The sequence below is a fragment of the Canis lupus genome, chromosome 9 (assembly GCF_003254725.2).
Source record: "Canis lupus dingo isolate Sandy chromosome 9, ASM325472v2, whole genome shotgun sequence".
NCBI lineage: Eukaryota > Metazoa > Chordata > Mammalia > Carnivora > Canidae > Canis > Canis lupus.
In genome coordinates, this window is record NC_064251.1 from 30,638,858 (window position 1) to 30,710,946 (window position 72,089).

Consider the following 72,089-nt stretch of genomic DNA (forward strand, 5'->3'; position numbering starts at 1 on the left):
TCCAAACCTTATTTAGATTTCCTACCATACTTACTCCTTTTAACAACCTATTAAGACAGTTAATACAGTTCGCCATTTTATAGATAATAGCAATATTAATAAGTTCTATAAATGTGCTATGCTTTGAGTATGCAGTATCTCATTTAAGCTTCACTACAATTCCTAAAAGGATGGAATTATTATACCCCAATTTGACAGTTGAAAAATTGAGGTTCAGAAATATTAAATTACTTGGTCAAAGTGACACAATCAGTAAGGGTTGGAGTTGGGAATTGGATAATCTATCTTGACTCTTAAAAACCCACACACTACCTGGCCTTTAAGCAAATTGAGGAGGCAGAGGATCAGAGAGTCAATTCTGGACAATTCTGAACACAAAACCAGTTCTTTTTCCACTCTAGCTCGCAATTCCATAGATAGCATAAAATAACCTTATGAAATAACTTCATTTCCAATACCAAATGCATATTTTACACTTACTGTATACTCTGTAAACACATATTGATTAATATAGTACCAAGCAATGATATAAAACTAAAGAAAGGCAAAACAATTAAACATCAAAGTTTGATGGAATCAAGCAGATGACGCTTTCAGCAGAAAGGGAATTTTAAGCCAAAAAGAAAGGGGAAAGTAAAAATGAGGAAAGATATTCTAAGTAGCTTATTTCATGTCACATTTGAGAGGATTAGAGAAGCTGTGCTAAAACAGAAAGGTATGGAGCCATTTCAGGTATTGCAATGTTTCTGCATATGCTACTTAATGGATCTTGAAGAAACAGAAAATTGTCTTACAGAATTTTGGCATTAATAGGTATTAATAAACCCCCCATATGTAGCTTTACCTTATTTAGCTTAAAACTTTCCTAAGTGGCAGTTGAATTCTTTAAGATAAAAAGTCTCAGGGTCATCTGACATATGTATGTATACAATATACTCTTTCAGGAAGAGGTGTGGTTGTACTATTCTTATTGCCTTTGAGAAAAATAAGATCTGGGAGCACTTGATTGGTTCAGTCAGTTAAGCGTGTGACTCTTGGCTTTGGCTCAGGTTGTAATATCAGGCTATGATATCAGGTTATGATATCAGGTTATGAGATTAAGCCCTGCATCAGGCTCCCTGCTCAACAGGGAGTCTTCTTGAGATTTTTTTCCTCTCCACCTCCCTGACCCTCTGTTCCTTCTCCCACTTGCATTCTCATTCTCTCTCGCTCTCTCAAATAAATAAATAAATAAATAAATAAATAAATAACATATTTTTAAAAAGGAAAAAGAAAAATAAGATATGTACAAAGTTGAATTGAAGTGAATTTACCCTATGCAAGACTTTAAATTTCACCTGGAAATGTTAAATTTTATAAAGTGTTTCGACATAGATTAGGTTTCAATTAGGATTTGGGGAACAGGCATCTTCAGGCAGAGCATGCTCAAATAAACTACTTGGTCCTTGTGTGCATTGGGTATACCTTCGCTTACTTACTTTCCTACATCCTGTACATTCTTACGTTCTGGCTAACTTCAGTGTCAACCACACTTTCTCCCACTTAGGATCCATCTCTTGCTAACAATTCTATTCTTCTTTTTTAAGATTGTATTTATTTATTTGTGAGAAAGAAACAGAGAGAGAGGAAAAAAAGAGAGAGGTAAGCATGAGTAGAGGTAAGGGCAGAGGGAAAGAGAAACTGTCAAGCAGACTCCACATTGAGCACATAACCCATTATGGGGCTCCATCTCATGACCCTGAGATCATGACCTGAGCCAAAATCAAAAGTCAGATGCTTAACCGACTGACCCACCCAGCCACCCACCCACCCCCACACACAACTCTGTCTATGGCCTTATATCTCAGCAGATCTACTCAGATTGCTAATTTCTCATGATTTACTCTTCCATTCTTTCCATCTGAGCTGCAATTTCCTATATAGCTTCTTCAGAGATGTTAAACTTCCATTTTTGTCATTCCCCCTACCCCCAACCTGATTCTTCATATTTTCTTGTCTCTACTCCACAGATTGTGTTGAGACTTACCAGGTACTCTACCCAGAAAAGTGGAAGCTAGAGTCTGTGTTATTGGGTGACAATACAGCAAATGCTGAGCTGGGCTTAGAAGCAGAGGATTTTATGCTCATAAGGAGAACGCAACAAAAAAGAAATTTTGGGCAGAAATTGAGGTAATATCTTGATCCAATAGGATGATCCCAGGGGCCCCCCGAATGGCTCAGATGGTTAAGTATCTGCCTTCAGCTCAGGTCATGATTGCCGAGTGCTGGAATTGAGCCCTGTGTGGGGCTCCCTGCCAGGCAGACTGCTTTTCCCTCTGCCTCTGCCCCTGCTCATGCTCTCTCTCTCTCTCTTTTCTCACTCTTCTCTCTCAATCTCTGTATTTCTCTGTCTCAAATGAATAAATAAAATCTTTAAAACAAACAAAAAAGGATCATCCCAATGGCCTAGGAAGAGAGGGGTATTCTAGATATAAAGCCATGTGATGAAAATCAAAACAGCCGTTAAAGCTAGAATATTGATTTGTTCATCAATGCATCTATTTATTCCACCCACCATGTGCCAAACACTATTGAAAGAATCTTGTAGCTCATTTTTAGAATCCTTCCTATCTCTGCACCTTGACTGATACCTGGCACGTTGTTGACATTCTAAATTAGATTCTGTGCTCCCTTACCTAAAATCTTATATTTTTTTTCCCACTGACACATGGTCTAGTTATGGCAAAATGATTCAAAATAAAGAATAGAAAGTAGAACCTGAAAAAAACTCTTACCTAAAGAAAGTAACATTCCTTTTAGCAAGTTGTGGCTCTTTAAAGGATGCTCACTGTTGTGGTTTAAGTACAGAAAATGTACTATAAAACTTGCAAGCTGAAAACCACTGAAAATCTTTATGTAGAAGCATTTTGTAAATAAAGTGCTATACAAGTGAAGGATATTAACATGCAGAACCAGCCAACTTTCTTGTGTCTTCTGATTTTTCTTATCTTTCTCTATTGATAGCATTTATTGTTCACTCTATAATGAAAATCTGTCACAATGTGACAAGCTCTATAGGGCAGCTTAGGAAAGCATTAGAATGCTGATGGTCATAGTGCAAGCTTTCATTCTAGCTTGCATGTCATTCTCCGGATCTCTGTTATGAACAGAATTGGAAAATTCAGGACCACATTTGTTTTTATTTTTTTTTCAAATGTTAATGGGGTATTCTTTCCAAGGACCTTGTCAAATTATTCTCTCAAGCTCCAGATTGAATTCTCAATATTGAATTCATGGAGTTAAGTTTTCCTTCTGTTTCTGTTTAGGAGATTTAGCCTTGTCAACCTTTCCATTAAGTGGCAACTCAAGGGTCAGAAGCTAGAGAATGAGCCTCCTCAGCAAGGCTTAATAATAAGCAGAGGGAAAGGAAGACTCTTTCAACCTTGACAAAAGCAAAAGGGCAATTATCTCATGAAGTTAATCAGTATATGTGTGTGTGTGTGTGTGTGCGTGTGTGTATAATCAATGCAAATTATTCTAAACAAACTATTCTCTTCATCTTTACAATAGGGATTTTTTAAGGAAATAGTAACACTGGTTTGTCTTAGTTGATATAAACCCTAGTCTTAACATTAAACATCCAAATGTTTTAAAATCTTGATATTTAACATTGTGTGAGAACTGACTCTGAGTTAGACAGATGTTCCATAACAGATCAGTAACTTCTTTGAATCTTTAGCTAATGGTTTTCAGCGTATTTACCACCCTTTCTCCACATTTTTTATGTCTATGATTAATTGGCAATTTTATTTTATGTTTATCTTTAGCTTCCCCCAAATTAACTTAGAGATAAGCATGAAAAGTTTATAAACAAATAATGTAATAATTACACTTTGCATTAATTTCTTGTGTATAAACTGAAAAACAGATGTAGGGAAAATACTTCTTAAGATATAATCCAAAGTAAATTCTAACAAACAAATATTCCTTAAGAATTTTTACTAGAAAATCCTTTGTATTTACCATATTTGAGTCTACCTTTCCAGGAATCATTTTTATATGTAGCTTAATTTTAGTGTATATTCTATTTTTAATGAATGAATCTTACTTACAACCATCAAGAAAGAAGCAGTTATCATAATGGTGAATGCCAAAATAACCAAAGCAAATGGTTTAACATGCTGGATATGTCTAGTGAAAAGAATACTTTTAATTTTTCATTGTGCATTAGCTGATCACATTTATCTACAGTAACTGGACTTTTATTTATTTGCTTGTTGGGAGATGAGGGTTATATTCACTGTTAACAGTTTTGTTCATAAGCATTTTCTTTTCTTTGTCAACACAAATCTCTCATAAATACTTTGAAACTCTTGTTTATGAGAACATTTTCTAAAGTACACAGGAAATTTTGAATTTGGAAAATATTTAGATAATCCATTCTTTTTTTAAAGAAGGTTGATTGATTGATTGATTTGAAAGTGAGAAATCACACACGTAGTGGGGAGAAACAAAAGAAGAGAGACAAGCAGTCTCGATGGTGAGCTCAGAGCCCAATGCAGGGCTCAATCCCACGACCCTGAGATCATGACTTGAGTCAAAATCAAGTCAGATGCTTAACCTACTGAGCTGCCTAGGTGCTCCTGGATTATTCATTCTTGATTATTCTTACCAACTGTCAACATATTCTCTGATCAATGAACCAGTGTTAATCCCTTAACATTATTCTTTATTTCTGTGTTCTTAGTGCCTCTTCCCTGTTTTGACAAGTACTTATAAAAACAAACAGCCTATCCTATTTCACTGCTCTCAACATCCTTCATAATTGTCTTGTGATGTTTAAAGTTGCAGATAATTCACATATGAAATATGCTTGTCTTTAATGTGTCGCATTTTCTCAAATCCTCTGTCTTCAATGAAACCTGAAATCTAATTTAAAACAAAGTTCAAAATAAGACCTATGTACCATCCATGCCAGTATTTTCACTTTGAAGAACTATGACATACTACAGCCTAGCTTTTTAAATAGGAATGAAGAGTAAACATCAGATAGAGGGGACTCTAACTTCAAGTAAGTTGAGAACTCATAAGAAATTACCTGTCTGCTTTTAATGAGTCCATGCATTCCTGTCTTGACAAATAGCTTCTCAGAATGATGAAGGAATTTAAAGGAATAATTTCATGGCCACTATCATTATTCTTAGAGAAATGATGGAAAAGTGAATTATGTTATGACCAAGACAGATACAAATATCTACTTCTGAAATGCAGATTCTGGAAACTTACATTATATCTTTAATAAATTCGAGCACTGATTATTACAGCAATGGTTGATGACCATGAAGAATAAAAAGTGAGGATTATTGAGAGTCAACATGAGTTCCCTGGGAGGAAATGAATCTAGAGTATTATAATGTCCTTTCTATGATAAGTTTTTAATGTTACTGATCAGCAAAACACTGACAACAGTGTATTGTTGTGTTAATTTCAACAAAGAAAAGTATCATACAATATCCTGAGAAAAATAAGTAATAAATATTACCTGGATAATAGTACTCTTAAAGGGATTACTTAAATATTGATTAATGGCTATCATCCTGAACAAAGTTTCTACTAAAGCACTGTAGCTTTCTGCCTCTATTTAGTACTACTTAATCATTGATTTGTAAAAGATTTCAAAATAGAGTAAGTAAGCCTAGCTAAGAGAACCTCTTTTTAAAATAGGGTAGGGAGTCTATCAGGGAGGGGGAATTTATTTCTCCTCATTGGAGGAATCATGTACTTTCTGACCACTGCAAACCTCCAGCTTGGATTTAGCTCCTTCTTCACCATGACACTAGCATCATTTGCATTCTTTGCTTTGAAAAGAATCAACTTGGGGCACCTGGGTGATTCAGTCAGTTTAGCATCTGACTCTTGTTTTTGGCTCAGGTCATGATCTCATGGGTTCTGGGATCAGGCCCTGCCATAGTGTTCGGTGCTCAGTGTGGAGTCTGCTTGAAGATTCTGTCCCGATGTTCTTCTCCCCACTTGCCTGTGTGCTTTCTCAATCTCTCTAAAATAAATAAATAGGTCTTTAAAAGAAATGAAATAAAATAAAGGAGCCAATGCCTTTTGACAAGTTTCAACCCTTCATTCGTGTATTATCTCAACCAATCCCAGTTAACCTAATTTCAATCTCTGTTTTGCATAGAGAACTACACTTTCATCTTTATAACCATGCCCCCTCTTTGTTTTCCTCAAAACATGAGTCAGCTTTTTACCTGAATCTGTATCTCCTTGAATTGCGACTCAGATTGCCCGAATTAATGCCTATTTGTTTAACTTTTCAGTGAATTCTCTCTCTTGTTTTAAAGATTTTATTTATTTATTCATGAGAGACAGAGAGAGAGGCAGAGACATAGGCAGAGGGAGAAGCAGGCTTCCTGTGGGGAGCCCGATATCGGACTCGATCCCAGGACTAGGATCCTGTTCTCAGCTGAAGGCAAGAGCTCAACTGCTGAGCCACTCTGGTGTTCCTTCAGTGAATTCTTTTTTGGCTGACAGATTGAATGAGAAAAATTATTTTCAAATCAGATATTAATTTTAAAAATCATATTAGATATCGAAAGCTAGAAAGATTTATTAGAGTGATATTCTAGACTAGCTAAAGGATCAAACCAAAATCAAAAGGGTAGCCATTAAAGATATCTAAATATAATCTGAGAAATTTTATACAATAGGTTATGAAAAATCTGGTTTCATAGTAGGTCCTATGGGGGGGAAGACCTAGAGGATTGATTTATTTATAATTTTTATTTATTCATTAATTCCCTCAACTAATAAATATGTATTAAAATGTGCTATGCACAAGGTCCTATTCTGGGTACTAGAAATACAGTAGTAAATCAGACAAATAAGAACTGTTTTGTTCTAGAGCTTATGTTCTGGTAGGTTGCAGCAGAAAATTAACAAATAAATAAATAAACAAAATAATTTCAAGTAGAAAGATGAAAAACATATTAGGGACTGGCTTGCTCAGTTGGTAGAACATGCAACTCTTGACCTCAGGGTTGTGAGTTTAAGCCCCATGTTGAGTATAGAGATTACCTCAAAAAAATAAAATATTGAGGCACCTAGGTGGCTCAGTTAGTTGAGCATCAAATTCTTGGTTTCCGCTTAAGTTATGATCTTGGGGTTGTGGGATCAAGCCCTACAGTCAGGCTCTTTGCTCAGCAGGGCGTCGGCTTATCCTTTCTCCTCCCCTCCCCCTCTGCTCCTTCCCTTCTGCCCCTCTCCTCTCTGCCCCTCCTCTTACTCAAGCAAGCACTCCCTCTCTTTATCTCTCTCTAAAGTAAATATATTTTTTAAATCCTTTAAAAATACATAAGGGGAGCGTAAGTGGCTCACTCAGTTGAGCATCAGACTCTTGATTTTGGCTCAGGTGGTGATCTTGGGGTCATGAAATGGAGCCCCATATAGGGCTCCACACTCAGCATGGAGTCTGCTAATCCCTCTCCCTGCTCATGCTCTCCAATCTCTCTCTCTCTCTCTCTCTCTGTCTCACTCTCATTCTCAAATAAATAGATAAAATTTTAAGAAAAAAAATAATAAATAAATAAAATGAGAAAGAAAGAAGTAAAATTATCTCTGTGCCGATGACATGAGCCTATGTGTAGACAATCCTAAAGACTGTAGCAAAAACTGTTAGAAATAACAAATTCAGGGGCACCTGGGCTGCTCAGTCAGCTAAATGTGTGCCTTCAGCTTAGGTATGATCCCAGGGTTCTGAGATTGAGCCTCACATTGGGCTCCCTGTTCATCAAGGAGCCTGCTTCTCCCTCTCCCCCTTGCTCATGCTCTCTCTCTCACTATTGCACTCTCTCTCTCTCTCTCTCTTCCTCTCTTTCTCTCAAATAAATAAATATTTAAAAGAAAAAATAAATAATAAATTCAGCAAAGTTACAGATTAAAAAAAAATCAGTACATAAAAATTAGCTGGGTTTCCACATGCTAACAATGAATTAATAGAAAGAGAAATTAAGAAAACAATCCCGTTTATAATAGTATCAAAAAATAAAATAAAATGCTTAGGAATATTTTTAACCAGGGAGGTGAAAGATCAATATAATGAAAACCATAAAACAATGATGAAGAAATAGAAAATGATACAAATAAATGGAAAGATGTTTCATGGTTCTTGGATTAAAAGAATTAATATTGTTAAAATGTTCATACTACATAAAGTGATCTACAGATTCAATTATATCCCTGTCAAAATTCCATTGGCATTTTTCATAGAAATAGAAAACATGATCCTAAAATTTGTATGGAGCCACAAAAGACCCTAATTAGCCAAAACAATCTTGAGAAAGAACAAAGCCTGAGGCTTCATGCTACCTAATATAAAACTCTATTATGAAGCTGTAGTATTCAAAACAGGATGGTATTGACATAAAAACAGACACATAGATCAGTGGAACAGAATAGAGCCTTGAAATAAATCCATGCATATATATGTGTTCAAATAATTTTTTATAATAAAAGCAAGAGTATGCAATGTAAAAGTGGGAATTTCATCAATAAAGAGAAGTCAGAAAACTGGACAACCACATATAAAAGAATGAAACTGGACTCATACACAAAAATCAAATAGATTAAAATGGATTAAAGACTAAAAACTATACAACTCCTAAAATAAGACATCAGGGGTAAGCTCTTTTTTTTTTTAGGGGTAAGCTCTTTGACATTAATTTTAGCAATGATTTTTTTGGATTTGACACCAAAAGCAAAGGTACCAAAGGAAAGATAAACAAATGGGACTATATCAAACAAAAATGCTTCTACAAAGCAAAAGAAGCAATCGATCAATCAATCAATGGGCAACAAATGAAATGGGAGAAAATATATGCAAACCACATATCTGATAAGGGGTTAATATCTAAAATATATAAGGAACTCCTATAACACAAGAGGAAAAAAAAAAAAAAAAGGACAACCTAATTAAAAGTAGGCAAAGGACCTGAATAAACTTTTTCCCAATAGCCAAAAGATACATGAAAAAGTTCTCAACATCACTAATCATGAGGGAAATGCAAATTAAAACAATGAACTATACTTCATTTCATACCTGTTATCTCAATTAATCCCTACAACATCGATTGAAATGGATACTACTATGTCAATATTATGCATGAGGAAACTCAGATTTAGAGATATTAAGTTACTGGCATCAAATTACATGTGTTTTAGCATTAATTTGTATAACACTGAAGCCCACGTCCTTACCATTATTACACTACAGTGTGATTTTCCAACCCTCCATACATTGTTTGACCAAGAGTAGGTACTAAATAAATATTTCTTACATGAATAAAAAATAAGTAAATAAAGTTAATGAATTGATTGCTTTATATGATATATCAAAATGAAAAAAAATATATAATAGTTGTCCCATTAATTAGTTTAACTTGTAGAATGGACATCGAAGAACTTCCAGAAAAGTGAATATTTCCCTAGTTCCATAATAATAACTCTCCCTTTCTCTCTATATATATACTTTCTTTCACACAGGAGTGACTAGCTAACATGAAGCACTTCTTTTATGCTTTATTCTTTTTCTTCATACAAAGTGACCTCTGAGCACAAGCCTCCTTGTGTCTGATGTGATGCAAACTACATCAGTGAACTGGAATGTACTGAGCATCTGAGATACTTAGGATCAAGTAGTTTGATTTGTTCACAGTTCTTGTGAAAAGCTTGCCCAGGGGTTATTTAATTTCAGGTGTCTCCCAGAAGAAGAAAAGAAAGAAGAAAGAAGAAAGAAAAAAGAAGAAAGAAGAAAGAAGAAAGAAGAAGGAGGAGGAGGAGGAGGAGGAGGAGGAGGAGGAGGAGGAGGAGAAGAAGAAGAAGAAGAAGAAGAAGAAGAAGAAGAAGAAGAAGAAGAAGAAGAAGAAGAAGAAGAAGAAGAAAAATAGTGCCAAGGACTTCACCTTGTGGTAACTTAATATTAATCTTAAAAAGTAAGGTGGTGATAATCATTACTTCCTTTGAGACATCAATGGAAAAACACCTAAATACTCTGATTGATTTAGGAAAGAGATCCTTGCTTTTACTCAAATATGATTATTTTGTTTCACATGTGTTATATTTTAGTAAAGCAAAGGTTACTTGGAAATTTCCACAGGACACATTCAAATAAATTCTTAGAGTCTTAGGTATCCAGTTTTCAATCTGATTGTCTGATTCTCTAGTTTACTGATTTTCATGATCTTATTTTCTTTATCCTATAAGCATAGCAGAAGGAGGCACATAGAATTTGGAGCCAAACAGCTTTGGACCAGAAATGAGGTTCTCATTTTTATTAGATACCACAGACATGGATCATGGTCAAGGGATAATTTAAACGGATCTTTTTTCTCTTCTGTAAGTTTGTAGTAAAGATGAGAGCACATATATAAAAAACCTGGTAGAGTTTACTTAGGCCCTAATAAATGGTAGATGCTTACATATTTGTATTGAAAGCACAGAATGAAAGTAAAAAAAATGATATGAGATTTTAAAAAATAATTGAAATTCAAAAGTATGTTGAAGGGGAACATAATTTGTCCTCCCAAATACGCCTTTTTGGCATAAGAATTATTTTAGGTAGATTATTTTTAAAAAACAGTACACAGCCGAGAAGCTCTGAAAACTGAAGTTAATTTTTTGTAAGAGACTTTCATGTTTATAAGGGAAATCTCCATTTGTAAGAGTGTCCTCCTCTGTGTACCAGGAAGAGGAGGATAATTTAATCTTTAGACATTTATCAATAGAAAAAGCATGGACTTAAATCTAAGTAACAACCACATCCTTGTTTACTGTGCTTTACCAGACAACCTCCCATTAAATTACTCTCTCCAGCGCTGAAATCCTTCTTTTGTCATTACCTGAAGATGGTATTTAAGTGATGGCTGGACCATTTGGTAAAGTTAGTTTTCCTGACTACCTCCCATGTATACAGGAAGGTATACTTGTTATTAAACTTCTGTTTGTTTTCTTCTATTAATCTGGTTGGATTTTTGTTGTTGTAGTTGTTGTTTATATTGGGGGCAGGGGGGGGGGCTCAGCCAAGAATCTAGAAGAGTAGAAGGAGAATTATTTTTCCTCCCCTACAGTATAAAGATATGATTTCTGGGGACTCCTGGGTGGCTCAGCAGTTGAGTTGATCACACCTCTGCCTTCAGCTCAGGGTGTGATCCTAGTCCAAGCATTAGGCTCCCTGAGAGGAGCCTGCTTCTCCCTCTGTCTATGTCTCTGCCTCTCTCTCTGTATCTCTCATGAATAAATAAATAAAATATATTTTTTTTAAAAAAAGGTATGACTTCTATGTGAAAAAAAGTTCTTTTAATAATTATTAGTAACATAATTTTATTCATCAGAATACATAATTACAAATACTAAGAATAATAATCATTAGCAATCTTACAGCACTTCACACTGTGTCACAGATGGAACATTACCTCTAAGTCTCTGCAGAAAAAAAATATGTGGGGTTAGATCTCCAAATCACCTCCAGTATGAAGAAGGATATTGGAGAGGAATTACATAATCAAAATTGCAACCACCCCAATACCCTACTACTCATACCTATATTTTGGGTTAACTTTCTAAAACCCAATTCCAATTCCCTTTCTGAATATGAGTTTGATGACTCTTTGCTTTGTTCTCTGCAGGTTGTCTTGATTCTTGCTTTTAGACCCAGCGTTAGGTAAATAAATGTTTATTCATAAGCAACCAGGTACAGCCCTTTTGTTACTACTTTCTTTATTCCCCATTTCCCTAAATCCCCTCGATATGGGAAACAAAGGTGAAAGAAAAATTATTTAATTTCCTCACTATTTACAGTTCATTGATAAGTCCTTGAAACAGGCAGAGTGACATTCCGTTAGGGACTCAGCTGCCTCTGTGCTGATACTTTGCCAAGGGCAAAAGGCAATCTTAGCCCAACCCTCAAGACCCTGTAAGTCTACTTTAACATATAATTCCCTTAGAAACTTCCTTATCACTACCCCTCAAAGATATATGTTGGCAATCATCCCACAAGTATATGGCCCACCAATATGTATCTGAAGGGTCTCAATCTGAAAGTTTTATTAGACGGTAATAAATGACCCCTTAATCAATAATAGCTAGCCCCCTGAGGTCCTGGATACCTTGTTTCCAAAATTCCTTAGAGACTTAAGCTATCCCTAACCGCCTTCCAACTTGAAAGTACATAATGGGCCACTCCTCATGACCCCAGTACAGCTCTTTCTGCCCAGGGGTCCTGTCTCCGTGCTTTAATAAAACAACCTTTTTGCACCAAAGACATCTCAAGAATTCTTTCTTGGCTGTCAGCTTTGGACCCAAAACCCAAACATCTTTCCTACATCACCCTCAAGTTCCATTCTGACCATCAGTTTAAATCTAATAGCTTTACATACATTAGATTTTATTTTTCCTTTGTAGACATGCTGTAAGTTACTTAGGGTAATGGGTGTATCCTCAGTGACAGATTCAAAATAAGACACAAAAGACTGAAGACCTTAACCCAAGTAGTAAATAAGTATCAGAGCATAGATACAAATCTAAGTCTTCTAACTGTAAATCTGTCTTTAACTCATTACACTCCTCTGTCTCAATATAAGTAAGAGAGATTATTGTTATAAGCTAGTAATACAAATGGGTAACAACTCCTTTTCTTTCCCCTAATATACCAGGTAGCAGAAAAAATAAATGTTTCCATCCAGAGTATTCAGTTATAAAGGAAACTTGTTGCTGTTATGAGCAGCAAAAATATAAATTATTCACATGCATTTAGCATTAGCTTCCATGCATAAGAAGCAGCTTTTATTCAGTATAAACTAATGGCTCTGGGATGTTTCCTAAGAAAATATGCTGCCTTCTGAAAACACACAGAATTACTCTGAACTAACAGTACAATCCTTCTATTTAAAAGAGGACTCGTTTCTAAAGAAGCCTGTGACATTTAAAGAAAAAGCAGACATTGGGATTAATTGGATCAGGCACAGCTTGATCATTGTCGTGGAAAACATAGTGTCTGATTCTCTTACAGGTGAGGCATCTAAAGCTAGAGACAAAATACTATGGAGAAAGTTCACAATGGATCTAAAGGAGTTAGTATGAATAGTCTGAGAACACAAGACTTAATTTTCTATTTTTGTTATGGTCACTGATCACATGCTGACTTGCATATTCAAATACTTTGTCATATAAGAAATATACATAAAACCCAATTAAGCCATCATCAAAACAGACAGAAAACTGATATAATACTGATAAGTGTTAAAACTCTGAGAAGTATGTGAGGCTTCATTTTACTATTCTCTCGACTTTTTTGTGTTGTTTGAAGTTTTGCATAGTAAAAAGTTTTTAAAAGTTCTCTGAGTCCCTAAAGTCTATTTATTTTCATTGTCCAACTGCAAATCTATTATTTAAAAAATATTTTAAGAAGTAAAAAAGTTGAAGAAAAACAAAAGAAAAAAATTTTTAAGGAATAAAAATAAAAATACTTCAATTACTAAAAAAAGGATTCAGGAAACTCTCTTAGATACATAAATGTCATTTAAAAAAAGTGGCTGACTTATATGCTCTTATATTTCATTTTGGAGGATTTGTTGCTTCAGATAAAGTTTATAGCACAAAATCCTCTACAGAGGCTGCTATAATGCTGTGGTTCAAGTTTCCTATGTAGTTCATGCCTAAATTGTTTCAACAGTGCCTGTTGCCCTCAAAGAGATAGTAGCAAATAAAAAATAGGAGTTCTAGAAATCTGTCAATCTGTGAAAAAAAATTAAATTTCTTTGTTCTCAAAAGCTAAAGTTTATTTTCTTAAATATCCCTGTGATTACTAGCAACTGTTGAGATGAAAAATGAAATGAGCTCTTAGATTGGAAATGAAGGGGTTGACCTAGTATTACCCAGTATTTATCTCCAGATTTGCTGATTTCTGTTTGACAGTTAACATCATAATAGACCACAAACAAGCTGGTTGTGTGATTAGAAGTGAGTCTCTTAAACTCTCTGATTCTCGTTCTTTTTCTTCCTCGTCAGTAAATGGAATTAATAGTGTCTGGCTCTGCATGTTTCAAAGCCAGTTGAAATAATAAATTGAAGGAAATTGGAATTACGATAAGGATCAAATAAAATTGCTTATGAGAATACGAACTACAATTTGTCGAACATCTGACATACCCCGAACATTTCACAGGAATCTCTGATCTTTCCAGCAATCCTCTGGATTGATATTTGCAAACTCCACTTTGCAGATGAGAAACCAAATTCAGTAGTTTTCTCAGGTAATAATACAGCTAATAGTTGCTGGACCTCAAATAAAATCCCTGACCTTGTCTCTTGGAATCTTTCCACAGTACCATGTTGTCTCCCGTGAAACAGTGAGTACATTCGATTATCTGCAAACTTCTTCATTAATGGATTTGAGGCAAGGACAGAAACTTGCTCATCAGTGGTAACATACAAAGAAAAACATACAATCTCCAGTCCTTTTTCTCTCATTTCTTGTTTCTCATGAATCATAACAATGAAAGAATATTTTGAACCTTGAATAAAAAAGCAGGAGGAAAACAATCCCCAGGCCATTTATTATCCTTATTTATGCAACATGGAATGTCAATTAAGTCCCCCCAAACAATCCCAAAGGTAGATATTTAGTTGTAATTTTGTTGAATTGTTAGCAGACTGCTTTGTGCCATTTGCTTCTTAAATGAAGAGACTGCATCAACAGTGAAACCAAGTGGCAAACTGGCATTGGGGGCTGCAGTTCATTTGAATCTGAGAGGCAGGGAAACTCTAGCACATTTTAAATGCCCCATTTGAATTTTTATTACTTAAATTCACAATCCTTTAAACACAGTCATAAATCAGGCAGTACTAGGGAGCCACCTGCTGGAATTACTAGGCTGGATTTTGCTGCCATGTTTCCACAAAATATAATTCACTTACTATTAATTCAATTAAGAATATGTCAAATTCAGGATTCTTTGCCCTAAATATACACATCTCTCACAAGAACTTTCAAACTAGACGTAGTAATGACAAAGATGGCATTATTATAAGAGAAGGAAGAAATCTGAAATAAGAAAAAAAATAAATATTCATGAAACATTAACATGTGATTGAAATGTGAAAATACAAGAATTAACAGAAAAGTTCCAACAACAGCAGCAGGATTTTTAAAATTAGGTTATCTATTGCTTCAAGATTGTTTTTCTTTAATTTTCAAGGATGCTTTGTCTAATAATTATTTTACCCAGATGTCATCTTTATTTTTTTTAAGATTTTATTTATTTATTCATGACAGACAGAGAGAGAGAGAGAGAGAGAGGCAGAGACACAGGCAGAGGGAGAAGCGGGCCCCACACAGGGACCCGACGTGGGACTCCATCCCAGGTCTCCAGGACCACGCCCTGGGTAGAAGGCGGTGCTAAACCACTGAGCCACCTGGGCTGCCCCAGATGCCATCTTTAAATGGCAACTTATTTAAATAATAATAATTTCATTAATATTAATTTTTTTAAAAAACTGCTGGCATTAAAGGAAAAACAGGAGATTTAATTTAGGATCAAGTGATGTAGATTTTATTTTTTTCTTTTTCTGAGCTACCTAAAATTAGTCTCTTAAAGCTTATTATCAACAATTCTGAGTGCTGATAGATCAAAATTTGTACCTAAAGGATGATTATTATAGAACTTTTTCAAGACTGTGTTGTTCAAAAGTCTATGCTAAATATAGCTACCCATTTTTCTGCCTTAGCTATACTTTAAGTATAGTGAACATGAAAGAAATATTCTTTGATAATGCTTTTATGTTGCCTAAGGGTCATATGCTCTCTGTGTACAGCATAGAAACTAAATAAAAACAACATATGAAAGAATGATCTGAATGTGAACTATTTCCAAGAAATAACATGGAGTTATTTTCCTTACTGATTCCCTATTATCAGTTTATTATCACTTTCTATATTCTTTAAAGGATAGCATGTCTAAAAGTTCCATATAATTGAGGATTCCTGTTCATCAAAGCTATGATTTTATTTCTACAAAAGCATTTTCCTGGTGATAGGGACTTTAGCAATATGGGTGTGTAGTGATACTTCTGTAACTCTTCTGTTATACTAACAGTATTTGATAAGTCCTGTACCAAAAGGCAGTTGTTTCATTCTAAAGAACTTCCTTTAACTTACATTACTTACATAGGTAAATCCTTGCCAACTTTCTTTGACTTACATTGGTAAATCCTTGCCAAAAGCCCTTCAGAATAAATGTATCAAGTCATTTGCTTTAATCTATTTGACACACAACAACCTTGAAAGATGTAATTCTTGTCTTCACTCTACAGGTGAATAAGTTCAGAGGAGTTACATAAATTGTCCCCCACCATATCCTAGTAAATACATATAAAAATGTTCAAGTTCCTGACAAGACCACCCTGGATCCCACTGGAATATTTAAAGTTTTAAAAATAGCAAAACACTTTTCTGTATGTTTACATTGCACCCACATGTTCATCATATTATTTATACTTGAAGTATCTGTTTTATTTCTCCCCAAAGTCTATAAGCTTCTCCAAACCATAAACTCCTCTTTTCTTTTTAAATGTTTTCAGAAGTTGGCATAAAACCTGGTACTCATAGAAGATGATAAATTAGTACTAGTTGAATGAATTTTTGTTGAAAGAGATTCTATTTCCCCAAATGACATAAATGCAATCTTATATTTAGTTTTGTTTATATTTCATGGAATCTAGTAGTTTACAATGAGAAGGGAAAGGGAATGATACTCATGGAGGCCCTACTGCATGTCAGGCCTTATATGACCACAGCTTCAGTTCAAGATTGCAGGAGACAAAGAAACAGAGAAACAAAGTGGTTAACTAACTCACTCAAAGTCACTTGAAGCACCCTCAGTGCTATCCAGTTTTTCTCCTTTGATGATTTTATTCACTTTCATAGCCCTGTCAATCACCTCTATAAAAGTGACTACCAAATTTACACGTATCATTCAATATCTTACAAACTTAAACTGTATTTGTAACCGCCTTGGATATTCTCAAGAAATAGTTGTGAAATGACCGTTTGAATAAATACCTATTAAGTGCCAGGCACTTTCAGTTCTGAGTATCTATGCTTAACCAAGCAGCCTATTTCTGCCTACAGAGACTCCCACACTAATAAAGAGTTAAGCAATACAAAGATGCTCAACATCGCTAATTATCAGAGAAATGCAAATCTAAACCACAAGATATATGAGATATTATTACCCTACACCTGTCAGAATGGCTAAAATCAAAATGACAAGAAATAACATGTGTTAGTGAGGCTGTGGATAAAAAGGAACCCTCATAGGGGCACCTGGGGGGCTCAGTCAGTTAAGCATCTGGCTCTTGATTTTAGCTCAGTTTATGATCTCAGGGTTGTGAGACTGAGCTCTGTGTAAGGTTCTCTCTCTTCTCTCCCCTGCGCCTTCTTTCTCTCTCTCCCTTTCAAACAAACAAACAAACAAACAAACAAACAAACAAAATACAGGGGGAAAAAAAGAACCCTTATACACTGGTGGGAATGTAAATTAATGCAGCCACTGTGGAGGTTCCTCAAAAAAGTTAAAAATAGAAACATCACATGGCCCAAAAATTCCACTGCTGAGTATTTAGCCAAAGAATATGAAAACACTAATTTGGAAAGATATATGCACTCCTATGTTTATTGCAGCATTATTTACCATAACCAAGATATGGAAGCAATCTAAGTGTCCATCAATAGACAAAAGCATAAATACTGCACAGCCATAAAAAAGAATGAGAATGAGATAGATGACATAGATGTCATATTCAAGATGACATAGATGGACCTAAAGGGTATTATGTTAAGTGAAGTAAGTCAGATTGAAACAGCAAACACCATATGACTCCACTCATAAGTTGAATCTAAAAAAGAGAAAGAAGAAAAAAATAATAAGTAAGCAAACAGCAGAACCAAACCTATAAAACAAAGACTGAACTGATGGCTGCCAGAGAAGATTGGGCAAAAATGGGTGAAAGAGAGCAGAAATATAGGCTTCCAGTTATGGAATGAACAGGTCAGGAAAATCAAGGCACAGCATAATGACTATTGCCAGTGACCTTGTAATAGTGACATATCAGGACAGATGGTAACTACACTTGTGGTGAACATAATGCATAAAGCATGTCCACTCACTATGTTTTACACCTGAAATTAATGGAGCACTGTGTGTCAACTCTACTCAAAAAAAAAAAAAAAAAAAAAGTTAATCAATACACGTTATGAAATCCAGGAACAAACAGAGGTAACCATGGAAGGAATCTCTGAGGAGTTAAAAAAAATTAAGCTGAGGCTTGAAAGATGCAAAAGAATCAACCCTGCAAAGAGTAGGAATAAAATTGGTCCAAAGAATGGGGAGAACACATTCGAAGGCCCTCAGGCAGGAAAGGCTGCTGCAAATTTTAAGAACTGAAAGTATGCCTGGATGCCTGGACATAACTGGAAGCTCTTAAGGATTTCAAATAGAGCATTGAAACACTCCACTTTATGATTTAAAAGATATTATTCTGGGATCCTTGGGTGGCTCAGCGGTTGAGCGCCTGCCTTCAGCCCAGGGCGTGATCCTGGAGCCCGGGGATCGAGTCCGGCATCAGGCTCCCTGCATGGAGCCTGCTTCTCCCTCTGCCTGTGTCTCTGCCTCTCTCTCTCTCTATCTCTCTCTCTCTCTCTCTCATGAATAAATAAATAAAATCTTTAAAAAAAGATATCATTCTAACTGTGACACGAAGAAGAAATAAGAACTGAGGGAGAGTAGGAGTAGGCATCATCAGGGACTTTCTCAGGAATGCAGGCAAGATGCAACTATGTTTGGGACCAATGGGCTAGAAGGACAGATGGAGACAAGCAGAGAAATTAGAAATATATTTTGGATTTTAGAGAAAACATATTGACAGGCTGAAGAAAAGAGACATGTTAGGCTTCTAGTTTGAACAACTTTTGAGATGGTGAAAGATCTTTTCTTCAGGTTCTTTCTGGAAACAGTTTGGTAAGAATATATCCCAGCAATATTAAGTATATTGGTAAAAGATGAGAAATCAGGTATAGGGGAAGAGTAAGAGGAAGATTTGGGGCATGATAAATTTAAGAGACATGGGAAGAATTTAAAGCAGATGGTACACGATTTCTTGCAGCATGTTCTGGCTTTCTTGTCTAGGTCCTTAACATTCCCATGTTTTTACTCATTAATTCTACCTGAACAGGAAGGAAAAGAAGGGTGCTGGACATTTCCCTAACTTCTCCTTACCATAAATATGTCCATAAACTGTGTTTGTACTTCCATCCTGGTGTTTTGTCTTATTCCATTATTAATCTGTAAGATCCTTACAGGCAGGACTATGTCTTTCTTTTCTTGGTATCTGCAAGGGCAGTAGGAGCCCAGGAAACATTTGTTGAATGTAACTGCATTAAGTATAGTTTTTATAAAAGAAGAATATTCTAGTTTTGCTTTTATTAATAATGAACTGTGTGTTTTCTTAGTATAAAGCAGTATAGAGATAACATTCCATGAGGGCAACTGGTACCTATATTTGGAGTCTTTCTGGAATGCCTCCAATGCTACGGCAGTCTCTCAATTCCCACTTCTGTTTTAACAAAGCCAATCTCTCTTGGAAAATTTCCATCTGCTAATACAGGGATCAGCCAACTATAGTCATGCCTCAGGCCAAAGTTAGCATACTGATGCCAAATCTGTTCACACCTATTTGTTGTAGCTTGTGTGCTATAGTGGCGAAGTTCAGTAGTTGCTATGGGAACTGTATGAGTTGCAAAGCCAAAAATATGTATTATCTGGACCTTGCTCTAGTGGAATGCTTTGAAGACCTCCACTTTAGGTTCTTTCTAGGAACAGTTTAATAAGAATATACCTAAGCAATAATGTATATTGAAACCTTACAATTTAGCATAATTTCATAGAAGTGACAAGTGATGACTGGAATCAGAGATGAACAACATGAAGACAGGATGGAATCCAGAACAAGGAATCACAGTATAGGATTCAAGAATCAATAAGAGGATTCAAAACAAAGAATTGCCTCGGTCAATACAACTAATTTCAGCTAATAAGTCAGCTAATTTGTCTTGGGCTCCTATTTTACTCAACAGTACTCAACCCTGAGGCCCAGACTCTCTTACTCTCTCTCTTATTCTTTTTCTTTTTTGAGTATAGGTCACACACAATATCATATTAGTTTCAGATATACAATATAGTGATTCAACTTCTCTATACATTATGCTATGTGCACCACAAATATAGCTACCATTTGTCACCATATAATGCTATCACAGTATCATTGACTATATTCCCCATGTTGTGTCTTTTATTCCTAGGGTTTAGTCCTTCCATAAGCATCCTTTCTTCACTTTAAAGACCTGTTCTCACATTCTTAAAGGCTTAGCTTGAATTCTATCTGCCCCGTGGAGCCCTTTTAAAGTGTATCTACCCAACAAAAATAGGCATGGTAGCTCATATTTGGATTTCTAGAGCATTTTTCTTACAAAACTTATCATTCAGTGCTTATTTATTCCTCTACTGGATTGTACAATTTTTTGAAGGTAGACTTTGTCCGTAGCATTGAACTAATTTAACTGAAGTTAATTCACGTTAAGATATGAATACACCAAAATTGCCTGGCAAGATTTTAGAATATGTATACACTGAGAGACTAAACACATAAATGAACAATGGCCAGACCATATACGATAATAAAACTCTGATCCACAAACTCTGTAGCAATTAGCCAAAACACAGTCTCTGCAGCAATTTGCCCCAAATAGTCAAGACTTGGCAAATGACTGACAGTTTCCCCAATTTTTGGTCATATGTCCAACTCAGAACCAACCAAGAAAGCTATATGTGCTTCACAGATCAATCAAGTAGGATGTCCTGCCTCTACTTAGCCTGACTTCAGCTTGCCCATGCCAGCAACCTCTAATGAAAGCACACCTAACACCTTCTCTCTTGTTTTCAATAAGTTTTTTTCACTCTTTTGCCTGTCTTTGAGTCTCTTCCAAACATTAAGTGAGGGTAGTTGACTAGCTTACTGTAGCAAACTCAAAATAGCCTCTATTTCTTCTCATTTAACTTGTCTTCATTTATTTCCATAACTTCATCAAGATTTTTTTTCTCCAATTTAGAGATAAAACAGTGGAGTTCAAGCTTTAACCAGACCAGTTTTGGACATAAAAGCCACCAGTCTTCCATCTGCTGGTTTGACCCTACTATTAACTCAAAGTGGAAATACTAGGCTTAGGACTGAGAGGCATTGGTTTCAAAATAATGTGCCTTCAAGGCCAGCTGAGGATTTCCACAGAGCATGGGACTTCAAAATTCATTTATTGTTTTACCAAATCAAAGTACAATCCAAGAATCATGGTTCAAATGTGGCTCTCCCCAGTTCAGCATATTTACCTTTCTGTCAACCTCTGCAGGTTTAGCCTTCAGTCTTGCCCAAAGACACTCATCTTTAGGCACAGCCTTGCTCAGATTTGTCATGGCTTGCACTTTAATTCCTTACCTGACTGTGACCTAGCTCAAACTTTGATTCATTCCACGGACAAGACTAAGTGATTTTCTAAAGTCTTTCTGTTACTAACCTAGGCTAAAACCCAAATATTGGACATGATTCCTTAGCACCAGCATGACTGGTCTTTGTGATCCTGCCATATTCTGAGGACTGAAATAGGACAAGGACCAGCAGATACTGAATTATCAAAAACAAAACCAGAATATATACCTTGGACCATAGAACTGAATTTAGAGAGACTGCAAACAGCATGATTCAAATGCCCAAGAAAACATAAAAGCAGCTGCTCTCTACTCATAAAAGTAGAATAAGATGCTGGTCCAGTGGGACCCTTGGCTGTCCCACTTTCACACAATTCACATCCTCACACAATAATCCAGTGGCCCATTAGGGAAATGATATTGTAACTGACCAAGTAAAATAGAATTCTCAGAGGTATATGTAATATGTTAACCAAGTTGTGAAACATAACTTGTGGTTCTATTTGAGAAAATATAGAAATAGAAATTATATCAACATTTTGTTTAATTTTAACATGTATCATGGAGAGAACATCACTATTATCATATTTGAGGTATGTGTATTCACTTCACTAGTCATTTTCATCATATTTTACCTGTACATGAATAGGTAAAGCATGATTAACCTGCTCATTTCAGTGGTAAAACTAGCCTTGGAAAGGAAAAATGTCAGCCAAAAGAGTTATATTTCAGTTGTTTAGTTAAGAGCCAATAGGCTTTAGGGGCGCCTGGGTGGCTCAGTCAGATAAGCATCTGATTCTTGATTTTGGCTCATGTCGTGATCTCAGGGTCGTGAGATTGAGCCCCCTGTTGGACTCTGTGCTGGGCATGGAGTCTGCTTAAGGTTCTTTCTCTTCCGCTTCCTTGGCACCCTGCCCCCAGCTCACTCCCTCTCTTATATTAAAAAAAAAAAAAAGAGCAAATAAGCTTTAGTAGCCAAACCCTAACCCTTACCTAGGTAGAGTCTTTATAAAATAAATAACAGGTTAATAATGCCAGTATTCCCATTTTCCCACCTTTTATTTATTTAAGTTTACACTATGTTAAATAGTGTGGTGGGGATGGGAGAGATGAGTGGCTCAGGCCTGTGTGGGGGAAAAAAAAAGATTAAGCTCTTTAGCCTTGGACAATTGAAAATCACCAGTACAATATAAAAATACAGATACAATAACAATCAAGGACATACTTTGAAGATAATATTTACCCTGTTGATATGTAGCCTCTAAACCTAGACAGAGACAATTATAATAAACAAGTAACATATTTTATCACCTTTAGGAGTGGTAAGTCTGAGAGTATATAGTACAAGCTACAAATAGCAAATAATGCAAGTCCATATGCTCTCTGGAGGATAAATGGAGGGCCTGAACGTCTTTAAAAGAAGATGATGCAACTTGTGTGCTGATATATAGAACAAGTATTCATAAAAATTTATCCAAATTGAACTAGTAGCTTGAGAAGGTTTGAAGCCATGTTACTGAAGAACACATATGGAACTTTCAGTTAAGTCATGCAAGCTTGGAAATGCTAAGGATGCACATTGTGCTTTCTTTGGTGGGTAGGATGTGACTACATCAGTGAAGGAGACCTTCATTATCACATCTTCTCTTAATTCCTACTGGACAAAATGTCTGAAATTTTACACTGTGGATTAAGTTGTTTGTACCTTAAACAGTGTTCTACTAAATATGCAGATATTTGACATCTCATTTACTTGTAATACCATTTGGAGATATGATCCTAAAAAGATAAGTAGAAATTTAAGAAAACAAATCAAAACATTATGATAAAATGTTAATTAGCTTCAAAAAATAATGAAAACTAGAAACAATAAAAATATACTTTGATATGAGAATTTGTTTTAAAATGATTTATGTTCACATAATGAATTCTTACAAAGCCCTTAATTCTTGAAGAACACTTAATCATAAGATAAAATTCTCTCCATATAATTTTAAATGAAAATACAATACTAAAAATTAATATGCAGGATGATCATAATGTGTAAAATATAGATTTTTTTCCTACTATCTATAGTAAAAGGAGTAAAAAAAATGACATAAAAATTATTATCTTGATGTGGAGGGATGACAGATAACTTTATTTTCTTCATTATTTTATGTATTTTCCAATTTTTTAATAGGTGTATATTGCTTTCATTATTTTAAAAGAATAATAATTACAATTAGATAAATATGACAATATATATCCAGACACCCCAGGGAGAGATAATACCTCTAGCTATGTTTAGTTAACACATTAGAGAAGATTATGACAATTAGCGAAGCATGGGGATATGGAGGATAGCACAGAGAAAGTGAAGTAGATGCATGGAAGATTCAATTCAATTAAAGAAATAATCATCTCCTACAAGTTTACAATGCTTCGCTTTTACAAAATATTTTCACATCCTTTATTCCATGAGAGCTCTTTCAACTTTCTAGTGCACACATATAAACACATGCAGACACAAAAGCCTGCCAGTTATTTTAAATGCCTGGGAAGACATATCTACCCTCTAGCCCCCAAAGTGAGTTTCTATATCCAGGGACTAACCATAGATTTTAGTGCAAAGAATTTAGAAAGCGGCTTCAGTAAAACACAATAAATGAGGACACATCATTTTTTCTCCATTACGTACTCTAGGATTGTGACATGTCCTCTTGCCTCCCTGTTAGAGACCAGCCTGCCTGCTTAGATTACTGACTAGTATCCCTATGGCTGCAGCTAACTTCTTCCTGGCCTTGCTTTCTGAACCCATGCCCATACCTGAATCTATCACCCTTATCTTTCTTTCTCTTGATTGAAAGGGCAATGATGTCATAAGCCTGAACTCACCAACAAAGACCCTGGTTCCTGTTACATGAACACGTTCCAGTTCTACAGACTCTATAAGACTGTTATAAAGAAATGGGTTAGAGAAGTCAGGATCAGGGTGTGTAGCTTAATATTTCACCTCACCAGTAGAGAACCAGCTTCTGACTTCCTTTCTTGGCTCCATGCTGGAGGCCTAATCTTGGGCCTCCAATAACAGCTGTGCATCATTTATTTGCAGAGAGAGCAGGAGCTTTGGAGCAAGACTGACAATCTAAGAAGCACTCAGGGGAGGCTTGCTCATTTGATATGTATCTTAATGCTGTAGTACAATTCCTTTTAGTTAAAAAAAATGCATTTCCTTTTAAGAGACAGGTGACTGGGGTAACTACTTATGCTTTTCAAAATAAACGCAGAGAAAGATAAAATATTATGGTGAAAGCAGAGGGACTAGAACACGTAGTAAGGCAGCAGCTAGGAGTGTATTAGAAGAGTAAACTCTGCTCCTGAGTAGCAAACCTTCTGGGAAACACCTATGAATAAGCACAAGTTAGGACAGGTGACATAAACTTGTTATAAATATTAATCAATCAAGGTCAGGAGTGTTTAAATAACTTGTCCTACAGTATACAACTTGAAGAGATGTAACTGGTACTTCAACCTAAACGATTTGCGACCACATTCTGAGCTCATGTAAGTCATTTCCTCTCAGCAAAACTGTTAAATTTCATTTATGATCCACTTGCTGTGGGTACCATTCTGTGTGTGTGTGTGTGCACGCGCCTGTATGTGTAAGTGTGTAAATGTATGTGTTATGTGTTAGGAGGTTGGATGTGTATGTGTTAGGAGGTTGGATGCACAGGGCAAAAGCACAGTGTCCTTTTCCATATTTTCTAATGGTTGCATGCATAAATAATGACATATAAACACAGACATCATTATTAGGGAAAGAAAATAAAGTAGGCAAACATGCTCTGTAAATTGTAATGTACCATATAAACCTGAACTATTATGATTCTTGGTGCTATAGTAGCTACACAATATGCCATAAGAAACTGGCTTACTGTACAAGTGAAATTCAGCATTCTCACATCATACTTTACCCCCAGTTAAGATTTGTGGCCTACAGCGTTAACCCTACCCCACTATTCTCATCATACCTCTCCACGATCCTTCCGCGGCTCTGTCCTGAGGGGACATGGAGTCTGAGTCATTCAGAACTATTGTCTGTTCTCTGACTACCGCGTCTGCAAGCCTGCTGGTAGAAGGAACATGACCTGGTGGATTGGAGCCACTATAAAGTCACAGTCTCTAAAGTCAGTTCTTCTCATGGTGCCGCCTGGAAGTCCTTTGACTCCTTACTTACCACTCTCTTTGTTGTGTAGCAGCAACTAATCTTGTGTATTCTTTCCAGACTTCTCACCACTTCCCCATGCACCTTAAACTGGTCATCTATTCTATATATTTATTTCACACGCATGCACAGAAGTCAGTAGACTATTTCAAATACTAGCCACCTTAAGGTACACTCTTCCTCTGGACGCATCAGATACTCTCTTTATTGTCACTTGAAAGCAGTCCTTTCTCTTACCTAAAAATCATCATTTCCCTTCTCTGATGAATCACTTTCTCCCCACCCCCAACTTCTCCCTCTTATTTTTCCAATAACAGCTTTATTGAAACATAATTCATGTACCATGCAATCAACCTACTTAAAGTGTACCATGTGATGCTTTTTAATATATTTATACAATTGTGCAACCATTACCACAATCAATTCTAGAAAATGTTCACCCGTCTCCAAAAGAATCATACCCATTAGCAGTCACTCCCTATTATCCCAACCCACCCACTGTCAACCCCCAGCCCTGGGCAGTCACTAATCTATCTTCTGTCTCTTATACATATGCCTGTTTTGGACTTTTCATGTAAATGGAATCATATAATATATGGAGGTATCACTCAATTCTCCTTCTACCCTTGCACTTTTAATATCTCCTCCTCCACTTGTTCTCTCCCACCAGCATTTCACATGTTCAAATCGTGTCCATCTTTAAAACCAAACCAAACAAAATATAATTACCCATCAGCATCCCACCCCACTTTAGCTTCTGCACGATCTGTTTCCTTCCCAGCCAAGCTTTTTAAAAGAAATGTTTCTGGCTCTTCACATTCTCACTTCCCACTCACTCCTCAAACTATTGCCAGCTGTTCCCTGCCAAGGTTACCAACAACTCCTTCTTGCTAAATTCAATGGATTGCTAACACCTACTCCTCCTTCAACTCTCAGATTAAACATCACTTCCTCTAGGAAGCCTTCCGTAACCCCTTACATCTACGTCAGGGTTTTCCCAGCTCAGCATTATTGACATTTTGGGATGGATAATTCTCTGACATCAGGAGATGTCCTACATATTTTAGGAGGTTTAGAGCATCCCTGGCCTCTACCCAGTAGATCCAGTAACCATTCCCAGTCCCAAAATTGTGACAAGCAAGCATGTCTCCTTAGCAAAATCACCCCTTTTGGAGAACTGTTTACCTAGATTATGTGCTTTTCCTGTATGTTCTCATCCCATGCTTGACTTTCCACAGTACTTACTGCATTGCATGTAGCTGTTTGTGGGCTCTTCTGTAACCCTAGCTGGATCAAGTTTTATGTAGTAAAAACAATGGTTATCTAGTTCATTCCAATGACCTCTGCATGTGGCACAATGCCAGATTCACAGCAATTAATCAGTACATATTTGTTGAATGAATGAATGAATGAATGAATGAGGAGTGAAGGAAAGAATGTAGTGCTCTTTTTTTTTGTCCCATAGGGTCCCCATAAGCAATAGGAGCCTCTCGAAGAACTTATTGTTTTTTCTCTATATATTTTGTTTGTTTTGTTTTTGTTTGGTTTTGCTGTGATTGCACCTTCTCAAGGAGTATGTTTAGGACCATCACTAAAAATTATGACATCTGAATTAAAGGTTACAAATAGAGAGCAGAGTCAGGAAAGTATAAAAAGATTGCTCTGCATGCAACCCTATTATCCTTCATTGTCTTCTTGATTTAGCTGTTAAATCATGAGCACATTTGTTGCTAATGCCTTATATTATTTGGCTTCAAAATTTCTCAGCAACTAGCTCTTATTGGTCCTATTTCTAGATTCTGTCAATCATCTCAGAATTCCCTCATGTTCCAAGTCCCCTCTAATACTGATACTGTATTTCCCAGAGGGAAATAGTTCATAGTTATAGTCATTAGAATCATAAACTCTTGGAACAGGCCACTTGAACCACATTTTTATAGATGAGGAAATTAATATTCAGGGATATAAAGTGACATGTAAAAGGTGCAGTAATAATCTTTGAAGAACCAAACTGGAATAAATGTTTCATGATATTACAAAAAGCACGATTTATCATCTTTAAATAGGTCTCATTTCATGATCACTTACTATATGCCAGACCCTGTTGCCTGAGCCTCACATGTACACATGGTCTTCTTCTACCTTTATAACAATCTTATAATTTTCGGGCAGCCCAGGTGGCTCAGCGGTTTAGTGCCGCCTTCAGCCCAGGGCGTGATCCTGGAAACCCCGGAACAAGTCCCACATCGGGCTCCCTGAATGGAGCCTGCTTCTCCCTCTGCCTGTGTCTTTGCCTCTCTCTCTCTCTGTGTCTCTCATGAATAAATAAATAAAATCTTTAAAAAAAAAAAAAAAAAAAGAACCAAACAAAAATTTGCAGATCTTTAAAAAAAAAAAAAATCTTATAATTTTTTTATCACCCTAAAAATGTGACAACATGAGGTCTACCTGACAGAGCCAGGTCTACTTGACCCCAGCGCCCAAACTTCTCCATTACTCTGGATTACCTAGGCTAGCCACCACTGTTACGTATCTCTTGTTTTGTTTTCTTTTGTTTTGTTTTGTAATTCCACCACATTTAGCACAATTTAAGGTCTGTAGTAGGTATTCTATATCTAGTAAATGATTCCATGTTATTTTAAGTGACATCTTAGGTTTCTATTATGGTAACAGGAGGGTACAACATAGAAACAAAGGATATCATTGGTATTGAAAGAAAGAACTAGAAGAACAGATTCATGAGAGACATTATGTAATTCCTGGACGATGCTGAAACAGATGCTAATATGTCAGTATCAGTTTACCCTGGTCATGTAACTCATGGTTTTTAAGTGACATGAGCTGGATTAGCAATGCAGGATCTGGGCAGCATGCATGACATGGCCCAAGTTACTTTATGGGATAACATATTTTATTTTGTTTGAGCATCCAGTCAGATAGATTAAAAAATAATGCTAGTGGACAGCACAGTATGCAGATTACAGCATCTCCAATTTAAGCCATACTGCTTTAAAAATAAGTTGCATTGCAATAAAAAAAGCTATAAATATTAGCTATTCTGCAACATATACATTCCAAAGTCCTAAAATTCCCTGGAATTAAAACCCCTCATGTTCACTTTCTGATTTTGGTTGGAGAAAAATTATAGGATTCGTGGATAGCATGCATCACAATCATATGACACTTCTGTTTTCCCAGTGACTCATACAATATGTGTTGGTTCCCTTCCTCCCTCAATATGGTTCCCATTTTGCTGGTGGTCTGCTGTGCTAGTGCCACTAACTCTCTTGAACCAGTGTCTTTTGTGATTTGACCATAAGTAGCAATGGCTTTTGCTCTGTGCTGTTAGAACAGGGGATTTTGGAGTTGTTTTTCTGATCTAAGAAGGGATGTATTTCCTTTAGCAGAACAGAGGTAAAATAATAGGTCAGATGCAATTGTCATTTTCCTGGATGTTCTCATGTTTTTGAGCTCAACAACCTCTTAATAATCAGTAATCTACTCTCATCTGGGCTCAATTCTATCTTTAACTGCAGAAGCACCGTCAGTATATTCACTCATATTCAAAAAGTTTAACAACTGGTAAGGCACAGATACTTACTAATCAGGGATTGCTGGCCATAAACAACTGGTGCAGCCATATTAGGGTTACCTGTTGATCGTCAGCCTTTCATGCAAGGTGAATAGAGTTTTCCTCTAGCCTGATGTCTCTTCCAGGTCATGAGGCATCCATTCTCCTGGGAAGTACTCTACTTATTATGCAAATCACATCATATATCCTTGAATTTACTCTTGCAATGTCTTTGAACAATAGTGAAATCAATCCAGATTCTAAGATACAAAATACCTCCCACAAGCCACCACCATTCCCTATCACAGATGAAGTATCTCCAGTTTCTGAAAGATATAACTTCAGGATATTCCTATGCAAAGATTCACGCTGTAGCAATGGATGACTACAGATGACTGGAGTCATCTCCAGCTAACCAACATTACAAATGCATAATGCCAGGGACCAGCCCATAAACATAAAGCCCAAAACATCTAATTACATGATCCAATGAGTAGGATGACCCCCTGAGACTAGAGACATACTATATTGCCAAACTCCTCTGAGAAGAGCTAAAAGGAAGTAGGACCTTCCTTGGGTCCTTCTTTGCAAAGGCATGCACACGGAATGCTAAGTAAACTTGCCTACCCCGTGTTTACTCATGTGCCCTTTGAGTTGCCTTAATTCCCTGACTATCTTGTTTTTAGAGTCAATCACATAGAAATTTACCTAAGACTGATCATTGCTTCTAGTCATTTTTACATTTGAAAGAATCACTAATAAATCAAGTCAACCATCTGTGGGCTTCTAAAAGAGAATAGAGATGCTATGTATTAATTTTGAATATCTACTATATCTACTATATGCCTACAGCATAACAGGCACTTACCTCTTTGGTCAATTTAATTAGTGAGATGTATTATGATACAATGGTTAAGAATATGGACTTAGGATAGGACTCAGGGATAACTGGAATTAAGTCTTGACTCTGCCAATTACTAAATTGTGCTCTTGGATAACTTAACCTTGTAAAGCCTGAATTTCTGAAATTGTTAAATGGAGATTATTAAAAACATATATGTGGCATTGTTGTGAGATTCAACAAAACGTGTATAAGCACTGAAACTTGTGCCTGATATAAGCACTCAATAGCATTCAGAAATGGTAGTTACTATCATTATCTTTGGCTATCAGAATAACATCTTTAGGTTATATATTAGATACATTTTGCAGGTGAGGAAGCAAAAACCCATGGAGGTTAATAATTTCCAAAGCCTGCACTCTTTGTAGAATAGCATACAATAAATAATGTGACCACCAATCTAGCAAGGTTTGTAAACTGCCTTAAGCTGCAATTCCCCCAAATGAACCAAAACATAGCCAGTATAACCATGTATTCCTCTATCTCCGATACCCATGCACAGAGCATCAGCTTGAAGGACAACGTTCATATGGATACATGTGTTCTAGAATGTGTGTTTATACAATTCACATCGTTTCATGGATAAAATTCCTATTGTTTTTGTTCTCTTACCCACTCTTCCAGAACTGCCTGACTTTTTTCTTTCAGAACCAACTGGCAAGATGTTCTGGAAATAAGATGTTTCTTAGCAACATTTTGTTTATATATATAAAAACATGACCTTTACTGCCACCTACTAGAGAAGAGAGCCTCAGCATTTAAATGAAATATACTTATTGGGTCTCTTGGTTTTTGTATATATTCCTATGTGTTTTTCTTTCTTTCAGGAAGAAGTATCCTTCACTTTAAAAATAGTTCTTCCTCAGGGCCATAGCTATTGTATAGCATCTCCTCCTGGGTTCCCACAAGTGTGTATGTGTGTACATGTGGTGTATGTCTTAAAAGAAACACATACCTAGTGGGATTTCTCGGTCTCTGCTGGTATGCAGTAGATCTTCCCCATCCTACCCTTCTGTCTTGCATTATGTCAAAGTAATCCCTTCTGCAACTTTGATTACTTAGAGGACTTACTCTTTCCCTAAAGAAATGCCACTGAACTAAGAAATGTTTAGAAAATTCTGACAAAAAGATCAATACTTTCAGAGAATTACTGGCCTTCCCATATGGCCATTATAGAAGAGAAGTGTTGGTTGTGGATGATCAAATCCCTCAAATGACTGTTCTCTGATCCAAATAAAGTCATTCCCTGGCCCAAACAAAGTAACTTGCAAGGGAGAACATGTACTAGGAGAGGGAGTATCCTCAGCAAAATAGTAGACACTGTGATCACAGAGGTATTTGAGAGGGTTCAAGTATTTATTTTCACAAAAGTTCCCTTTAAGTTACTTGTGTATTGGTTAGGGTTCTCCAGAGAAATGGAATCAATGGGATATGGAGAGAGAGAGGGACAGGGACAGAAAGAGAGAAGAAATTGCTCATGCAGTTGTGGGGACTGGTAAGTCCAAAAATCTACAGGGCAAGCCAGCAGGCTGGAGATGCAGGGAAGAGTTGATGTTGCAGTCTTAAGTCTGAAAGTGATCTGGAAGTAAAATTCCTTCTATGGGGTACCTCAATCGTTTCCCTTAAGGCCATCAACTGGTCGGATGAGGCCCAGCCACATTATGGAGGATAAACTGCTTTACTCAAGGTCTACTGATTTAAATGTTAATCATGTCTAAAAAATACTTCACAGCAAGTTCTGGGTGGCTAAAATCACCTGAGGTATCACTTAGTTATGTTATGAAACATGTTATGAGTTTACGACTAGACTTTTTTTGTAATTCTTTTTTTTTTTATCTTGAGATAATAGATTTGTATATTGTCAGAAATAATACAGAGAAATTCTTTTTTTTTTTTTTTTACAGAGAAATCTTTTATCCAATATCCCCCAATGAGAACAACTTGCAAAACTATAGTATCAATGAAGACATTATCAGTGATAGTCAGGATACAGTACACTTCCATTGTCACAAGGTTCATTCATGTTTCCCTTTTATAGCCGTTTCTATTTCCCTCCAACCCTATTCCCTACTTGACTGCTGGCAAACACTGTTCTGTTCTCTATTTCTATATTTTTTGTCATTTCAGGAATGTTATATAAATGGAGTTATATCATAGAAACTTTTGGGACAGATTTTGTCATGTAGTGTTTTTTTTTTTTTTTTTTTTTTTTTTGAAGATTCATAGAAGTTGCATAGATGGATACTCTGTTCCTTTTTATTGCTGAGTAGTACTCCAAGGTATGTCTTGTTTAACCATTCACCTGTTGAAGGATGTCTGGGTTATTTTGAGTTTTGGTTATTACAAATAAAACTGATATAAACATTTGTGTAAAGTTTTCATGGGACATTTTTGTTTGTTTGCTTCTCTAGGATAAATGTCAAAGAGTACAATTTTTTGCCATATGATAGTTGCATATTTGCTTGCTAAGAATAGTCAAACTTTTTTCCAGAGTGGCTACTATTTGACATTCTCTGTAGCAAAGTATGAGACAGCCAATTTCTCAGCATCTTTGATCACATTTGATATTGTCATTATTCTTTATTTTAACCATTCTGATGGAGTGTAGTGATATCTCATTGTGTTTTTTACTTGCATTTCTAAGTGCCTTTGTTGAATACATGGTTTGCAGATCTTTTTTCTCAGTCTGTATCTTGTCTTTCAGCCTCTTAACAAGATCATTCTCAGAGCAAAAGATTTTTGTTTTTATTTATATCAAGGCCAATTAGTTTTTTTAAATGAATTATATTTTTGGTATTAAGTCTAAGAACTTTTTACCTAACCATGGATCTGAAATATTCTCTTATGTTTTTTTTTTTCTAAAAGTTTTATAGCTTTACTTTTATATTTAAGTCTGTGATCCATTTTGGGTTCTTTTTAAAATAAAATGCTGGGGATCCCTGGGTGGCGCAGCGGTTTGGTGCCGCCTTTGGCCCAGGGCACAATCCTGGAGACCCGGGATCAAATCCCACGTTGGGCTCCTGGTGCATGGAGCCTGCTTCTCCCTCTGCCTGTGTTTCTACCTCTCTCTCTCTCTCTCTCTCTCTCTCTGTGTGTGACTATCATAAAAAAATAAAATAAAGTAAAATAATAAAATAAAATAAAATAAATTAAATTAAATTAAATTAAATTAAATAATGAAGTTTCAGTCAAGGTTTTTGGCTTGTTTGTTTTGTTTTGCCTGTTGATGTCCAGTAGCTCTGGTAGCATTTGCTGAAAAAGCTGTTTTTCCTCCATTAAATTACTTGTGTCCCTTTGTCAAAAATCAGCAGGACATTTTTGTATTAGATCTACTTCCAGGTTTTCTATTCTATTGAGCTATGTATTTATCCCTCCACCAGTATCAATTTGATTACTATAGCTGCATAATAAGTCATAAAATCTGACAGCTTTTTCCCTTACACGTTATTCTTCTTTTTCAGAATTATTTTAGCTATGTTCCTTTGAATTTCCATATACATTTTAGAATAATTATATCTATATCTATAAAATTTCTTGTTGGGATGTTGATAGTAGTTGCACTGGACCTCTATGTCAGTTTGAAGGAAATTGATATTTTAAATGTTAAATCTCCCATTCCATGAGCACAGTTTGTCTATTTATTTATACTTTTTATTTCTCTAACCAGTGTTTTCTAGTTTTCGGCAACTTTTATGTATGTTCTGTTAGATATATACCTAGATTTCTTTCTTAAAAAGCAGAATATATAAAAAAAATCTTTATTAGTTTCTATTAAAGAGACCTGACTTTAATCATTCTTGTCTGTATGCTTCTATATAGTCAGTCTTTATTAGTTGCACTTTGTTAAAATTTTCAAAAATCATCTCTTTACCATTTAGAAACAGTATCTTCTGAAGAGAACATGTCAAAAATTTCTCAAATCACTGACTTAATAGAGAAACTAAAGTTGCAAATTAATTGGGCTTGGCAATGTCCATCCCTTTCCATTGTTCTCATCACAGGGTGATTTCTAGCAGCACTACTGGATCTAAAAAATTAGTTTTCTGAGTCCCACTTATATGCTATGCCAGATCTCAGTATTTTTCAAAGTGCTTAATGATGTCACCTTATGGTAGGACAGCATTCTGATGGAAAGTAGGGAATTAGATACAGAGCTTTTAACACAAAAAAGTATAGATGACAATGAAAAATGAAAATCGGAACATTAGGGCTTCTCCTGGAATTAATTTGCAGCTCACAGTGTAAACTATTGATATGCAATGGCCTTGTGGCAGCACAAATATTTCATTGAGACCAAACAATGTGTAGATAATATAGTTTGTTTCCAAATGAAGGCTGTACATCAAAAATTACTTCTTTTGTCTGATTAATTGTAGAATTTTACTGTAGGTTTTGGGGTGTAGTGTTCCTCTGACTCATATCCTGAGGTTTCATGTAAAGGAAGAATGCAAATCAAAGGACTATGGATAAATCCTATTTGTTGTGCACAGTAGAAGGCAATTAAACCTACGATATCCATGGCAAGATACTTCAACCTATTCATAAGCCTTAATTACCAGCCTGAGACATCAAAAGTACATTGAGAAACCAAATTACTGAAGCAGACCAATGAACTCTCAAGTATTCCAGAAAGAAAAGAGGATTGAGGTCAGAATTCCTCTAGCCAAGGTGACCAACTTGTCCTGTCCTGATTTGTCCAGGACTTTCCTAGCTTTAACAAAGAAGGTCTCACAACCTAGAAAATCCCTCAATGTTAAAATGGAAGTCCCATGTCCCCAGAGCACTGGCAATCTCAGGAAAACCAGAATGGTTAGTCACCCTACCTCTAGCTCTCCCTCTTATTAACCTTAGGATTTTATTTTATTTTATTTTATTTTATTTTAGGATTTTATTTATTTAAGAGATAGAGATAGTGAGAGAGAGCATGAGGAGTGGGGGAGAGGGAGAAGCAGGCTCCCCACTGAGCAGGGAGTCCAACTCCAGGGCTCCATCACAGAACCCTGGGATCATGCCCTGAGCTGAAGGCAGACACTTAACTGACTGAGCCACTCAGGTGCCTTGTAACTTTAGGATTTTATTTATTTATTTATTTATTTATTTATTTATTTATTTATTTATGATTTTATTTATTTATTCATGAGAGACACACAGAGAAAGAGGCAGAGACACAGGCAGAGGGAGAAGCAGGCTCCATGCAGGGAGCCCGACGAGGGACTCTATCCTAGGTCTCCAGGATCAGGCCCTGCGCTGAAGGCGGAGCTAAACCGCTGAGCCACTCGGGCTGCCCTAACTTTAGGATTTTAAATGAAACTTGTTGCTTGTTTAAATCTAGCTCCTCATCTACAAAAGTAGACAATACTTGTTCTATCTCCTCACAGGGTCATTGAAAGGAGTAAGTGTGATCATTTAAATGGAATGCTTTGTACCCAGTGGCACACTGTACAAATGTATGGGTCTGCAACCATTGTAACTCATAACCACTCCATGCTAATTGTATTTTTGTGCTATGCTTTACTCAATTGGGACTCCCTGGCAAAGAAACAGTCATGAAATGATGAAAAGCCTTGCCCAATGCCTCGTCTCTTTCCAACCAGAACAATATTTTCTACCATACTCTAGAGAACCCTTTAGCTAAGCACAAAGTATCATCTACCCTCAAATTACTGCTAAATGCTGTTTACCCTCTAATCCCCTAATTCTATCATCTGACATCACTTTATGGCTCTCTGGCAAATAGCACAGTTCATGTGTATAAGCATAGGGTGTGGATTTGAATAATTGCATGTTTATGTTCAAGACGAATATAATAAAATATTTACAAATCCAGGTCCCTTTCCAAGAGTAATACACTGTTCTATGTTAAAGGCAATAGGCTGCTTGCAGCTTGCCTTCTGCATTCTAATGATAGCATTTAGGAAAGAAATCACAGGGTTTTGGGTAGAGGTTCTGTGCAAGTTTCTGGAATGTAGACAGTTGAATGTAACATACCAGCAGATTTAAGCAAATTCATGAGGCTTCAAAGTTAATATCTGAAACACTGTCAAGTGCCAGATCTTTTGTTTCACTCTGTTAGTAAATGTAACAGATGGTTTGCAAACATGTTTGGGATCTGAAGGCTGACTGATCATGTCAGTCTGATAGAAATAGAATGCAGTCATTTACCGCATCAGAATGTGAGAAAAGGAAAGCTTCAAAATTAAACCTGAAAAGAGAGCAACTTTCTCACTGGGGCTGACTAACACAAGAGAACATTGAGTTGAAGACGTCTGTTACCTCATCACTAACTTTTGAGTTTTTTTTCCCTTTTCTGATGCCAATATGGAATATTAGAATAAGGATCTGTCACCTTCAAAAAAATCAATAAAAACCATATGTGTGAATCTTTGATGCAAGAGCAAAATAATCATCATAGATAGGGTTCTGTTGCCATGGGGATGATTATGCACTCGTGAAATTCAGTGATTCAACTTGTTCTCTGTGAATCCAGCTAAATGAGAGACAAAATTCCGTCTCTTTTCTCCAGTCTGCAAACGAGAACACTGTTAACCTTGCAGAAAAGGAATGTTAATAGCGGGCTCCTCTATCTGCCTGACTTCCACCTCTACCCTCCCCATCACCGTGTTGGAGCATAATGTAGGTCAGAGAGGACCAAAGAGAGTAGCTGCTATTACTAGAAATGTATGTGATAACATATTTAGCTTTATTCTTGCACCAGTTTGAGGAAGAGCCAGGGCAAGGCAATTTCTTCAATTCAAAGCTCTGAAATGACAGGGTCAATGGCAGGCTTATTGGGGGTTTGTAACTGGGAAGGTGCACAAAAGCTCAATTCGTTCCAGAAAGACTGCTGGCAAATGATCACTTAATAGTGGATGATTTCAAAATAGGATTCCTGGAGAACTGTGGAGTCATTCCTGAAGTAAACTGGACTCTCCTTTTGTCTTCAACAAGTTTAAGGACCTCCTCTGTGCCAGACCCCACGCTGGCTATGGAAGATAGAACTGAACAGAGTGACGCGGTGTCCGCTCTCAGAGCTTACATCCGACAGAGGGAAACAGACATGAGAGAGCTCTCCTAGGTAGTTGCCTTTGGCCTGAGCCTGGCTACATTAATCAGGAATGCCATTTCGTAAATGTTCCCACAGTAATCTCACATTACATATTCAGCTTTTCTCTATATTGGATGCTCCCAATTCTAGAAACTGAGATGCGGAGTGGCTACAATGTACCCAGAGAAGCAAGGAACCCTCAGAGTACTCACTGAATACTCCGAGAAGCAAGCATGAGATCTAAGGAAAAGAATCAGACAGCTATAGGTTCAAAACCAGTTCAACCACCAGTTGTATAATTATTTAACTTACCTGAGTTTGAATTTCATCACCAGTACATAGATTGCCTGATGCCCTAATAGCCCCAATACCATAAGTTATATTTCTTACAAATAAAGGCATTCTCCAACATGATCACAGTATAGTCACCAAAGCAGAAAATTAACGTTGGTATAGTATCATCTCATCCTCAGATTTCATTCCAGTGTCACCAAGGGTCCCAATAATGTCCTTTAAGACAAAAGCAAATTGTTCAAGTTTTTTGTCCTTTTGTTATCATGCCACTTTAGTATCCTTCTGTTTGGATGCAATTCCTCCATCTTTTGTTTGTTTGTTTGTTTGTTTTTGTTTTTGTATCCTTGACATTCTTGAATAGACAGGCCAGTTATTTTGTGGTATGTCCCTCAATTTGGGTTTGTCTGCTTTCTCATGACTTGATTCAGTTACCCTCCTCAAGTTGCATGTTTCTGAAATAATATGATTGGCCACCCTCTCCATGGACACTCTCCTCACCCTGCTTGGACTCTGATGCCATGTCCAATTTTTCATTTGCAGAACTGTCTTCCCTACCCTGTTTGTACTCTAACACTCCCAACACCAAATTGCCTTCCTCCTACCCCTGCCCACCACCATGAGGATGAGCTTCTCAGCTTACTGGGTTCTGAAAACTACGTCAGTCAGCCTCGCTGTGCAGATTTCCCTCTTCTCCCCTGTTCTAAGCCATTGAACTTCTTACCCAAAACCAATGTCTATTTTGGTCCACCCACTAACTTCAGAGTTCAACTGTTCAGGAAGGAAGGAGACATATGATCAACATCTTAAGTATTATTCCAGAACTTTGAGTAAATTAATACAGATTTATCTACATGTTCTTTACCAATAGGACCCAATATTAGGAGACATGCTGTCCAGATGCCAGGGAAATTGGAATAATTGCCACTATTCTCTTCCTCTTTGCACAAAGTCAACACTCATCTGCATGTGTCCAAAGCTATCCATTCAGGGTATGTTCACTTCTCAGCAGAAAATGGTTCCGAACTTGTCCCACGGAACATAAGCTCCCTATTGCTTTACCCATCCCAACTTCTTGGTTCTGCAGATGACCCCCCAACCTCTCTTTTTTCACAAGTAACCAGATATGTTTATTTATCTAATGTATCTATCCATCCCACTTCTACAAATAAATAATAAAACTTGTCTATTGACACATGTAAACAGTTTACATGTTATATAAGACTTGCTGACAATTTTGTAGTTTTCTTACTTTATTGGCTATGATTATACCCTAAATTAGATCTTGTTACCATCACAAAGATAACAAGCCTCTCCCTCGTCTCCCTCTCTTGGTCTCTCTTTCTCCCCCTCTTTCTCTTTCTCTCTGTCTCACACACACACACACACACACACACACACACACTTTCTATGGTTCATAGTAGCTGACGATAGAGAATTCTGCAATAACTCATTTATTCATTTATACTTTTAAGAAATACTTTTGACCACTGGTCATTACAAGGACCAGGGCTACACACCAGAATGAACACATGAATCAAAGTGACTTGGTGAGGTTCACTGGCAAAGTTGAATGTATTAACAAACAATGATAATTTATTGCATTGCTCATTGCCTTTTCCCTTTTAATGCCTCTCTCTTCAAGTCCTCTAATTTGACAATGAATGGGACCAAAGAAATATATACATTCTTATTTTTATTTTATTTCATTATTTTAAAGGCTTATTCTTTTAGCACCATTTTACATTTACAACAGAATTAAGAGGAAGGTACAGAGTATTTTTATAGACTCCAGACCCCCATACATGTATAGACTCCCCCATTATCATCACCCACCAGAGTGGTTAGTTTGTTAGTTAGTTAACCAAGTGTGAACCTACTGACATATCATAATCACTCAAAGATCATTAGTTACCTTAAGGGTTCACTCTTGGTGTTGTGCAGTCCATAGGTTTAAACAAATATAAAATGACATGTATCCATAAATACAATATCATATAGAATATTTTCAGTGCCCTAAAAATCCTCTGTGCTGTCATTTCATCTCTCCCCCTCCTCCACCCTGTGAAACCACTAATCTTTTTTACTGTCTTTATAGTTTTGCCTTTCCCAGAATATCATATAGTTAGAATCATAGAGTACATAGCTTTTTCAGGTGGACTTCTTTCCCTTCGTAATATGCATTTAAGGTTTCTCCATATGTTTTCATGGCTTAATAGCTCATATCCTTTTAGCACTGAATCATATTCCCTTGTGTGGATGTACCACAGTTTATCCGTTCATCAGCTGAAGGACATTTCAGCAGCTTTCCAGATCTGGTGTTTATGAATAAAGCTGCTATAAACATCTATGCGCAGGTTTTCATTTAGACAAAATTTAAAGTCCTTTGAATAAATACCAAGGAATATGACTGCTAAATCACATGGTAAGAGTTGTTTAATTTTATAAGAAACCACCAAAGTGTCTTCCAAATAGGTTGTGACATTTTGCATTCCCACCAGTAATGTAAAAGAGTTCCTGTTGCTCCACAGCTTTTGGTATTATCATTGTTCTAGACTGTGGACATTCTGGTACTTAGTTGTATCTCTTTTTTTATTTTTTAACATACTTTATATAAAAAAACAACATACTTTATTGAAAAGTCATAAAACTTGTCAGTTTACTGATTATAAATGCTGATGCTTATTTTTTTTAATTTTTTTTAACTTTTATTTATTTATGATAGTCACACAGAGAGAGAGAGAGAGGCAGAGACACAGGCAGAGGGAGAAGCAGACCCATGCACCGGGAGCCCGACGTGGGATTCGATCCCGGGTCTCCAGGATCATGCCCTGGGCCAAAGGCAGGCGCCAAACCACTGTGCCACCCAGGGGTCCCAATGCTGATGCTTATAATTACTTATTACAAAAGTACTGATTTTTATATTTATATAATGTATATTTATATGCAAACATGTTATGTTTCCATGTTATATATAACATACACAATATATAATAATATAAAATCATATTATATATTTACAGTTAAATAACAGAAAAAGGAATAGAATATTGTTAATATTTCAGAAGTTTCCAGGCTTCCTACTCCCATTCGCACAAAAGTAACCATTATCCTGACATTATGATAAGTCATTTCTTTACTTTTTCAGAGATTTGTAACCAACGTATGCATAACTGAGAAATTTAGTTTGTTTCCCTGTTTCAAACTTTATATTAATGGAATCATACTGCATGCATTCTTTTTTTGTTTCTTTTACTTAACTTTATTTGTATGATTCATTAATTTTATAATTCATGAGTATAGTTTGTTTACAACATTGATGTAAAAGATCCAATCACTGGGATACACTTGGATGTATTTATCTATTCCCTCATTTAAGAACATTTGACTTGTTTCAAATCTGGGACTATTTATGAATACAGCCATAAACAATCTTTTGCTTGTAATATGATGCGTAACAAGGTATGTAAATTTCTCTGTATCTAAGATTGCAATTACTGGGTTCCTTATCACATATTGAATATTATCAGAAAATACATATTTTTAGAAGCACTTATACCAATTTGTACTGCATCAGCAGTATTAAAGAATTCCCATTATTCCATATCCCACCAACACTTAGCAATGTCAGGCTTTTAAATTTCTGTCATTTTGATGGGTATGTAATGATACTTTGCTGTCGTTTTAATTTACATCTCATTAATTACTTAGGAAGCTAAACAGTAATCCATATACTCTTGCAAGTGTTGACCATTAAGTCCAAAAAGACTACTTCTTATCTGATGATGAATAAGCAAACATTCAGCATTAGGCTTGTACAAAAATAACTGTAGAACAAGGAAAACCCCTCATTACTCTTAAAAATGACAGGAAGATAATAACCCTTAATATAATTTTTTTAAAGATTTATTTATTTATTTATTTATTTGAGAGAGAGAGAAAGGAAGCACACATGCACATAAGTTGGGGGAGAGGCAGAGGAAGAGGGAGAGGGAGAGAAATCCTCAAGCAGACTCTCCACTGAGCGTAAGGCTGGCACAAAGCTGGATCCAAGGACTCTGAGATCATGACCTAAACTAAAATCAAGAGTCTGACACCTAACTGTCTGAGCCAGCCAAATGCCCCTCCTTTAATATAATTTTAACGTTAAGAGTTTTTTCCTTTAAAAAAGTAGCTTCATCAAGATTTAGTATTTACCAAATAGAGAAATCTACACAAAGTATATAATCAGATAAGCCAAGAGACTACATTAGATAAAAAAAAAAAAATTTCTAAGGAAATAAATATCCAACAGTAGAATTAAAAAAAAATGTATTATAGACAGCAAAAAACAGAACTGGTATTTGAGAAACTAAATTGCTGGTGTTTGTCCATGAGGAAAGAAAAGCAGACTACAAAGACCTGAGAGTCCCTTACTCTCATTCAAACTCTCATCTGTACATGTATAACAACCCTTGACCTGTCCTTTATTACTCTAGCTTCTACCAGTGTGTACAACCACAGTACTAAACTTTTTTCAATTTGCACTTTACATATAACACCACTCCCTGCCCTTTTTATAACTTCTACATACTACCAATTCCCTACCAGTCAACTTCCAATTATATTTGTTCCAATTTCTTTACCAGAACATCTCTTACTAACCATAGGTTATGGCTTCACTCTATTATAGTGTCTTCCATTCTTCCTTCTGTACACTGAATTATTACATTTATCTATTTCTATATTTTGAACAATATTTTTCAGGAATCTGATAGCCTTGACCAGGAGCTAAAGTTTCATCTGTATTCTTGATTTATTCTCAATGGCAAACAAATTTTATATGAGAAATAAAGGTTTCCTTTAATGTTAGTTGCAAGATTCCTGGAATGCATACGACTCATTCCTCATGTACTTCATAGTGAGGCTGTCCTTCACTGGTTATGTCTAAGATATCTCTGACTGTAGAATAAATGTTAGAGTCTGGATGTTCACTCCCTAAAGGTAGCTATTATCCTAAAGTAGTATTAGTGATATTATTCTAATTAATATCAAGTCTAAAAAAAAAAAAAAAAAAAAAAAAAAAAAAAAAAAAAAATCAAGTCTATAGTTTTTAATTGATATTTTTAAAGACATGGACAAGTTTATTTAAGTGCATGTACATGTTATGTGTATTCATTTCAGGACTTTGAACCTAGAAAGTTTTTAGAATATTGATTTGATTCATATTTAAGAGATGAATGAAGCCCTGCCTGAAGCTTTCTTTCTTTCTTTTTTTTTTTTTTTTTTTGAGAGAGAGAGAGAGAGTTTGTGCAAGTGGGTGAGAAGGGCAAAGGGAAAAGAGGAGAGAGAGAATCCCACACAGGCTCCATGCCCAGGATGGAACTCAATCCCAAGACCCTGAGATCATGACCCAAGCTGAAATCAAGAGTTAGACACTCAATCAAGTGAGCCACCCAGCACCCCTATTAGAAGTATTTTCTTACCTAAATCAGTTAATTAGCCAAAAGGGACAGAACAATACTATGAAAACACCAATGCATTGTTTAGAAAACTTCATTTGAAAAGCACACTTTTTGGGGCACCTGTGTGGCACAGTCAGGTGAGCATCCAACTCTTGGTTCAAGCTCAGGTCATGATCTCAGGGTTATGAGATTGAGCCCTGTATTTGGGTCCATACTCAGCACAGAGTCTCCTTAAGATTCTCTCTCCTCCTCCTTTTGCCCCTCCCCCTTGTGCTCTCCCTAAAATAAATGAATCTTTAAAAAAAAATTTTCTGAAAAGCACACTTTTCTAGTTCATTGTACGCATGCTTTTCTTGTGTTGATTTGAATGCTGTAAAAGGACAAATCACATGAAACTTCTAAAAGAGAGAATTTCCAACAATCAGTTGGGCTTCAGCAGATGTGATTTTGTTCAGTTCATGGCTATTTTATTTACTGCTGAGTTCAGCTTGAAAGAAGGCACTCCGTATGGGCCAAGATACTGCTGACACCACTAGTGGTACAGCCATGTCTTGGACAACTGGTCTGAAGGCCACTGGTTATTCACCGTGAGAAGCATGACAAGTTAGTCCCCCATTTCCTAGTTGAGACCTTGGGGAAAAGAAACCAAATGATCTCTGTGGAACTGCGGGAAGGAGTTGGTTTATTCAGTACTCATTTGAATACCATTCTTTATCCACAGGGCCAGATCTGATTTCAAGCTGGACATATTCAGACTATGACCATTCTTTTACCATAATCTATCTCTGGAGAAGGATACTCACAGAACTGCAAAATGAGTTCAAATGATAACCCTTTTCTTAAAACTTCTTTATGCCTAATACAAATCTTTTGCATTTTTAATTCATGCAGAGTTTTCTATATGTGGTCCATGGTAAAAGGGCAAGAATTTAAAATCGTTTTTTATGTTGTTGACTTAGCTATATAAAACATACATTTTTTTAAATGGAAGAAACATTACAAATAGTACAAAGGCAAATTCTAGCTGAAAGAAGAATATTTAGAACTTAAATCACAAAGGATTTTCTTTCTTAGTATGTAAAGATTGCTCTTGTAAGTTAGTAAGAAAAGACCAATTGTCCAATACATAAATGGGCAAAAGATCTAAACAAAAAGTTAAGAGAAAAGAAAATAAAAATTGTTCTGAAATATATGGAAAAATAGTCAGTTTCATTCTTAATGCAAGTCAAAAGAGTGTTGAGATACCATTTTTCACTTTTAAAAGTTGTGAACTTAAAAAAAAAAAGGAAGAAAGGTAATACACTGGAGGAGAGGTAGGAAATAAGCACTTTCTTCCACTGTCGGGTTAGGGGTTATTAATTGTTACAACTCCTATGAAGGGCAATTTGGCACACATCTTTTGATGCAGAAATTCCGTTTCTGGATCTAACCAATATACTAGAATATATATAGAAAAATACATATCTAAGTGTATACAGGGTTATTAATTGCAACATTTTTTTTCTGTAATACCAAAAGATTCAAAATATCCTGAATGCCTTTCAAAACAATATTAGTTAAAAAAAATAATAATGAGGAAGCTTTTTAGAAATTACTGTCTTTGGAAAGGTCCCCACAATATATTTTCATAGCATAAAGCAAAGTACAGAACAACGTTTAATATGATGCTACAATGTGAGCTTAAAAGGATGGACTATATATACATATTTCTTTATATTTATAAAGATTATTTCTGAAATGATGAGTAAGTTACTGCAAGACTACTGCCCCTTAAGAGGGGAATTACATGAGTGAGTGGACAAAGGTCAGAGACATGCATCAATTTATACATTTCTTTTTTCTTTTACATTCTGTGCCATGAGCAATATAACCTATCTAAGATAAAATAATTCAAATTAAACTTGAAATGTTTCTCATCAGTTCACTTGACTTCCATCTTTTGAAATCCATTTGTTTATTCAATACTAATTTAACTTGGCTTAAAGTAAGAAGTAGAAAAGGAATTAAGAAACCTTTTTTTTTTAAGCAAAATGTCATAATTGCTCTATGTAGGAAGGGGTGACTTATATTTATAATTTTAATACAAAGCAGAATTGTGAGAAGTGGTGTAATGAATGTCTAATCTAGAAGCTACAGAAGCTCAGTGAAGAGAAAAATCACATCAGGGGACAAGCAAAGGCTCATATTAGAGATGATATTTGACTTAAGAAAGACAGAAATTTGAGGATGGATAGAAACAAATAGAAAATAGAAAAACATCTATAGAACCTGATTTATTCATCTGCATAAAGGCAGGCATTAGACTTCTTTCTGTTAATAAAGGCAATACTTTACATTGGACCACCTGCATTAGTGATTGAATTAAAGTGACAATCAGCTAAGCATTTTGTCTATTTGCAATAACTTTTGCAGTTTTTCTATATTGAATCAATACATTTTGCTATTAATATCATTTTTTTAGTAACTAAATTGTCCAATTACTTGTTATTCTCATATTGCCACAGAATTTTGTAATTGTGTCCAATAGGTTGGCCACCATGTATGATTGGCACAATATTCTCTGCATGAATCCAAGACATGCAAATTGGGAGAGCTGTGTCTTATCGAGAGTGGGTACCTTTTTCTAAATGACACAAAGATGCCATATGGCCAAATGATTCCCTCATTTTGCAGGAAACAGAGGTTTTCATAACATGAAAATATTTCCAAATACATTGATTATTTAATTGGTCCCTTGGGTTCCACTCAAATATTCTGCTCTCATTCTAGTGTCTATTTCCATCAGTTCATTCCATGTTTCTCTGGAAAAGTCTCTTGCTGATTACCAGATATTACAAACACAATATCCTACAATATCAAACAATAACCAAGAGAAATAATGCAGGCAAAGACACAAGATTTTTTTTTTTTTTTTTTTTAAGACACAAGATTTTATAAAAGCAATGGGAGTGATGGAGAACTGCTGGAGGCATCTGTAAAATAATAATAAACAAGATCCTTAATCTTACTATCTAGATCCTTAATATAGATCCTCAGTAAGAATCTAGAAAGTTAGACTAGATAATACTCAAGGAAGAGAAAGTCCATGATGTGGAGGCGGAGAAAATTAAGGCCATTCCACTTTAAGTTCAGCGTTAGCACAAGTCCAGCCATCCCAGGCCCCTGTGAATAAGAGCTGAAATTTACATTACTTCAGTTACAGGAAAAAAACAGTTTACAGCTTAACGTCCTAGAAAGCCCCATATTAGAATAAAAACAGAGCCCAAGCCAAGGGCAGGAAACCCCATATTAGAATAAGAACAGAGCTCAAAGCCCTGAAAGCCCCATATCAGAATGTAAACAGAACTTGAGAAATCCCTCCCCCGCTCCTGGAGGTCCCCTAGACTAGCCCTTAAAACTAAGCTGAAACCCACTTCGGGGTCCAAGTCCCTGCTCTGGAGCTTGTAAATAGACCCCTCCTGTGTTTGCATCGGTGTCGGCTCCTTGGTGGTTTCTCAATCAATTGGCAATCTTGGGCACAACAAATGATACTTTCTACAAGACAAGCACTTGAAAAAAAAGGAATGAAAGTGAATAACAAAAGATAAACAGATGCCTTTGAAAAAATTGATCTAAACAATTATATATGACTTTGTTGTACTACTTATGAATTAATTACAAAAAGTCAAATTTGGGCTACAATAATTTTATACAGCAAAACATAAACATTTTGTTCGTCTAACAATTGTGACTAAAATCTATTTCGGTTAAATGTAAATTCAAATATATTTACTTTCTCTAGTATTTTTAATTTTTTTTTCATTTATTTATGATAGTCACAGAGAGAGAGAGAGAGAGGCAGAGACATAGGCAGAGGGAGAAGCAGGCTCCATGCACCTGGAGCCCGATGTGGGATTCGATCCCGGGTCTCCAGGATCGCGCCCTGGGCCAAAGGCAGGCGCCAAACCGCTGCGCCACCCAAGGATCCCTCTGTAGTATTTTTAGTTGCATGTCCCAAGACACTTGCCATGGAATATTCATTATTATTATTATTATTATTATTATTATTATTATTATTATTACTATAAATTTGTTTTTGGTAGGTTCCAGTTTAAAAGATTTTCTTAATAACACTTTTTTTATTAGTAGATTTTTGTGGGAAAAGCTATTGTTTATGAGATAAACTAGGAAAATAAATTACTCCTGCCTATTTATAAACTAATATGTAAAGCAATGATTCATTTTGTAAAGGAAAACTATAAATTCTTTTAGATATACTGCTAGTAGGCATATAAGTTGATATATAATATAAACCAATTAAAATGTGTTAATTAATATTGTAACAATCTCAAAATTTTATCCCAGTGATTTAAAAATGGATCCTCAGGATGCCTGGGTGGCTCAGTGGTTAAGTGTCTGCCTTTGGCTCAGAGCATGATACCAGTCCCAGGATCGAGTCCCATATCCCACATCAGGCTCCCTGTGAGGAGCCTGTTTCTCCCTCTGCCTGTCTCTGCCTCTCTCTCTGTGTGTCTCTCATGAATAAATAAACTCTTGAAAAAAAAAATGCATCCTCTAGAAGGAAAGGGCATGGGGTAAATGGGTGATGGGCATTAAGGATGAGGGAGCAGGCTAGCTGAGGGCCAAGTAGCAGCTGACACCTTGCAATCTTCTCCCACTCCCAGGTGGGGTATATGTGGCATTCCTCAGGCACTCTTGGCTGCCCTAAAGCTAAGGGAAGGAAAAACAAATGGTTAACTAATAGAGATCACAGTCCAGCAAGACAGGAGTCTCTTTCAGTTTACAAATGTCTCAGTGATTTACAAGCAAAAAAAAGCATGATCAATAATCTAACTTTCAGAAGGAAACTCCCAACTGTCTTAATGCTTTGCTGGAGGGAAAAACAACCTTAACTTGACAATAGCAAGACCTCCAGTATCTCGTAAATCCTCTTTAGCATATGAAAGTTCTTTTGAAAACTTCCCTTTTTCCTTTCCCCCAAATCACAAGTATATAATCAATCACCCCTCACAACCCCAGGACTGCAGCTCTTTCTGCCCAGGGGTCCTGTCCCTGTGCTTTTACAAGCCAACATTTTGCACCAAAGACTTCTTTCTTGGCCCTAGGCTCCAGACCTCACCTTCGTTCAAAACTACATCATATTCACCTTCAAAACTTGGCTCATTTAGGATCTCCTTCAAGATAGTATTCAAGGTCCCCCAACATATCACCCCTTCCACCTCCAAAGAAGATTCTACTGCAAAAATTATGCATGTTAATGTTTGCAACCTTTGAAACTTTTTTTGTTGAAAATATGACAAGGTGTTGTTATATCTTCTCTCTTCTACTTCTGGTAAGCTTCTGGAGGGTGGAATATTTAATTATTCACGTATCAATAATGCTTTGTGTGTTACATATCAAGAAACAAATAGATATATGTTCCCTGAAGAAAAACAGACACCGTGAAAATAAAAGTATAAAATAATTGATTTGACTTTCCTTTGTAAATAAAACTTCAGAAGTTAAATCTATGAGTAAATCACAGTGCCATACAGCCAACCAAGCTCAGTATTAGACCCTCCCTCACCAAAACAAAAAAGATTCATCACACAATAATTTACCTAATTAAACTCTTTCAGTTTGCATTTTCAGCAGATGTGTTCTCAATTTCTACTTTTTAGATAGATTTTTGACAAATTAAATGGCTTCATCAACTTTCTCTTGCTTTACAATGGAAAATTGCAATGGGGAAAAAAATCTGCCTAGAAAAAAGAGGTAAATAAGCATGTGGCAAGCTTTCTGAAAGAGTCATCTGTTCAAAGGAATATCTCAGATGTTCCGAAGCCAAAACACAAGTCTACTCACTTTCCCCTCCACTAAGTGTGTTTTCAGGAAGTCCCAGTGGGGGAACGTGAATTCTCACTATGGTTTTGGCTCTTTTTTCTCTTTTCTCTACTCCTTTCCTTCTCTTCTTTATTCTGTCTATAGTATTTTTGGTTTGTTTGTTTGTTTCCAAATGTATATGTTTATTGAAATCATAATCACTTTGATTCAACTGTTCATGTGCCTTCTCAGTGAGGTTCTCCAAGGCCACCCTTGGAGTATCAGTTCTTCCTTCTGACTTCCTATAGTATTTTCTAGGGATTAAGCATCAATACTCTTAATCTTCCAGTTTTACAAATGAGAACAAGCCTCAAAAATGTTAAGTAACTTGCCTCAATTCCAAAACTAATGATTAAATCAAAAATTAAATTCTTACTGGCCTGACTTCAGAGATTCTATAATACCCCAACATGCAAGAAATGTAGAGACATAAAATATAAATCACCTCCTTTTCTTGTTAAAAAAAAAACAACAAAACAACAAAAATGATGTTATACCTGTAATTATAAAACATAATTCATATGAAAATATCATACTAAAAATATTTTCACAGGGGCTCCTGGGCGGCTAAGTCAGTAAAGCATCTGCCTTTGGCTCAAGTCATGATCCCAGAGTCTTGGGATTGAACTCCACATGGGCTCCCTGCTCAGCAGAGAGCCTGCTTCTCTCTCTGCTCCCATCCCTGCTTGTGTGCCTTCTTTCTCTCTCTCAAATAAATAAATACAATCTTTAAAAAACATTTAAAAAAATAAAAATATTTTCACAAGAAACACCCTAATTCTCAACTGAAACATTTATTTATATTTTTATTAAGTTTTTAAATTTTAATGCCAGTACAATTATTTACAGTGTTCTATTAGTTTCAAGCATACACTGTAGTGATTCAACAACTCTATACACTGTTCAGTGCTCATAGTGACAAGTGCTCTCCTTAATCCCCATTACCTATTTCACCCATCGCCCAACTACCTCCCCTCGGATAACCATCAGTTTGTTCTCTAGAGTTAAAAGTCTTCAACTGAAGCATTTCAATTCATAGTGCAATCACCTTCACCCTTCTATTCCTGCCCTTCCTACCCCACCTCCCACATTCTGTTGGCTTTTTTTCTTCTTCCTGCGGTGTTGTATGGAAAACTGGTATTATTAGCATATCGATATCTTTCATCAGGTCATATTTATTTCTACTAATGCAGCCCAAGATTGCATTAGATTGTTAGTTAATCACACCATTACTTATACTAGATTTGTAGTTGTAACATTTCAGATGCTTTCTGCAGCAAGTAACAAAACCAGACACCGGGGCTTAAGTAGGAAAACAAATGCCAATAACATAAAATTTAGATGTAGGTGGATACCACTGTGGTTTCTATGACGTGACAGTTGTCTAGCTACCATCTCTATGATTTCTTTGACCATATCCCCTTGCTTCAGGACACCAAGACAGCGGCCATCTCTGCCATGTTAAAAGCAGAAAACCAAAAGGAGGGAGTTTTGCTGGTTGCATCTTTCTTTTTGACTGGGAAAACAAATCTTCCCAGATTTCTTGTCTTATTATTCTTATTATTCTTGTCTCACATTCACAGCTGAGCTATATGCCCACCCTTCGGTGTAAGAGAGGCAGCAAGGGAGAAGGGCTTTTAAATGGCTTTTAGATAGCTGGCAAACCATAACTGCTATATAAACCCAAGGTGGAGATTTACTTAGCCAGTTGAGATGCTTTATCTCACAAATCATGTTACTTCTTTAGAGACATTTTCCTTGACCCCTCCAGCTAGTCAGATCCCCTTCTTATCTGTTCTAACAGAATTCCAGATTGCTTTTTTGGTGTGTGAAGGTCTCTATCACAGTATAATTATTTAAGAAAGGACATTTTAAAACTTTAGGAAATTTCTCAGATAGTACTTTGGGGTAGACACTAAGAATTGGTCATGATTTAAGGGTTTAAGTTGTTTACAGCTCACCACGCATGTTTAATATACCCTAAAATATTGACTCTGTGTAGCTTAGATATTGTACTTGGAGGACATTTCATTTGGTATTTGAACATTCAAGCCAAATGTTAATTTGTTCAGAAAATACATTAGGCATGCATGTATTTTTCAGAATTATATCCAAAAGCAAATTATAATTTCCTTCTTATTAGCCAGTTTCCACTTAAAGAATGAACTATACCCCCAAGCGCAATTGCAAATTCCGGTAGGTGTGACCCTTGCTAACATATTAATTTAGGACAGCTTCTCTTTAAATTGTTTCCCCCGACATCAGGTGAATTGATCACAAGAGACTTAATAACTTTGGTTTAAGTCTACATCCTTTATAAATCTGTAATCACTTCACATCAGACATTCCATTAAAGAGCTGATATTTGTGCAGCAAATCATTGGATTCTTCCAAAGTAGTTTGCTGAATGGTCACATGAACTAATTAGTGTTTATTACCACCTACATATCTTCTAAAGGAAGCTTTAAGCAGGCAAGACAGCATATTTTAACTAAGAGCAATATGTAACTACTTAGAAAGCAGAAAATAAATTTGAAGACCTACATATTCTTTTAAAGCTGCCTATTAGTTTCCCAAACCGATAAACAATAATTCCTCAAAAGACCATCCGCGGTCATTCTGATAAAGACAAATGTGCCATGATCAATATATTTTAATTAAATAGAGAACATTCATCAACATGGAGATGCACATTCCCAACACAAGGCTGATTGCATTAGTTCAATTGCTATAATTGTTTTAGTTGGTCTTTCTTAAGATGCATGGACATTATTAGGCCTATTATGGAATAACTTTCCATATTTAATTTGCAATAAGAAAAAAAATCTGCCTAGAAAAAGAGTTAAGTAACCATGTAGCAAGCACTTTAAGGACTAATTTGCTCAGAGGACAAAATAGACTCCCAACCTATGAGTGAAACAAGCCAAGATTTAACTCCATGCCTGAGATCCCTAAGATCTAGTGAAGGAGAAAACAATAAAAGAATAAAGAGATTTCATTCTCACCATTCATGGAATATAATGTACACTCATGGAGTCTTTAGTTTCAACAGACTATTAGATACCAGAGAAATTGGATCCTTCCTTCAGTGGTTGAGGGAAGATCAGAATTTTGGCTATCTGGTTATAAGAGGTGAAACAGAAGTAGCATCAGAGAGTATGCACCAGAAACCTGACCTATTTGCTCAAGCTGCCTCAAAGAACCTCAAATGTCTTTTTTTTTTTTTTTTACAAAATTAGCTAGTATATTCCTGACTCCTACCATCTAGGCAAAAATAACCTGCTAATCTGTATTGTTTTATGACATTACCTGTTTATTTTCTTCTCTCTTGCATAATTACTTTGTTTATTTTCTTTTTATTACTTCTAGAAAGTAATTTCCATGAGAGCAAAGGCTATGTCTCTTTAGATTACCATAGTAACCCCAGAACCTAGAAGACGGTTTGCTATAAAAGATTCTCAATAATCCTTTGTGAAATTAATGAATTAAGGTGAAGTGCTGACAAAAACAATGGCCTGCACATTCACTAAGTGTCAGCGTTTTTCCCCATAAACTACAAATAAAATTACCAGGAGCAAAAACACAACAAAATTTTATTTTTAGCCTTCCTAGTCTGCTTGGAAAATGCTATGGTAGGCTTAATTCTCTCTTCTCTCCTGAATATTTTAACTAAGGAGTTTCCATCTGCACTGCCTGTTAGAATGTGCTATTGAGCCAGAGTACATCAAAAAAAACAAAACCAGGGCACTGAAGATCAACAGACTCTAGCCTGGCAGACTTTGAAACATAATGAGGAGAATATGAAGTCCTAGGAGTGCAGTCTAAGCTATTTGACAATTCCTTGGGGTAAGCAAGCATATTTGTTTTTGCCTGGATTACTAGACCATGATCCAGAGAGTTGACTCAAACATTTTGGGATAGATAAACCAGAAGTGACACTGCCGAGATCCACACTAGGGAGAGACTAATAAGAATTTCCCACTTCCCCAAATCAGACACGTTATACCAGATGAGGAAACAATTCTTTTTCATACCAGAGCCAGCTTGACAGTCTAAAAAACTGCTGCTTTCTCTGATTTTAAGTTTTGGAAATCCCACTGGAGACAGCAAACACCAAATGTTAAGAATCACTCTAACAAACAAGGAGAGGGTAATCCTTTCATATAACTTTAGAAGTCCTGGTGTCTGTTGACAAAACACATTTCGAAGTTGCTTTCATGTTCTTCTCTTCAATTTACTTTAATTTACAGAGCTGTGAGAGGGCAAGTATTGTACTTACCGGTGTTTATTGGATGGTAATGTAGTGCAAGGAAATCTTCCATATTTATTTACCTGAGCTATAGCTTAAAAAATCATTAGGTTAAAAGGCAATAATCATGTTTCCCCTGCTAAATAGAAAACAGCCAAAAAGCAGGAATTAACCTTGCCACAAAAGCCTAATTTTCCTACCAGCATAATAAATGATACTGTCTATATGATTAGTCTTTTAGCTACCCAAATGCTAGGAATGAAGAAAGCCCCGTCTAAAAGTCCTACTAACTTCGGTAAATCATTTTAAGTATTAGGAGCTTGTATGGGTCTTAGTGGCTCCCAAAAATATATGCTTATGTATATTTTTAAAGATTTATTTATTTATTTGGGGGGGCAGAGGGAGAGGGAGAGAGAAACTCTTTCAAGCAGACTCCCCGCTGAATTTGGAGTCTGACCCAGGGATCAACCTCATGACCCTGAGATCACTACCTGAGCCGATATCAAGAGTTGGATGCTTGGCCTACTGAGCCACCAGGCACCCCAAGATATGTTTATGTATTAGAAGCTATAAATGTGACTTCATTTCACAAAAGTGTCTTTGCCAAAGGTATAATTAAGTTTGGGATCTTGAGATGGTATCATCCTGGATTATGCTGGTGGACCTGAAATCTGATGACTCATTCTCACAAGAGACAGAAGGGGAGACTGAGGAGTCACCATTTGAAGATGGAGGCAGAGATTGGAGCAATGTAGCAATAAGCCCAGGAGCTCCTGGAACCATCAGAAGCATGAGCACACGAGGAAAGATTGTCCACTAGGGCCTTCGGAGAGAGCAGAGCCCTACCCACATCCTGATTTTAAACTTTTGGACTCTAGAAGTGCCCTAAAAAAATAAAATTTCTGTTGTTTAAGCCACCCAGTTTGTGGTTGTTTCTATGGCCTCAGGAAATGAATGTAGTCAGGATTTGACAGATATTAAAATTCAACTCAAAATGGTTACAAGTGAAGAGAATTTCATTAGAACACTTTTGAAAGAGGTATGGGCAAGGCTGAAGAATCTAAGCACTCAGGGATAAGCTTTGCCACCTCTAGGCCTGAAAAGACAAAATGAAGAAACAGCTTTATCTTTAATGGGAGCTAAATGAGTTAGAACTGTGCAGAAGGAACTTCTCTGGTGACCTGTGAAGATACTCACCAGCACTGCAAAAATTCAGAATTAATACAGGAAGGACCTAGAGCAGAAATGCAGAAAATGCATTGGCCTCTCCTTCTCCACCTTGTCCTCCACGTTCTTGGTGTTTCCCCTTACTATCCAAATACAACCAAAAGCAGAGAGCAAGAAACCCCCATAGGATTCTGCCTCTGGGGAACAGAGTAGGGCAGAGAAATGTGGAGAATGTCTGGGAGAAATCAAATGGAGAATAACCTGCACAGGCTCCAAATAAGATTGATTTTTTAAAAAGAAATGTATTGGGGAAAATGAAAAGGATAAAATCTCTGGAGATTATTTCTAGGCGCTATTTTACTTCTAACAGTCTATGATTCTCTGAAACACCATATAGAAACATGTTCCTCTTTCCCAAATTTCAGCATTCTCTGCTTTGAAAGAAATATTCTCTGCAAAGTTTAATAAATCTTTAATAAATCTCAATAAATCTCTTGAATCAGTCCAATGGAAGGAAACTAGCATTTTACAACACTTCCAAGAACTGTTGGAGGTTATTTATGTAACTTCTCAAGTAAACCTTATAAAAACTGTATAATGCAAGTATTATTATATCTGTATTATACAGAATTAGACTGAGGCTCAGAGAAATTGAGTAAAATTTCATAGCTAATAAAACAACTAAGCTGAGTTCTAAATCATTTATATCTGACACAAAAAGCTGCTCTTGCACTCTTCCTTGATGCCGTAATTGTACCTAATATCCAGAATTTAAGATAGTACTACCCTATCCCCTCAACTAACTCCATGCTCAAACTAAAAAACTATATAAATTAAAATTCTGCTGAAAAACATCAGACAAATATACTTCTGTCTTCTGGAGGAGTTCTATTTTTACTCTTAGTTGACTGCTTTAAGACCATTCCCAGACATATCTGAAATAGGAAAATTAAAGTATTAATGACCATCACTCAGTGACAGTCCTGTTAATGTGCTCAATCATCATATTTTCTTATTAGTCTCAAATGATGGAATAAAATGATGGAATAATAAGAAATAAACATTATCCCACTGTAAACAATTAGAAAACTGAGGAAAAAATACAAAAAATGTTTTCAGAGATTGGACAACACATAGTTCATGACTGTGATCCTTCATGAAAAGGACACAAGTGAATAAGTGAGCCCTACTGCTCTTGCCTTCTACCTGGAGGTACATGTTAGACTATGGTATAAAGCATGGGATCCAAGCAGCTCTCTTGAGGAGGGTTTACTTTCTTGAGAGCTTGCTCTCTTGAGGAGATAGATTGAATCTCAAAGCCATGGGAAGTTTCTGGGCTGGATTCTGGAGAGAAGAGAGCCATGGGGAAGTAGTGAAGGTGGGGGCTCCAGAAATCTCTATAGAGGTTTCCATGAATTTGTTGCAAGTGATAAGGTGTATGTATGCATAGGGTGAAGATCCTTGACACTGGGTAAAAAGTAACTGGCACATTATAATCTGAACAATTTACAAAGCTTACACAAAACAGAGACAATTTACCTCAACCATCCAGAAGGGAGCATTCTTTTTTAATACTTGAACCATTCGGGTGATATTCCAGACTACTCACACCATAGTAGTAAGGGTAGCTTATTTCTAGAATAAAGGCTGATGCAGACCTTCCCTAGTAATAATGCTTTAAATGGGCCTTGAATAGATCAAACTGATCTGCAAATAATTTAATTATCTATCAAAACAAACCCCAACACTTTTAAAAGGAAGAAAACAAAATCCAGACACTGAGTATAATACTCATGAAGTCTAGCATATAATACAGATTTCTAGATCTGCCAAAAAATACTAAAATATAGTATCACTTGGGGAAAGAAATCAGTCAACAGAAACAAAATCTAAAATGACAACGATGATAGACAAAGACTTAAAATCAATTATTATAAATGTGTTCAGTGTGCTTAATGATTTAAAGAAGAACATAAACTTATTAAGGAAAAATGTAATAGATATAAAAAAGAACTAAAAGGTGCTAGAATAAAATTTGGTCTTTTTTTTTTTTTTTCCCAGCCATTCATCATGGCATAGGACATACTATAAGCACACAATCACTTCAAACTGAAGGCAGTGGATGTTGGGTGCCATGCACCTTTCTAAGAATTTTTCTAATAGCTTATTCTTAAAATATTGCCTTTATTTGTGACTTCCCAAATTATAAAAATATTTGATACATGATATAGGTATATTTTGTTCAAATCTTTTAGCTTAGAGTAAATGCAACATTACTGAAAAGTATAGATAATAAAATAAATAACTGTGTAAAAGGTATATAAAAGCTGAAAATTTCTGGGTCACCCTATTTCAGACTTCTGAATTTCCTTCACCTTGCTTGTGGTGCTGAAAAGTTGGGGGATCTTTCAAACTGCTTTTTTAAGGGCTTAGTGAAAAGCTTAATTTGCGAAATGTTTTAGCACCCATAGTAAACTCTGTGCTGAGGCATATTCTCAATTGTGTCTTCTGATTTCCCACATTACTGTGTAACTCACTTTTCATCCCAGATGAAAAGAAGTAAAGAAATGAAAGTGACTACCACTTTATATAGCATCTTTCTCCCTCAAAGTAATATTTTCCCTTTCCTTCCTTCTTTCTTTCTTTCCTTCCTTCTCTGCCTCCCTCCCTGCATCCTTCTCTCACTTTTTTGTTCCTCTTATTTCCTTCCTTTTTTTCCTTCCTTAGTGGAAGCTGCTCTTAAGAAAGGTATTTGTTTCTTTAAAGATCCTCCTTTATCCAGCAGTCCAGACTCCCATGGCATCTCTTGTTGTTGGAACTCTAATATCTACTTACTAGGAACAGCACCGAAGCTAATTTATTTGTTCTCTGACTCATGCTTAGTTACATGTATGTTACAAAGGCAAAATACCCAAGGTGGATAAAATGTATTTTTTAAATTTTTGTTTCTTTCTTCCAAAAAATGTTTATGATACAAACATACTATACATCCTAGACTATTACAAATTTCTCAGTCTACCCATCCCTTTTTTTATTCTGTTAGAGATGCTATTAGTTAAGAAGAACCTCCTTAATTCAATGAGTTCAGATTTCTAACCAATAGGAAGGAATTTCTATAAGAAGAAATGGCTAACGCATAGGTACTCTATCATCCTTTCATTTTCCTGAGTTTTGTTTTCTATTTCATATTCCTACTGCCAATGCACATTGGCCCCCAGGGTTTACTTCAATCCTTTTAATATTCTGATTGAACTGGAACCAAATATATATTTTTTCAATCCTCTCATCTAACTAATAAAGACTGGAGATATCAAGAAGACTAAGACTTTTCCAAACATAAAGAAATAACAGAGCAAGATGGCGGAAGAGTAGGGTCTCCAAATCACCTGTCTCCACCAAACTACCTAGAAAACCTTCAAATTATCCTGAAAATCTATGAATTCGGCCTGAGATTTAAAGAGAGACCAGCTGGAATACTACAGTGAGAAGAGTTCGCGCATCTATCAAGGTAGGAAGACGGGGAAAAAGAAATAAAGGAACAAAGGCCTCCAAGGGGGAGGGGCCCCGCGAGGAGCCGGGCTGAGGCCGGGGCGAGTGTCCCCAGGACAGGAGAGCCCCGTCCCGGAGACGCAGGAGCTGCACCGACCTTCCCGGGCGGAAAGGGGCTCGCGGGGAGTTGGAGCAGGACCCAGGAGGGCGGGGATGCCCTCGGGCTCCCGGGGACAGTAACAGCAACTGCGCGCCCAGGAGAGTGCGCCGAGCTCCCTAAGGGCTGCAGCGCGCACGGCGGGACCCGGCGGGACCCGGAGCAGCTGAAGGGGCTCGGGCGGCGGCTCCGCGGAGGGGGCTGCGCGGCCCCGGGAGCAGCTCGGAGGGGCTCGGGCAGAGGAAGAGGCTCCGTGCAGAAGGGGCTGCGCGGTTCCAGGAGCAGCTCGGAGGGGCTCGGGCGGCAGCTCCGCGGAGGGGGCTGCGGCCCGGGAGCGCGAATCCAACAGCGCAGGCCCCGGAGCACAGGGCGCCGGGACACAGCCCAGGATCCCGCCTCCCCCGGGACAGGCAGAGGCCGGGAGGGCCCAGGACACGAAGGACGCTCCTGCCCCAGCTGAGCAGATCAGCGGCCCCGCCCCGGAGCCTCCAGGCCCTGCAGACGGAGTTCCTGCCGGAGCTGACTCCAGGGCTCCAGAGCTGCCCCGCCACTGGGGCTGTTCCTCCTGCGGCCTCACGGGGTAAACAACCCCCACCGAGCCCTGCACCAGGCAGGGGCACAGCAGCTCCCCCAACTGCTAACACCTGAAAATCAGCACAACAGGCCCCTCCCCCAGAACACCAGCTAGACTGACTGACAACTTCCAGGGGAAGCCAAGGGACTTAAAGTACACAGAATCAGAAGATACTCCCCGGTGGTTCTTTTTTGTTTGTTTGTTTTTGTTTTTGTTTTGTTTTGCTTTTTGATTTGTTTCCTTCCTCCACCCCTTTTTTTCTCCTTTTTTTTTCTTTCTCTTTTTCTTCCCCTTTTTTTTTTTTTTCTTCCCTTTTTTTTTCTCTTTCTCTTTTCTTTCCTTCTTTCTCTCCTCTCTTTTTCTCTTTTTCCCAATACAACTTGCTTTTGGCCACTCTGCACTGAGCAAAATGACTAGAAGGAAAACCTCACCTCAAAAGAAAGAATCAGAAACAGCCCTCTCTCCCACAGAGTTACAAAATCTGGATTACAATTCAATGTCAGAAAGCCAATTCAGAAGCACTATTATACACCTACTGGTGGCTCTAGAAAAAAGTATAAAGGACTCAAGAGACTTCATGACTGCAGAATTTAGAGCTAATCAGGCAGAAATTAAAAATCAATTGAATGAGATGCAATCCAAACTAGAAGTCCTAACGACGAGGGTTAACGAGGTGGAAGAACGAGTGAGTGACCTAGAAGACAAGTTGATAGCAAAGAGGGAAACTGAGGAAAAAAGAGACAAACAATTAAAAGACCATGAAGATAGATTAAGGGAAATAAACGACAGCCTGAGGAAGAAAAACCTACGTTTAATTGGGGTTCCCGAGGGCGCCGAAAGGGACAGAGGGCCAGAATATGTATTTGAACAAATTCTAGCTGAAAACTTTCCTAATCTGGGAAGGGAAACAGGCATTCAGATCCAGGAAATAGAGAGATCCCCCCCTAAAATCAATAAAAACCGTTCAACACCTCGACATTTAATTGTGAAGCTTGCAAATTCCAAAGATAAAGAGAAGATCCTTAAAGCAGCAAGAGACAAGAAATCCCTGACTTTTATGGGGAGGAGTATTAGGGTAACAGCAGACCTCTCCACAGAGACCTGGCAGGCCAGAAAGGGCTGGCAGGATATATTCAGGGTCCTAAATGAGAAGAACATGCAACCAAGAATACTTTATCCAGCAAGGCTCTCATTCAAAATGGAAGGAGAGATAAAGAGCTTCCAAGACAGGCAGCAACTAAAAGAATATGTGACCTCCAAACCAGCTCTGCAAGAAATTTTAAGGGGGCCTCTTAAAATTCCCCTTTAAGAAGAAGTTCAGTGGAACAGTCCACAAAAACAAAGACTGAATAGATATCATGATGACACTAAACTCATATCTCTCAATAGTAACTCTGAATGTGAACGGGCTTAATGACCCCATCAAAAGGCGCAGGGTTACAGACTGGATAAAAAAGCAGGACCCATCTATTTGCTGTCTACAAGAGACTCATTTTAGACAGAAGGACACCTACAGCCTGAAAATAAAAGGTTGGAGAACCATTTACCATTCGAATGGTCCTCAAAAGAAAGCAGGGGTAGCCATCCTTATATCAGATAAACTAAAATTTACCCCAAAGACTGTAGTGAGAGATGAAGAGGGACACTATATCATACTTAAAGGATCTATTCAACAAGAGGACTTAACAATCCTCAATATATATGCTCCGAATGTGGGAGCTGCCAAATATATCAATCAATTATTAACCAAAGTGAAGAAATACTTAGATAATAATACACTTATACTTGGTGACTTCAATCTAGCTCTTTCTATACTCGATAGGTCTTCTAAGCACAACATCTCCAAAGAAACGAGAGCTTTAAATGATACACTGGACCAGATGGATTTCACAGATATCTACAGAACTTTACATCCAAACTCAACTGAATACACATTCTTCTCAAGCGCACATGGAACTTTCTCCAGAATAGACCACATATTGGGTCACAAATCGGGTCTGAACCGATACCAAAAGATTGGGATTGTCCCCTGCATATTCTCGGACCATAATGCCTTGAAATTAGAACTAAATCACAACAAGAAGTTTGGAAGGACCTCAAACACATGGAGGTTAAGGACCATCCTGCTAAAAGATAAAAGGGTCAACCAGGAAATTAAGGAAGAATTAAAAAGATTCATGGAAACTAATGAGAATGAAGATACAACCGTTCAAAATCTTTGGGATGCAGCAAAAGCAGTCCTAAGGGGGAAATACATCGCAATACAAGCATCCATTCAAAAACTGGAAAGAACTCAAATACAAAAGCTAACCTTACACATAAAGGAGCTAGAGAAAAAACAGCAAATAGATCCTACACCCAAGAGAAGAAGGGAGCTAATAAAGATTCGAGCAGAACTCAACGAAATCGAGACCAGAAGAACTGTGGAACAGATCAACAGAACCAGGAGTTGGTTCTTTGAAAGAATTAATAAGATAGATAAACCATTAGCCAGCCTTATTAAAAAGAAGAGAGAGAAGACTCAAATTAATAAAATCATGAATGAGAAAGGAGAGATCACTACCAACACCAAGGAAATACAAACGATTTTAAAAACATATTATGAACAGCTATACGCCAATAAATTAGGCAATCTAGAAGAAATGGACGCATTCCTGGAAAGCCACAAACTACCAAAACTGGAACAGGAAGAAATAGAAAACCTGAACAGGCCAATAACCAGGGAGGAAATTGAAGCAGTCATCAAAAACCTCCCAAGACACAAGAGTCCAGGGCCAGATGGCTTCCCAGGAGAATTTTATCAAACGTTTAAAGAAGAAATCATACCTATTCTCCTAAAGCTGTTTGGAAAGATAGAAAGAGATGGAGTACTTCCAAATTCGTTCTATGAAGCCAGCATCACCTTAATTCCAAAGCCAGACAAAGACCCCGCCAAAAAGGAGAATTACAGACCAATATCCCTGATGAACATGGATGCAAAAATTCTCAACAAGATACTGGCCAATAGGATCCAACAGTACATTAAGAAAATTATTCACCATGACCAAGTAGGATTTATCCCTGGGACACAAGGCTGGTTCAACACCCGTAAAACAATCAATGTGATTCATCATATCAGCAAGAGAAAAACCAAGAACCATATGATCCTCTCATTGGAAGCAGAGAAAGCATTTGACAAAATACAGCATCCATTCCTGATCAAAACTCTTCAGAGTGTAGGGATAGAGGGAACATTCCTCGACATCTTAAAAGCCATCTATGAAAAGCCCACAGCAAATATCATTCTCAATGGGGAAGCACTGGGAGCCTTTCCCCTAAGATCAGGAACAAGACAGGGATGTCCACTCTCACCACTGCTATTCAACATAGTACTGGAAGTCCTAGCCTCAGCAATCAGACAACAAAAAGACATTAAAGGCATTCAAATTGGCAAAGAAGAAGTCAAACTCTCCCTCTTCGCCGATGACATGATACTCTACATAGAAAACCCAAAAGTCTCCACCCCAAGATTGCTAGAACTCATACAGCAATTCGGTAGCGTGGCAGGATACAAAATCAATGCCCAGAAGTCAGTGGCATTTCTATACACTAACAATGAGACTGAAGAAAGAGAAATTAAGGAGTCAATCCCATTTACAATTGCACCCAAAAGCATAAGATACCTAGGAATAAACCTCACCAAAGATGTAAAGGATCTATACCCTCAAAACTATAGAACACTTCTGAAAGAAATTGAGGAAGACACAAAGAGATGGAAAAATATTCCATGCTCATGGATTGGCAGAATTAATATTGTGAAAATGTCAATGTTACCCAGGGCAATATACACGTTTAATGCAATCCCTATCAAAATACCATGGACTTTCTTCAGAGAGTTAGAACAAATTATTTTAAGATTTGTGTGGAATCAGAAAAGACCCCGAATAGCCAGGGGAATTTTAAAAAAGAAAACCATATCTGGGGGCATCACAATGCCAGATTTCAGGTTGTACTACGAAGCTGTGGTCATCAAGACAGTGTGGTACTGGCACAAAAACAGACACATAGATCAGTGGAACAGAATAGAGAACCCAGAAGTGGACCCTGAACTTTATGGGCAACTAATATTCGATAAAGGAGGAAAGACTATCCATTGGAAGAAAGACAGTCTCTTCAATAAATGGTGCTGGGAAAATTGGACATCCACATGCAGAAGAATGAAACTAGACCACTCTCTTTCACCATACACAAAGATAAACTCAAAATGGATGAAAGGTCTAAATGTGAGACAAGATTCCATCAAAATCCTAGAGAAGAACACAGGCAACACCCTTTTTGAACTCGGCCATAGTAACTTCTTGCAAGATACATCCACGAAGGCAAAAGAAACAAAAGCAAAAATGAACTATTGGGACTTCATCAAGATAAGAAGCTTTTGCACAGCAAAGGATACAGTCAACAAAACTCAAAGACAACCTACAGAATGGGAGAATATATTTGCAAATGACATATCAGATAAAGGGCTAGTTTCCAAGATCTATAAAGAACTTATTAAACTCAACACCAAAGAAACAAACAATCCAATCATGAAATGGGCAAAAGACATGAAGAGAAATCTCACAGAGGAAGACATAGACATGGCCAACATGCACATGAGAAAATGCTCTGCATCACTTGCCATCAGGGAAATACAAATGAAAACTACAATGAGATACCACCTCACACCAGTGAGAATGGGGAAAATTAACAAGGCAGGAAACAACAAATGTTGGAGAGGATGCGGAGAAAAGGGAACCCTCTTACACTGTTGGTGGGAATGTGAACTGGTGCAGCCACTCTGGAAAACTGTGTGGAGGTTCCTCAAAGAGTTAAAAATATACCTGCCCTACGACCCAGCAATTGCACTGTTGGGGATTTACCCCAAAGATACAAATGCAATGAAATGCCGGGACACCTGCACCCCGATGTTTCTAGCAGCAATGGCCACGATAGCCAAACTGTGGAAGGAGCCTCGGTGTCCAACGAAAGATGAATGGATAAAGAAGATGTGGTTTATGTATACAATGGAATATTACTCAGCTATTAGAAATGACAAATACCCACCATTTGCTTCAACGTGGATGGAACTGGAGGGTATTATGCTGAGTGAAGTAAGTCAGTCGGAGAAGGACAAACATTATATGTTCTCATTCATTTGGGGAATATAAATAATAGTGAAAGGAAAATAAGGGAAGGGAGAAGAAATGTGTGGGAAATATCAGAAAGGGAGACAGAACGTAAAGACTGCTAACTCTGGGAAATGAACTAGGGGTGGTAGAAGGGGAGGAGGGCGGGGGGTGGGAGTGAATGGGTGACGGGCACTGGGTGTTATTCTGTATGTTAGTAAATTGAACACTAATAAAAAAAAAAAAAAAAAAAAGAAATAACAAAAGTGAAATAAACACAATCATTCCAAGAGCTGTAAACCACTTGGCTTAGAAATTTCATGGGATTCTACTCTTGTACTAGACTAGCTAGCTAGTTTCCAGGAAAGAGTCTTACTAGGTTCTCGCTTGTCTAGTTACTACCCAACCTTGTAAGTTGCTTGTGACTCACCTCTAGAATGACACACTCAAACATTCTGACCTCATTGTCAGTTAAAAGCAAAAGACTGGGTAACAGATCTCCTCTACTCATCTAAACATTTTCAGTTCAAATTTCCAATCTGAGAGTTAGGCATCTTTTTGAAATGGATATCAAAAATGATATTTTCTTTGACGTGGTTCATATCTACTACATAGAGAGGTGTAATTTTTTTCTTGATATGGGACCTATAGTATACCAATATCTCCAAAGCTTTGTATTTGTGTAAGAAACATTTTACCTGTTCCATAAATTGGTTTCCCATTCCTTATAAAGGCCTGCAAAGGATGTATGAGTGGCTCAGTCTGTTAAGTGTCTGCCTTTAGCTCAGGTCACAATCTTCGGGTCCTGGGATGGAGCCCTGAGTCAAGCTTCCTGCTCAGCAGGGAATCTGCTTGTCCCTCTCCTTCCCTTTCTCTCTGTTCATGCTCACTTTTTCTCATGCTCAGTCTCTCTCAAATAAATAAATACAATCTTAAAAAAAAAAAAAAAAAAAAGGCCTGCAAAGAACTGATAACCTCTATGTACAAAAGGCTAATCTAGGAATATTTCCTGAAAGGAAGTTGAGGGTTCCAATCCTATCATTTTTGCTTTTCTTTGAAAATGGCCTCTTCCTATTCTTTTAAGGAAGTAAGTTTTTATCTACTCTGCTCCTGCCTTTGTGATTTCCACAGAAGAGCTACAAAATTTTAGATTGTACAAGGACAAATGATAGACTTAAATTTTATAAAACCAAGGAAATAAAAAAAAAAAAAGTGCCAACCAGAATGTCATTTGAATCTACTTTTTGGTATTCTGTTATCACTGCTATCAAAGTCATTGATCCCTGACAAAGCATAAATACAATTCTGATGATTAAAGATGTAGAAGAGCAAGTGATGGGCTTTTCAGTGAGGCAGAACCTTTAAATTCCTGACAATACACTTCTAAATTCCTGATAGTATCTCTACCATTATATTCTAAGTATTTGTTTGGGTCATCCTGTGTCTCATGATTTTTATAGACCTAGAAATCATGAGGTGAGGGGGGATGAAATTCACTGTTGGCCAGAGGTTTTCTACAGAAGCACTGGCAAAAAGCTAAGAAATATGGGGTCAGGGTAGATAGAGTATAGGATAAAGATTTAAATTGGTTCCCTTAGGATGTTGCAGAGGTCTGTTTTCTACTATGAATATAATGCTAAAGGATTACTTTTTAAAGATAGAATCATGAATCTCAGACCAATGTAAAATAAAGTGTGTTATTTAACTCATTCATTGATAAGGAACCAGGCAAGCATTAGGATAGTTTCAAAAGAGAATTCAAAGTACCACATATAATAAGCATATAAGAAATGCTGAAGTGAATTTGCAAAGAGACATAAATGGCAATTTACAAAAAAGAAGTAAAATCGAATTGCATTCCATTAGTCACAACTAATTACATTTCTATGGATCAAAATCATTGGAACTATTTTCAGGTTGTTGTTTAACCACTTTATGGGGTTGTTAGTTCAAACACAAGGTAAGGTGGCTATAACTAGAACTTTGCACAATACAGGACACACAGTGATCATTGTTCTTCTTCTTCTTTTTTTTTTCCATAATTTTTCCCTGACAAAGTAGATAACTTTCCAATGAACTTAACAAAAGTTTGTTAAACTTTTAAACAGTCAGTATTTTGATTTGCCTCACTCATAGCCAAAGATACTGTAGAAGGTAGAGCTGGGTAAATTCTAATATCTTTTGTAATTATAAGGCATTCTTTCAGTGAAGAATATCTGTTGCTTCTTTATTCTCAGCACAGTCCTCACTCCAGAATAACTATTACCATTAACGTTTTGCATCTTCTCCAATCTCTGCCATATCTGACAACACATTTCACCTACCCCTCAAATAAAGAATATTAAAAAGTAAGGCATTTAGAATGCACCTTCAAAAAAAAAAAAGAATGCATCTTCAAGATTAAACTACTTCAGTATCTTTAAAATGTTGTAGAAACATCCCTTCAAACATTTATTTAATGAGAAAAACTTTTAAAAAGGCAAGAAGAATGAACGGGTGGGGTCTGGGGGATACAGCTAGGAAAATGAGAAAAGGCCAAAAGGTCTTTTTGGGACCCAAGGCTTTCACTGATAAATTAATGAGGTCTTTAGCTCCTAAAATATTCAAAGCTCCAAAAAGAAATTAATTTTTAAAGCCCTTCTGCTCTAGATAATAGCTTGAAAATATCACTTTAATATTTTTTTGCATTGCATGTTTTTATCATATGTAATCGATGTTATACTTAATGCAGTGTGACATTTCAAGTGATTAAGGGCCTGGTGGGGGCATTAACAATGCAAGACCTTATTTGCATTTACACTAATGATTTTATAATGGGGGTTTTATTATATTAATTATGACTACTGGGAGTCAAAAGAAAGCAGAAGATATCCAAGAAACTCCACTCTTTGATAAAATAACTGTTATCAAATTTGTTGACATAGGTGGTTATTTGCACAAAGGGAAACAAAAGCCTTTATGACTATTAATCATTACCAGCTTGATGTGCTTTATAGTAATTACTAAACTAATTTGTCCATTATGCTGAGTTTTAGGTGTTTCTTTTATTCCTCCACAGCATGAAACACATATGAAATTTATATATAGCTACAGTTTCAGCATTTGGGTTGGATGGCATGCAAAGCCAAGTTGGCTTACTCCACGTTCCTATATCTGCCCACCCCCTACCCCAGTCTAATAGCAAAACTCAGTTCATGACTAATTCTTCTGTTGCTGTCTCACCGAATGTTTAGATGGTGTATAGTTTTAATACAGCAAATTGCTTATTGGAAGCAAAAATTACCAGACCCCCTCCCTCTGGAGGTGAGGAGGCAGCCTAAAATATCTATTGCTGCAGCGAACCTGCAAGTACTCACGGATGGTAATTAGAGAGAATTTGTATCATTTTAAACTATTTTGTCTCTGACGAGCACAATAATTTCTTTGTGTTTGTGCAGAAAGCTTTTTCAACAGACACGAGCATCTGAGGCTGCCAAATAAAATATCATTTGGAAGAAGGAAATTTCCTATATACCCTCAAACCAACCAAGTGCAGGGAGGAGAGCTAATCTGGCAGTCTCAATAGCAGGAGGCAAGCCAGTCAATACTTATGGATAATTATGAATTGCATTGTTCCTTAAAAGCAATAGAGACTAGGAAATGGTGTAATTTGCCATGCCGGTTTGTTACTCCAGCAATATACTGCTTGTAATAAGATTTCACACTTTAATTCATCTGAGAACCTTGCGGTGTTTTACAAGCACTAATTACTGAGAATCTCGCCATGCTTAACTAAGACAAGCAAAGTCTTCAGCACAGATCCTATTTTTAAAGTTGGTAAATTGGAAGAGAAATACACTATTGTGAAAGGGAACTGAGAGATTTAGGAGAAAAAAACAGCTGGCTGACATCAAAAGCTGTTCTTTTCAGGCCATGGCAACCATGGATGAAATTCATCCTAGGAATAAAATTTTTCCAAAAAAATCCCTATTTATTTGAAAAATTGTATTGAGAGGTTCTAAGGGGAGACCTGTACTGAGGCACAAGGGGAAAAAAGAGTCCATTTGGGGTGAGAGACATGCAGATGAGATCTACAATACTTTGCCTTAAGCGCTGCAAAGAAGGTACATATAAAGGTCAAAGGGAGCAGAAAGTAAAAGGGGCCTTCATCTACTCAGGAAGTTGCAATTTTGGCTGGAAGCATTTATGCAGAGGTAGGAAATGGGTTTTCAGGCAAAACAAAACAAAACAAAAACAAGCAAACAAAGCAAACACCTCATTTACAAAGGCATGGAGACGTGTTTCTGAATCTGAAGATAATTTGGGATGGTTTCAATTTAGGTGGGGAAGAAAGTAGTGTACAGGTGTTGCAGTGTGTGCAAGAACAATGAGTAGTAAAAAAAAAAAAGAACAATGAGTAGTGTTAAGAGGAAAGTACAGGTTAGCAAAGCATATCTTATTCTGAAAGCAAACCCTTTGTTCTTTTAAGCAAAACCTGAATTAAGATCACTTGGTACTTCAAAATTATATCAGACCCATGCTTTCACAAAACCCTTATTGTAATAGTACTTCCCTAAATATGATTAATTAATATTGCAGTTGCTTGGCTTTTTAGCTTTTTCTAATCTTGTTAGAAAACCACACGTTGTAATCTTTCATTCCAAGCTTCTTCCTCCAAAGGGATTAGGAGCAGGTTTCCATTATAAATTGGTTTCCTTGGCTTATTGAAGGTAAATATTTCTAGCTTTAATATGGGTATAATATATATCCTGTCATTTTTCATTGGTAGGTTTGTAAAAGGTGGGCTTGTAAAAAAAATGTAAATGTTTCTTTCTTTTATGTCTCCACTAAAGTTGAAAACATAAGAATGAAAAATGCATTTATCCACCTCCCTCTGTACCCTATAAACTCAAAATCAGTTTAAACTTCAAAATTTTAGAAAGCTGTTGACAAAAAGGATGAAGTGTTTTGCCAACGAAAATGGCATTACTGTCACTGTTAATTTGCTTTAAATTGCCATAGAAAAGAGATACTCATTTCATGCTAGCATTTCTCATAGGCTTAAAACCAACTAGTGAATATTGTATTTTATGGGCTCAGACATGAAGTGTATGGCTAAATATTTATCTTGCAAACTACTACACTTACAGCCAGAATCACAACCTAGTGGACTAAGGCAATAACATAACTTACAGCTCAGTTAAAATACTTAAGTGTGATTTTGAAAAACAATGTCACCTAGTCCCATCTGAAATGATCCCAGATTCTGTGGGCAGCACATTTCACTTCATTGTGAAGTGAACAACTTTCTAAATAAAGAGAAAAATGGCAGCATTTCAGGTTTTCATATTTGTCTTTTTCTTGTATTTCCTAGAAACAGTGAAATCTGTTTGAAACCAATAGACTCCACAGGGAGAATTTATATGTGAGAACTTGGGATATAGATCATTTGTTCATATATTCAAACGAACATTTATTGATCTTTTTTATAAACAAAGTACAATGGTATACATTGACAAAATAATTAGAAGACTACATTTTGCCACATATTTGGAAAAAGACAAATGTTACTACATAAGAGTGATTCAGTGTGGTAAGCATTATAAAATGTATTTGGAGAACACTGAGGAGGAAAGATTGCTAATTCTGCCTTTGAGGACTAAGAAAAGCTTCACATTCATGCTAAAATAGAATAACTATATTCAATCAGACTTTACTGCGATAGGACTATATATATATTTGTATATATACACTTTGACTCTATACTTTTATATATATACATACTTTAGCCTGCCTCATGATATGTGAACAACCCCTAAACACCAACGCTGATTGTGTTATTTGCTTTGAGCAAGAAGGTGTTAGTGGACATAAGACTAGCAGAAGCTTAAAACTTGCTCACAGATTTGGCCTTCCTCTTGCCCTCCAGAAGAATATGCCCTGGACCCAAGGTTGAGTGTTTAATTGAATTACCTATTATATCTCCACACAAATGTTTGTCTTGATACAATGCCTGCTATTGAGGCCAAAACTTGCTCTTTCAGCAAGAGCTGAGTGACTTATTCTTTAATTTGGCTTCAAGGACCCCAAGTCATATGAATGGAGAGGAAGCAATAGTTGAAATTACTCTGAAATTTTCAGGTCCCAACGCTGCAAGGAATCACCATGAAGGACCAGTTGGCTTTTATCAGCATTTACACTGGGACTGACTTTAATTCAGTGCATTCAGTTTTCCCCCAAAACCTCTGCCCTCCCTGCAAACACAGCAAAACTCAAAGAAATCTTTGCCAACCACAGGAAACAGGGCATCTGAGACACCCCTCTGCAGTCTCTTAAGGCAGCAAGAGATGTGGCTACAGTCATAGTGAATATGCTGGAGATTTATGGGTACTATGATTGTGGTTCAGGGAGCCTGCTCAAGCAGACATAAATCTTAGTAAAAGAGTCAGTCAAGCCATATAAAGATGCCACGAAGAAAACCACAACTGTCAAGGGCTGTACTTATTGGTGTTACAAAATCAAGGAATGCTATAAATCTCGTTTACATATAGATAGACCCTTCTTGTTCTAAGTCATCTTCATATTTAGCAATATTTCTATGTCACCAATCAAGAGAGTAGGCAATAGTTACTAGAGGAAGCTACATCAGTGATTACAACAAAATACTGTAATAATTCCTAATATTTATGTAGTGGTCTCTAGTTTACAATGTGTTCACTATCTTATTTTTAAAGTCCTCACAAACTTGTGAATCAGGCAGTACTGATATTTTCCACCTGCTTCCATGCGTGAAGTGAGGAAGCCTTAGAAAGTGTAATTAAAAACTCGTCTGGGTTCTCAGAGTTTGTTAATGACTATAAACTCAAAATGAGTCTTTTGACTCCTTGGCCAAGCCTCTTGACATGAATTGAAGGAATCTCAAAATAATCACGCTTCTGCTGATTAAGTTTTCAGACTCAGACTTGTGTCCAGCTAAGATGTAGGACTGCTGCTGCAGACTGAAGACTTCTGATTCCCTCTGCCACCCAAATTAACACATTGAAACCTAACCTCCAATGTGATGGTATTAGGAGGTGGAACCTGTAGGGAATTATAAGGTCATGGGGGTGGAACCTTTATCAATGGGATTAGTGTCCTTATAAAGGAGACCCCAGAGAGCTTCCTCCTCCTTGCTCTATGAGGATATGGTGAAAGGATGGCCATCTATGAACCAGGAAGCCATTCTTCACTGACACCGAATCAGCTGACACCTTGATCTTGGACTTCCCAACCACCAAACTGTGAACATAAATGTTTGTTGTTTAAGCTACCCAGTCAAAGGTATTTTTGTTATTACAGCCTAGATGGGCTAAGAAAAGCATCCATTTTGTTCTGGGGAATTTCTCCCAAACACTATTTTTACTTGACAGACCTAATAAAATCAGGGGAGGGCTCCTAGTGGGATAGGAATAAGTGATTAATCAGTGGAACCATAGTAACCTTTGCATTCATATAATGCCTCAGAGTTAAAAAACACTTTCATAACTAAAACTATTGATCTTAACTCTGGTATATATTTTCTAAGGGGGAAGCATTTATGTCAAAATAGTTTAAATTGTAAGTCATAGGATTTGACTTATATAAATTCTTATATGTTACTTAACAAGCTCTAATTTCATGATTATTCAATTGAGGAAACATGCCCCCAGCAGTGAAAGGCTTATCAAGAATAACTGATTCGGTTAATTAACTGAAACTCAAAACCTATTACCCTTACTCCCAGGTCAGACATAACACAATGATGCCTATTCATATTGTGCTGCAGAGATGATGGAGAAGGATCATTTTATCTTATTCCTAGCTCCAAATCCCCATTCACAGTTAACACATGCAAGCCACGCACACATAACTTTAGGATTTTGTCTATATCCAGATAGCAGCTGTTGTTACCCTGTTCTTTGTAACATAGACAAAACTGTCCTGGCCAAAACATTTCTGTAAATTGCCAAGGCTTAGTTTTCATGGCATGATTTTCTGTAGCCTCTGACCATTGATTTCGGTCACTTATCACCTCCAGTAGTCATTCTCTTTAGTCTGTTGTACACCAGCCCAGATGGAACACTCAGCCCTTTTCTTGTTCCTTTTAATTTTCAAAAAATATACGTCAGTAAAACATCTATGAATTGCAAGTTTCACTGAAGGCTTTGGTGATTGGAAGAGTTTCCATCTTAGAAAGGCATATTACTTTAAAAACTAGCAATAGCTAATTAATCTGAATAGCAAGTTTACTGAAGGCTTGGAAGATTTGTGATTGGAGGATTTTCCTTCTTAGAAAAGCATATTACTTTAAAAATTAACAATAGCTATTAATATAAGAGTTCTTTAATCATGCCACACTACGGAGTTTCTCATTGGTTATTTAATTGGCCATATTTCTCTTGGATCCCCACTC